This window comes from Silene latifolia, chromosome 11 (assembly GCF_048544455.1).
Source record: "Silene latifolia isolate original U9 population chromosome 11, ASM4854445v1, whole genome shotgun sequence".
Classification (NCBI taxonomy): Eukaryota; Viridiplantae; Streptophyta; class Magnoliopsida; order Caryophyllales; family Caryophyllaceae; genus Silene; species Silene latifolia.
In genome coordinates this window covers 119791243-119863331 of record NC_133536.1, presented here as the reverse complement: position 1 = coordinate 119863331, position 72089 = coordinate 119791243, and positions in this window count along the sequence as shown.

Genomic DNA, 72089 nt, shown 5'->3' with positions numbered 1-72089 from the left:
TTGATATAATGGTAGTATACTACTCAAAAAGTGGAGTGTATATTATATTATTAATTGTAATATTTAAGTGTTAAATGATTACATTAATAATTAAATATGTAAGATAGTTAAACATATGACTTATAAGCATTTGTGGGACAAATGACAAAAGGCAAAACTAGACCAAAATAGGTCCATTATTTCGGCCATATGAGAGAGCACAAGATGCTCTTTTGTCTTTGTTGTTTTTTGATTAAAGCATGATAGTGACACTACATAGAAGCTTAATCATGCCTATATCTTACACTAATCTACCTAGACTTTACAAGGAGTAAAAAAACAAAAGCTAAAGATTCATACCTAAGTGTGGCCACCGGTTTTTGGCCTTTTAAATGGGAATTTGGTTGCTCATTTTGTTGGTTGAAGCTTTTGCTTGTTTACTCTCTAACTTTCCTCACATGCAAGATCATAAAAACTCTCTAAAAATACTAATACTCATCATCTATTACTAGAGGTAGTAATACAAGAACATTAGTATTATTAAGGTTATATTTCTACTATATATCTAGTTAATATTAGTAGGAATTTTTGGGATTAATCTTGGGTGAAATTTATTAGAGTGGCTTATATACTTGAAGTCTTAGGAGGATCATCCATCATATTTAGCTCAAGAACAAGTGAAGAAAGGTGACCTTACTTGTGCCCATAATTTTGAACCTACTATCAATGTGAGGAACATTGTTTTTCTTATAAATCTTCCATTTTGTTATGCATGCACTAGATCTAAAGAACAAATAATTAACAAGTTAATTAGTTCACTATTAGAGGAGTCTAATAATAGGTATATGAACCTTACAAGGATGACCCTCAGTAGAACATATGCCACAAACAATGGCTATATGTCTCCCAGATAACATATCACGGAGAGTAGAAGCGATATTATTAACCTTTTCCTCCAAGCCAGGACTAACACCCATAGAACTCACTCATCTTTGTGATGACCTCCTCTCAAACTGTCTAGAGGTATCAACTAGGTCTGCGATAATATCCTAAGCCTCTGATGGATTTTTGTTGGCTATATTTCCTCCACAAGCAGAGTGAATCATACGGTGGTCATATTGGTGCAGCCCACCACAAAAATACATGAGATCTTGTTCAGAGTACCCATGGTAGGGGCAACTTGCACAGAGTTGCTTAAACTTTTCAAGGTATTCGTACATAGTTTTTCCGTCTTGTTGTTCAACATTACTGATAGCTCTTTTTAGATGCGCTGATCGAGAGGGGGGGAAAAATTTCTCCAAAAATGCCTTCTTCTTACCTCTCCAAGTACTGATACTCCCCGGTGGTAGATAATTTAACCAGTCTCTAGCATTTTCTTTCAAGGAGAAAGGAAAGTCTCTCAATTGCAACTGCTCATCTGTGACAGCAAGTGGCTTCATACCGGTACACACAATATGAAAGTCCGAAAGATGCTTATTCGGATCCTCAATATTCGTGTAATACCCGCCCTATTTAGGGACCCATTGACTGACCTACTGATCAAAGGAGAGCCTTAGCAAGGGATACGGGGTAGGGTAGTAGACCAATGTAACTTTTACTCGATCTAGTCGGGTTTCTCGGCCAAGTAGATTGGGTACTCGACCGAGTATTTCTATACTCGACTGAGTACCATGACGGTTAACATGTCATTATACAACGCGGAATCGTAAACCCAATTCACTTTTCGACGGATCCTTTCTCTCTCTAACCTAATGTCGCTCTCTCTCTCTCTCTCTCTCTCTCTCTCTCTTTCTCTCTCTCTCTCTTTCTCTCTCTCTCTCTCTCTCTCTCTCTCTCTCTCTCTCTCTCTCTCTCTCTCTCTCTCTCTCTCTCTCTCTTTGTTTTATCTCTTAGCACCTTATACTCTCACATGGCCTTGACACTAACCCAAGAAGGGAGATGGTTTATGCTTGAAGTCATCAACCTGGGTTGTCGCTGTTACCGGCATCGGTCTGCATCTCAAGGTGAGTTTGTGCTTCGTTGTTATCTTTCAGTAGGTCCTGAATAGTCTAGCAATAGGATATGGTTGCTACTTTTAGGATTCATCACAGAGTCTTGCTTGGTTTGTTTGTTGGATTCACTTTCATGGAATAGCGAAAAGGCAAGGTTTTCCTACACAAATTCCGGTTTAATTGGTTTAAGATGGTTTATTTTGGTATTGGCATGATTAGTATCGTTGTTGGCATTATCTTTCTTAGTTGTGGGAATTGTTGTTGTTAGTCGATGTTGACGAGGTGCGTCCTCAGCTGAGTAGAGTCATTTTCGAGAATGGCGTCACGCCCTTGATTCGCCTCTTTTGATTCCTATCACAAAGGGGGATGTGCACATTAATGGACATGTGTCGTTGCTCATTGCAATGAGCAGAGCTTAGATGGGTAAGGCTGCAATCCCCCACTGGCGGTGAAGATTACCTGTCGTGACGGGTAATCTGGCGCGGCTATACACTTAAGTGTATAGCCGAATATTGGTTATGATTGGAATTGGAGAATAGGCATACAGTTGTTGTGAATGGTGTTAGCTGTCTTTATGCCTTACTTATCTTAATTACTCAGTGAAATGACCCCGTGTTGTGTTTTCAAAACTATGGTGATCCATTCGAGGATGGTGAGCAGTTGGTTTAGCGGGTGTTGCTAGTCGCGATGTTTGCGGGCCATGGAAGGGAATCGAGTCATCATGCTCTCGAACTAGATGCCGCTGACACTCATGTCTAGTAGTTCTTTTAGTTGTATATGTTGTAATCTTTCTCACGTTGGTTTATGTTGTAAAGAATAAAGTTAATTAATAAATGTTCTGTTATTGTTTATTTAATCTACTTACCTCGGGCAACCGAGATTGTAGCATTTTGATATGCTGGGGTGGTCCTTGGTAAAGCACCTTAGTATATGGGGGTGTAACAAAGTGGTATCATAGCGACGATTTTGGAATAAACCAATGAACCAAATGAATATAAGGTGTCCAATTAAAATGAATCTGGTGTATGTGTGTTGGGAGTCCTCTTATGTCGGTTTTGGGTGAGAAGGCACCCTCATTTTAGAATCCCGCCCCATCATGCTTAAGCCAACGACAACGAGGTGGTAAGCGTATAGGGGTATATCAATGCAAGTATGGTTGCTGAATGTGTGTGGGGGGGGGGGGGGGTGTGTGTGTGTGTTTGTGTGGAAAGTGTGTGTGTGTGTGTGTGTGTGTGTGTGTGTGTGTGTGTGTGTGTGTGTGTGTGTGTGTGGAATGTGTGTTTCTCTAAGTGTGTGTCGATGGTTGAAGTAGATGGACTGCAAGTACAAGAATATCGTATGTATGCATGAATGGATGAGCCGAGTAGTGGGTCTAAATTTTTATGCATAGTGGTAAGTGACGAAAGAGGTGATCAAAGATGGTAATGTTATAGCAGGAAAAGAAATGACAAGGAGTGTGTATGGTTGAGTTAGTGATGTGTGCTTAGATGTGGTAGATGCTTGTAGAGTTAGTGTGCATGTATGCCCGTAGAGGGAGTCAAAAGTGTGTGCTTATGTCCTATTGATAATATCATCCAGTTGAGTGCGATATATGTGCTTGTGACATGAATCGTTATCCTAAATGGTTTATGTAAAGTATAACATGTGTTGTGTAAGTGAATCGTTAGAAGTGCATAATTGGAAGTTACCTGGTGTATGTAATAGTGAAGGTCCAAGCGTGACGAGCCCTGATTAAGTGAAACTCCGAACAATGTTTACTGTTTTGTAGGAAAATACTCTCAGAGTTATCAAATTCCGTCACTCTTCAGTTGAACTGGGCTGAGTACTCAGTATGACAAGTTAAGCCAGCTATCGATCTCTGAGTACTCGACCGAGTAGACCAAATACTCGGCCGAGTAGAGACTACTCGACCGAGTAGTCCCAGAACTCGGCCGAGTTCCCCAAATTCGCAGTCCAACTCGGGATTTTCCGGAAACCCTATAAGTTCTTTAAACTCTAATTTCCGCCTCCTATACTCACTTTTACACATACAATCTTCAAAATATCTCTTTCAAAAACAAACTTGGGTGATTTTTGGTTGAACTTCTTCTTGGATTGTTCTTAACTTGCTCTATTTGATTAATTTCCGACTTAAGGTAATACAACTAATCAACTTTCTTTGTTGTTAATTAAATCAATGGAATACTTGCCCCAAAATCTGAAATTTTACTCTTGTAATCCAAGGTTTTGTGCTTCTATGGTGATATTTTGGTTGTAATTGCTCTTAAACATCGACTTATTCATGCAAAATACCGTTTTTATGCTTAAAATCAACGATTTTATGTCGAAAAGTTTCTAGCGTTTTGCCTCAAAGCTTTGATTTTTGTTACCTAGATTACCTCTAGGATGTTCTCTAAGGGTTAACTGTTGATAACAATGCTTTAATTTGTTTCTATGTCATGTCTTTTGGGAGAAAAATGCGTCTTAAGACTCCATCTTAAAGGTGTATAAACTGAAAAATAGTCCTTATCATGGTGAAATTTCCGAAAAATTCTTATTGAACCTGTAATTTTGCAGCATGCTGAAACCAAAAGCACTTGCCAAGAAGCGGACTCGTGCTAATGCCGCCATGGAGATTGGCCAATCGAGCCAAGAACCTCTCTTTCCTCCGATGCACGAATATCCATTGGTAATCTTTTCTGATTTTAAGCAACGGGCTGCTTTTGTGGCCTTCATGGGTCGGACCATGATCCGACTCGTAGTGTGATCCCGATATTTTGACGCCCTTGGGGGTGGAGTCGGATATCTCACACATATTTAAGATATTGGGAATGGAGGGGCTGTACCATCTTCGAAAGAAGTCTTACTCGCTTCTTACCTTGGAGTTTTTGAGCTCTTTCGTCTATGTGGTAGATGAGAAAACCGTTAACTTTTACCGTATGAACACCGACCATAACCTGACCCTTGACGAGTTTGCTGACCACCTTAGGCTTCACACTGAGAAGAAGGGATACTTAAGTGATGTTCTGACCAATAGTTGGGCACCCCACTATCTACCATATCTGGCCGATAGACATGTCCCGAGCTTGAGTGCCATGTTGATTAATGATCTTCAACATGTGTCACTCCGCGTGTTTCTGAGAATGATGACCTGTTTGCTATTTGGGAGGGATGATGTGAGCAAGTTGAACACCCATGGGGTGATGTTGCTAGTGTCTTATCACAACCATCGTCGGGGGAAGCGTGTTTCTACAGTGCTCCCGGGGTTGTGTGCTCCTGCGTGGCTCTTATAACACGATCCAATAACTATTATCTTACTTGTGACGCTATAGTGATCCGCTTGCCTCAGAGATTGACTGATTTTGAGGTCCCACCTGCGTCGGGAATAGGGTTGTTTGAGACTGCCCCTACTATGGATGAGAGGTATTGGTGCCACATTAAGTGGCTTAGGAGGTTAGATGATGGGTCCTTGGCTTGGATGGTGGGGGACTAAGTGGATGGTGTTCCCCGATCCGGAGAACCTACCGGTGGTGAACCATCTGGAGGAGTATGACCCGGGGAGTGGGGAACGTAGACCTGAGCCTCAGTTTTACCTGATCGATCCCACCATCCTCCTAGACTTGTCTGAGCCGGTCACTACCTCGGAGAAGCAGGCGATCGTTCCCCCACCTCGCGAGCACCGTAGAGGAGAGTGGCTAGAGAGGCTGAGACTAAGACTGAGCCTTCCTACACTACACCTAGCTTTTATCCATCGCAGTACTCGCCCTACCCCACCGTCCACGACCCTAGAATGCAGATGAGCTAACCGAGCGGATCTGTACTACCTTGGTGCTACGGAACAAGCATGAGATAGCTTACAACCAGGGAATAGGGAAGGAGTTGGCACAGCCGGTACGGTGGAGAGGATCCGGGAATGACATCGGGGTGTTCCACAATTACGAGATGGACCCGAACTCTTATGTGTTCGATATCTTCATTTTTTTTTTCAGTTCTTTATTCACGAAATTACAATCATAATTATAATAAATTCCACTGTAACTTTCAGATTTGTGAACTCTGTTATTTCTTGACGTTGATATACATCAATTTGGCTTCAGAGCCAGGTTTTAATTTGTTTCATAACAAATTAATCTTAGGGAGTAAGGTTGCCTGGAGATGCCAAATCCAGTAAGGGTGACGACCAGAGCGTGTTCTAAGAACAATTGGACGAGAAGAAGAACTTGATGGCTCAGACGAACTACATATATTAAAAAATATTCTAAAGATGGTGACAGATTTCTCGAAGGACCATGGAAGGCGTGAGTCGAGTAGTAGCAGGTCTAGTGGTAGGAGGCGTGAGTCGAGTGGTAGCAGGTCTAGTGGTTCAGATTCTAAGAAGACTGAGTCTTGTGTCAGGGGTAAGAAATGAGGTAAGAGCGATGATGATTGAGGTATTATACTCGATATCCCTGAATTTAATGGAGACATGGACCCGGATAATTTCTTAGACTCGAAACGACAAACCGAAAGGTTATTTGAGTACAAGGAGTATGACGAGAGGAAACAGTTCAAGGTAGCAACTTTGAAACTCACCAAATACGCTTCATTGTGTTATGAGAACCTTAAGAAGCAGCTTAATAGAGAAAGAAAGCCGAAGATAGAATCCTAGACAAAATTGAAGAAACACCTTATGAAGCAGCACAATAAAACATGTCGGTGACTGATCACATGCATCAAGGAGTTCAAAACGATGAACATTATTTGTGATCTTTTAGAGAAGGAGGAATTGAGAGTTGTGAGGTTTATTAAAGGGCTAACACCCGCATTTGCAACAAAGGTGGAACTCCAGAACTATGATGGTTTTAATGATGTATGCAGGTTAGCATTGAAGTTCGAGAAGCATGATAAGGCACGAAAGCCTTATGTCTATTCCAAAGGGACGAGTTCGGGATCGAGTTCTTATTCTAGGCCAACTCCAAGTAAGCCTAAGGAGACTCTAAAGGAAGAAGCCAAGGACAAAGGGAAGGGTCCTGCCATGGAACCTAAAAGCAGCTCTATGAGGCGTTGCTTCAAATGTCAAGGTTATTGTAATACTACGGTTTTATGTCCTGTTGGGTACTCTATCGAGTAGGGCTTACTCTGTCGAGTAAGTGGGTGTTGCGTGTGAAACGTGTACTGCTGATGGGTACTCGATCGAGTAAGGGGTTACTCGATCGAGTAGGAGGCACTCGATCGACTAAGTTGGTTTATACGGGTTTTGCCGAGTTTAATAGCAACGCATGAAAAGATTATATAAACCTTTCCTTCAGTATTATTTTACCTCTTTACTTATTCTAAAACCTTTAAAAGAGAAAAGCAAACACCGTAAGATCCTTCTCTCACATTGCTATCAAATCCAAGGGGCAAAAGTCATCGGATTTCAGAGTTCTTTATACCGTTGAGACTGTCGCGTTGTGGGTGAGATCCTAGTATAGTTTTTGTATTGTCTTGTTGATTTTGGTTGAAACCCTCATCGGGTAATTTGGGGGATTCAGGAGTATTTTGACAATAGATGGTGATTGTATGATTGTGTGATTGATAGGAGGTGATTTCATAGAGGAACGTTTCTGATTAGATGATTGTGACGATTTGTGTGATTGCTTTTCCAGGTAGGGTTTCCCTACTCAATTATTGTATAAATGATTATAAGATGGTTGTTTGGTTGACTGGCATGATGATTATATCGTAATTGGTATTGACATTGTTTTAAATTGATATTTTGATTGGTTGTGGTTGATTGTCTGTGTTTCTCGAGGTGCGCCCTCAGCTGAGGGGAGTCACTTGCGGGAGTGGCTTCACGCACTTGATTCGATCCTTGTGTTTCCCGTCACAAGAGGATGTGCACATTAAGGAACTTGGGTTTTCACTCGGAGTTGATGAGCGGGGATTTGGTGGGAACGGTTGCGGTCCCCCACTGGCGGTGTGGAATATTTATTGCGATGGATATTCTGGCAGGGTTACACACTTTAGTGTGTAGTCAGGTTATTGGTGATGTGATGGTGTTGGAGATTGTGATTGTGTATCTGTTGTTGTTTATCCTATATTGTTTATGCATTAACTGACCCCGTTTAATTGCTTTAAAAACTATGGTGATCCATTCAGGGGTGGTGAGCAGTTGTCTAGCAGGTATACCGTTGATACGCGCAGGATTAGCTGGGGATGGAGTCGCCACGAGTCCGATAGTAGGCTTCCGCTGTGTTATCATAATACTTTTTATTACTTTAGTTGTATTTTGGTTTTAGAACAATTTTACTTTACTTTACAGTCGATTTTGAAGCATGTAATTACTTTAAACCTATTTATCTGAAGTATGTTCTTTTATGCTCAATTTGATATACATTGCCTTGGGTAACCGAGATGGTAGAACTTTCATGCATTTGGTGGTCTTGGTAAGACACCTTGGTGTATGGGGTTGTTACAAAGTGGTATTATAACGACAATATTGGAACCTGTAATTAATGAGCCCAATGAATATAGAGTCAAATAAAATTGAACCTGGGTAGGAGCTGTTAGGAGCTAATGCAAAGACTTGAGAGTAATTGTATGAGGATATAGGATTTACGTTGGAGCATGTTCATGTGAAGAAGTGAATTTATATTGTGATCATATTAGTAACATGTGATTAGGGGATGTGATGTTATATTTATGTTATTGTTTTTTACGTAAAGTTATAGAATAAAAACATGTGGGTAGTACACGATTCATAAGTTGAATATTGTATGAGCATGATGGGTGCTATTGTTTGGCTTTTGTAGATAGTAACATATGATTAGGAATAATGGTTTATGAGTATTGAGTTGTTTTTGTTTACTTTGTTGTTGTTTAAGTTGTTTGGAAGAAAGAATCAAGTAGTTATGTTGTCCGATTATAGAAAAGTTGTCTTTAAACTGTTATAACTTAAGATGCATAAGTGATATTGATGTGATTGATGTGACCATAATTAGAGCATATTTAGTCCCCGAATTAGCCTTGTTCCCATGCTTTTTAGTGCATATTTAGGTCATTTATTGTCTTTAGTTCTTTGTTTTGCATATTCTTTGAGGTTTTGTGTCCTTGGTAGGAAAGGAGTGCAAACCTTGCATTTTCATGGCAAAACGAGGCTAAATTGATTGAATTCAATGACCAAGAATCAAGGAGAGACAAGATTAGAAGGCCTTTGTACATATTATAGTAGATGGGCAATGATGAGAAAAGATCCTTGCATCCCCGAGGAAATCCCCAAGGATTTTATGAAGAAAAGGGAAGAAAAGAAGAAGAAAGCACGCTGCATGACAATCCGTGCGTCTTCCCAAGAAGACGCCCGTCCACCAAGCCACAATCCGTGCGTCTTCCTTACAAGACGCCCGGGCAGCAGCAACCAGAAGATGCCCGTCTTCTCCCAAAGACGCCCGGGCAGCAACTCACGAATCCGGCCGTCCCGTGCCTAAGACGCACGGATTCCAAGGCAGCACAACTTCGTTTTTCAAGCTTCAAAGAAAGATGTCCATCCTTCCAAAAATACCGGCGTTTCCTTAAGTAGGGACTTAATCGTCATTTAAGCCCTTAGTTAACCCTAATTCCTACACCTAATCCCCACTATAAATACCCCATTAGTCTAATTGGAAGAGCATGTTCTTCTTATCAATTCTTAGAGTAGTTAATATCAATCAAATCTCTCTTTAGTTTTGTAATCAACAATTAATCAAGTTTTAATACAAGTTTTATTTCCTTAATCTCTCTTTTGTTCATCCTTTTTTTTGGGTAATTGAAGATTATTTGGGTTGTTATTGGGAGATTGACAACCTCTCAATCAAGCATCAAGTACTTCTCTTATTCTTTGCTTTATTATTGGAATCATTAGTAGGTATAATTCTCTTAATCCCTTTTTAATTATTGTTAATTACTTTCATTTATTCATCATGTTTCACTTTGTTGGTATGATTGACAACCATGCTAGCATGTTCAACATGATAATGAGTGAGTAGTCACTTAGCTAGGGTTAATGGGTAATTAGGGGAAACCAACATGGGGAATGATTCATGCTTAAATTAATATGCTATCATGGTTTATTTGCTTGCTTGTTATCATCTCAACTAATGCACATGTTATGTTTGATGAAATGCGAGCCTATGAATCCTTGCATTTTTTACCCATCACCTACCTTTTCAATGAGACTTGTAAGACATAAACCAACTCGAGTCTCATTAGACCATGCATGTTGTTGAGTAGCAAAGACTAAGTCGACTTGTAGGTGTTGTACAATCTAATCGATTCGGCTCCGGGACCCAAACTTTCCTAGGATTGTAAGATATAACCCAACTCAATCCATCACAACAATAATTGCTTACTTATAATTTGAGAACATGTTTGTATGATCAATTCCCATGAATCCCCTATGACCCCATGACACCCTAGTGCTTTTTTTTATCAATTGTTTACAACCCTTTTTAATTCATATTGCTTATTTACTTTCATTGCTATTTAGTTTAGTGACCTTCTACATCAACCCCAATTGTGACACCCATAAGACACCACTAGTTGCAATAGAAATCTCATCTCAATTCCCGTCCCTTGGGATCCGACCTTTACTTGCCTCTTTACTAATTGTAGAGTTGTTTATGAAGCTATAAATTGTGTTTTGGTCTAGGTGCTCCTAACAACAAGTTACCGAAAAGATTTAGTCCGACCAAAAATGGCGCCGTTGCCGGGGACGGTGTTAACTTGATTTAGATTTTCTTATATTGTTATTAGTTGTGTCTTTCTTTGCCTTGGGGAAGTAAAACTCCTCAAGGTTTGTTCTAATTATTTTCAAGTTGTTTGATATTTTGCAAGATGGACCTTATAGATTGTTTTGTAGAGGACCACTTAAGCATACCTTTCTTCAAAGATCCCATGCAAGCATTGGTAGCCTTGGAAGCAAGTGAGGCTAAAAATATGTATTGGGAATTGGAGGAAGATCTTTTTGAGGCCGCTATAGCTAACAAAGAACTCACTCATGCACAATCCGTATTGGTGCATAACATCCTTGTGGAAGCACGCCAACCCATAGAAGATGAGCAATCCATCCTAGAAGACATCTTACAAGCTCAAGAGCAAGAGGAATCCATTATGGAATTCGAATGTGATGAGGTTCATGAGAATGAAGAACAAGTTGAATATGCTATGAGAATGGAATGTCTAATGGAGATGGAGCAAATTCTCAATGAAACTCCAAAGGAGGAAAGTGAGGTGCAAACTCCTACTTTAAAACCTCTTCCCCCAAATTTGAAATATGCTTACCTTGATGAATCAAAGACCAAACCCATGATTGTTAATGAGACTTGATGAGAACCAATTGGGAAAGTTGCTTGATGTGTTGAAACAACATGAGAAGGCTATAGGTTATAGTCTAGATGACCTTAAGGGGATAAGTCCCAACTTTTGCATGCATAGAATTCATCTAGAGGAAGACCATAGACCTACCATTCAACCTCAAAGAAGATTGAACCCCCACATGCGAGAAGTTGTCAAACGAGAGGTTATGAAATTACTTGATGCGGGAATCATATATCCCATATCGGATTCTTTGTGGGTTAGCCCCGTCCAAGTGCTACCTAAGAAAGGATGTACCACGGTAGTGACTGTTCCGGGTGTAATTCCAGAGCAGATATTTGTTACCACTCGTAGCTTGTAGAATGTCGTCTTTGGTTGAATCCTTCTTTCGGTCTCCTGAAACGATGAACAAACTGAGGGCTCGGCTTTGGGCCGAGCGAACTCACTCCGACGCTCAAGTCAGTAACTTAGAGAGGTAAGTTGTTGTTACTTGACTAAATGTATATTGTAGAGAGATAAGGAAGATAATACCAGATGAATAGTGATTCTTAGGTTAAATTGTGGATCTTTTCCTCAATGAAGGTTGAGGAGTATTTATAGACTTTCACCTTTTGTCACGTAGTGGCCAAGTGGCCAAGTGGCTAGCAGGTGGAAAGACTGATCTACCCCTCGGCCGAGGGACCTATGGCAGGCCGGCGGGCCCTGTTGACTCACCGCCGAGGGGTCTTGGATATGAGTACGCGGGTATGTGTCCCGGCTGGCAGGTTGCCATGCCGAGACCCAGGCTGACAAGCCGATGGGCTGCATCGGCTAGGCTGCCTAAGTCGTTGACTTGCTGTGGATATCTTTGACCTTGCTCAATATGTTGACTTGGTCAGCGGTGCAGAATATGCCCCATCAATTTGCCCCCAGCGTAGTCTATGCCGTGGTATGGGCTCCGATGTACGTTTGAGCGTATATTCTGCGCAAGTAATTTGTAAAAAATTTTCTGCATAGGCTTCTTCTACTGCGTCGGCTTCTTTTACCTCGGCCTGATCATTCTTAGGCCGTACCATATCCCCCCTCCACATGGATGTGTAAAGGGCATCCGATGTGGAAAAGAAAGTGACGCTGGCCGAGACCAGGGTTGAGAGTGCCGGTTGTTTTTGATTGCCCCCGGCCGGCGCTACCTAGCTTGGTTGATCGAGTGGCCGGCGGAGAACAGATGCTTGGGAATTTGCTGAGGAGGCCGAGGCTAAGGCTGAGGCTGCTAAGGGAACTGCTGGGTTGCCCACCGAAGAAGGTGCTGCTACCGCTGCTGATGGCGAGCAACAACAGACATAGGGAGATGATATCTGTAACCTTTTGTCTTTTGGCTTATCCTTATGGGGACGGCCGTCGTTTGTATTTCTCGTACTTTGTTGAACATTTTTAATAAGAGCTCGTTTCTTCTGCCTCCGGCTTGGCCGAGGTCTTTACCTCATTCCTTTTTTCTTGTGCTAATAGTTGAGCGTCTCAATCTGTACTTAGCGTTTTCACTTTGCCTCTGGCTTGGCCGAGGTCTTTTCCCGTCTTCGTCTGAGTTATTCTCTTACGTTCATTAATTGAGCGTCTCTTTTGTTTCCGCCTCGGCTTGGCCGAGGCAGTCTAGAGTGCGTTCCTCAACTGTGTTAACGCTCCTAAGGCATTTTGACCGCTTTGCGAGTATCACCTGCGCTGGTCGTGACCGTCGAGGTGTCTGCGTCCCGATGGTGATTGCCGCTCTTGTCGGTGTGTGACAGTGTGAGCCGGCGTCTGCTTCTTGTTATTGACTGTCGTGGCGTCTACCACTTGGAGTGACTGCGACGGCGTCAAACCTCTTGGGGTGACTGTCGTGGCGTTTACTACTTGAGGTGACTGCGACGGCGCCTACTTCTTGATGGAGACTGTCGTGGCGTCTACCACTTGGAGTGACTGCGACGGCGTCAAACCTCTTGATGGAGACTGCCGTGGCGTCTACCACTTGGAGTGACTGCGACGGCGTCAAACCTCTTGGGGTGACTGCCGTGGCGTCTACTACTTGGGGTGACTGCGACGGCGCCTAACCTCTTGATGGAGACTGCCGTGGCGTCTACCACTTGGAGTGACTGCGACGGCGTCAAACCTCTTGGGGTGACTGCCGTGGCGTCTACTACTTGGGGTGACTGCGACGGCGCCTACTTCTTGATGGAGATCGCTAGTGGCGTCTACCACTTGGAGTGACTGCGACGGCGTCAAACCTCTTGGGGTGACTGCCGTGGCGTCTACTACTTGGGGTGACTGCGACGGCGCCTACTTCTTGATGGAGACTGCCGCTCTTGTCGATATGACAGTGTGAGCCGACGTCTGCTTATTGATAAAGACTGCCGCTCTTGTCGGTATGACAGTGTGAGCCGGCGTCTGCTGCTTCCTAGTGACTATGGGGAAAATGAACATTTTGATGGAAGACTTGGACGATTTTTCATTTAGATAAAAAACATGCGTCGGGGTGTCCACAGCTGTTTTGGACACCTCCGCCGCTACATAGAGCTTTCCCGAGATTACCAGCGTCCTAGTGGCTTATCAAAGGCATACCTTCCCAGTCAGCCACCAATCGCATCCATGAGGTCGCCCTCCTGTTGCAAGGATGGACTTTTCCCTTTCTCTGATTGCTTTGCCACTTTGAGGGATTGCATGTTGCATCCTCTGGCAGCTATCTGGACGTTGACCACTTCGTCCTTCTCGTCCTTGGAGACGAGTTTATGCGCTTCCCCCCGGTCCGAGACATACATCAATGTTAGGGCCCGGATGGACATCACCGTGTCGGCCTCGCTCAGAGTGACTCGGCCTATAAGAACATTGTAGGCGGACGAGCCGTCAATGACCACGAACTCGGCTAGGACATTCTTAGCCGCCTTCCCTTCGCCGAACATCACCGGGAGTCTGATCGACCCCAATGGTACCAGTGCCCCCGGAGAAGTCGTATAGTGGGTTGATGCAGGGGCTTAAGTCCTTGACTTTCGGGCCGAGGCTGAGGAAGCACTCCCTGAACATGATGTTCGTGTACGGGCCTGTGTCAATCAGGCACCTCTTGACCAGGTGGTTGGATATGTCCAAATTGACTACAAGTGGGTCGCTGTGAGGAGCAATGACTCCTTCGTAGTCCTTCCTTCCAATAGTCATATCGGGGATGTTGGAAGCGGGGGTCGTTGTGTTGGGCACAAAGTTGATGGCCTGATATAGCTCGTTCAGGTGTCGTTTGTGCCCATGGGCGGACCCTCCGTTCTCGTTGCCCCCGATGACAACATGGATCACTCCTATCCGTTGGAAGACGGATTTCTTACCCGAACCCATCGGCGTCAGTCTTTTGGCCTTTGGCAACGTACTTGCCGAGGCTCCCCATCCGGATCAGCTCTTCGATGGCATTCTTCAGATGTCGGCAGTCGTTGGTTAAATGGCCGGTGTGGCCGTGGTACTCACAGTACTGGCTCGTGTCACCGTCACTTTTTGGCTTGGGGCTCTCTCCCACTTCTGGCCCTCGTTTTTGCTCAGGGCGAAGACCTCGGCGGCTGATACGACGAGAGGTGTTTTATCATTATAACGCCTCTGGTGGTACGTTCCCGAACTCCACCCGGCGCCCGCCGAGTCCTGTTTCCTGGCAGATTTGTCAGACCGTGACCTATTATTCTCACGGCGTCTTTCATCGGACCGTGAGCCGTTGTTGTCACGGCGTCTTTCATCTGGGTTGTCCTCCCGGCGGCTCTTCTTTTCTGAGTGCTCGGCCTTGCTGGGGCCTACCCAGGTCTTGTGATAGTCCTCTACCTTGATGGCTTGGTCAGCCATCTTCCTGGCGGCATCCAAACCCAGGCCTCCGCACTTGATGAGCTCATTTTTTAAGTCTCCCCTTGGGAGGCCTTTCATCAGCGCGAAGGCCGCCAGTTCGGGATTAATTTCTCGAATCTGCTGGACCTTTCCGTCGAACCTCTTCACATAGCTTCGTAGAGACTCGCCCCCCTCCTGTTTGATAGTTAGGAGGTCCGACGTCTCCACGGCCCTTCTCTTGTTGCAAGAGTACTGGGCTAGAAAGGCGTCCCTTAGGTCGGCGTAATAGTATACCGAGCCGTCGGGAAGCCCCTTGTACCAACTTTGAGCCATCCCATGCAAAGTTGTTGGGAAAACTCGGCACCAGACCTCATCGGGCTGCTCCCATACCGACATGTAAGACTCGAAAGCCTCGGCGTGGTCGGCTGGATCACTATCTCCTTTGTATGATATGGGTGGCAACTTGAGCTTGGTTGGCACCTGGACTTCTAGGACGTAGGCGCTGAGGGGCTGTCTGACCACGTGTCGAACGACACGCGGCGATCGGCTCCTCGCATTCCTAATCCGGCTCCTCCCCTTGTAGCGGGAAGGACTCCTTCTTCGACTCGGACTTCTTCTCCAACTCTGCTTGAGTCGGACTCCTCGCTCCTTTGGGGTAAGCCTCGTTCGTCTTTGCGGGGACACTTTGTCCTCCCATGAGTGCGGGAAGGACTTAGGTCTACCACGCCCACTTTGGGCTCCCCGGCGCCTTGACGGGTCGGCTTCTCCTAGTGCTCCGTTCAAATTTCTCGAGTCACATTTCGGGCTCTGGTCTCCTGGACGGTTTCCGCCGCTCTTGTTGGCGTGACAGTGTGAGCAGGCGTATTACCAATTAGGTCCAGGAGCATTTTCAGTTTTGCTACGTCAACCACATGTCCCATGATGGTGACCTGGTTGGCTGGCAGCGGCGTGTCTGGTATTATTGGCATCCCGAACTCCGGTTGGATTACTCCGCCGGTGGAGGGCCGCGACTCTCGACTTGTTGAAGGTATCATCTTGGTAGAGTGCGGTTTCGTCGGTCACGACTGCGTCTTGTTGTTTTGACATCTTCTTAGCTTTTTGGGTGGGTTTTTGTTTTTTTTTTGTTTGGGAATGAATGTGACTAGCTTCTAGTAGCGATTCCCCACAGACGGCGCCAATTGTTCCGGGTGTAATTCCAGAGCAGATATTTGTTACCACTCGTAGCTTGTAGAATGTCGTCTTTGGTTGAATCCTTCTTTCGGTCTCCTGAAACGATGAACAAACTGAGGGCTCGGCTTTGGGCCGAGCGAACTCACTCCGACGCTCAAGTCAGTAACTTAGAGAGGTAAGTTGTTGTTACTTGACTAAATGTATATTGTAGAGAGATAAGGAAGATAATACCACATGAATAGTGATTCTTAGGTTAAATTGTGGATCTTTTCCTCAAAGAAGGTTGAGGAGTATTTATAGACTTTCACCTTTTGTCACGTAGTGGCCAAGTGGCCAAGTGGCCAAGTGGCTAGCAGGTGGAAAGACTGATCTACCCCTCGGCCGAGGGACCTATGGCAGGCCGGCGGGCCCTGTTGACTCACCGCCGAGGGGTCTTGGATATGAGTACGCGGGTATGTGTCCCGGCTGGCAGGTTGCCATGCCGAGACCAGTCGACAGCCGATGGGGTCCGCATCGGCTAGGCTGCCTAAGTCGTTGACTTGCTGTGGATATCTTTGACCTTGCTCAATATGTTGACTTGGTCAGCGGTGCATAATATGCCCCATCAGTGACAAATGATAAGAATGAGCTAATACCCACAAGGATGATCACCGGTTGGCGTATGTGTATTGACTATCGAAAATTAAACTCCGCAACAAGAAAGGATCATTTCCCCCTACCATTCATTGACCAAATGCTTTAGAGGTTAGCCTCCAACAAATTCTTTTGTTACCTTAACGGGTACTCGGGATTCTTCCAAATCCCTATACACCCGGATGACCAACATAAGACCACCTTCACATGCCCTTATGGTACTTTTGCATATAGGAGGATGCCTTTTGGTTTATGTAATGCCCCCGCCACTTTCCAAAGATGCATGATGAGTGTCTTCTCCGATTATCTAGAGAACATAATGGAAGTTTTTATGGATGATTTTAGCGTTTATGGAAAGGACTTTGACTCATGTTTGCATAATCTCTCTCTTGTGTTGCAAAAATGTGAAGATGTTAGTCTTGTTTTAAATTGGGAAAAGTGTCACTTCATGGTCAATGAAGGAATTGTTTTGGGTCATTTAATCTCGGAAAAGGGCATCGAGGTCCATAAAGCTAAAGTTGAGGTGATAGAGAAACTCCCACCTCCCGTAAATGTTAGAGGGGTGAGAAGTTTTCTCGGTCATGCGGGTTTCTATCGCCGTTTCATAAAGGATTTTTCAAAAATAGCAAAACCCCTAACTCAACTCTTACTTAAAGATGCCCAATTCCAATTCATTGATGAGTGTGTTGAAGCCTTTAATAGAATCATGGAAGCACTAATCTCGGCACCGATCATTCAACCTCCAAATTGGGAACTACCATTCGAAATTATGTGTGATGCTAGTAACTACGCCGTTGGAGCGGTTCTTGGCCAACGGGTAGGAAGATCTCTTCATGCCATCTACTATATAAGCAAGACTCTCGATCCCTCCCAAGTGAATTATGATACCACCGAGAAGGAGCTTCTTGCCATTGTCTATGCTTTGGACAAATTCCGTTCCTACTTGCTTGGATCCAAGGTGATTGTCTTTTCGGATCACCGTGCTCTCCGACATCTCTTGATAAAGAAGGAGGCAAAACCAAGGTTGTTGAGATGGATTTTACTTCTTCAAGAATTTGACTTGGAAATAAGAGACAAGAAAGGAGCCGAGAACGTAGTGGCGGATCACTTGTCAAGGATCCGGTTTCATGATGAACATGGAGAAACCCCGATCAATGACTCATTTCCCGACGATATTTTGATGGCCATTCAAACACAACTTGAAAGGCACATCACCCCATGGTTTACCGATTATGCTAACTATATTGTTGGAAAAGTACTCCCTCCAAATTTGAACCACAACCAAAGAAAGAGATTCATATTCGAAGTGAAGAGGTACTTTTGGGATGACCCAAACCTCTACAAGGAGTGTAGTGATGGGCTCTACTGGAGATGCATCCTTCAATGGGAAGTCCAAGGAATATTGGAAGGGTGTCACTCATCACCCTACGGTGGGCACGATGGAGCAAGGAGGACCATTGCAAAAATTCTTCAATTCGGCTTCTATTGGCCTACAATGTTTCAAGACACAAGGGAATTCATCATTCATTGTGATGCTTGTCAAAGAACGGGGAATATCTCTTGGAGGAACGAAATGCCACAAAGGGGAATTCTAGAGGCGGAGATCTTTGATGTTTGGGGGATCGACGACCAAGGGCCCTTTGTGACATCCAATGGGAACAAGTACATCCTTGTGGCCGTAGACTACGTCTCAAAGTGGGTGGAGGCCATTGCCACTCCAAATGATGATGCAAAAACAGTCACCAAGCTCTTCAAGAAAATAATCTTCCCAAGATTTGGAGTTCCTAGAGCAATCATAAGTGATGGAGGAACCCATTTCCATGAGAAGAAACTTGCATCTCTTTTGACCAAATATGGTGTTCAACATAGAACCGGCTTGGGATATCATCCTCAAACAAGCGGTAAAGTTGAAGTTTCAAATAGAGAGATCAAACAAATCCTTGAGAAAGTTGTGAACAAGACCCGAAAAGATTGGAGCACAAAGCTTGATGATGCTCTTTGGGCTTATAGGACGGCCTATAAGACTCCCATAGGAGCCTCCCCTTACAAACTTGTCTATGGAAAAACATGTCATTTGTCAATCGAATTGGAGTACAAAGCTTTTTGGGCAATCCGAGCACTTAATCTCGATCTCAAATTGAGTGGTCAAAAGAGGATGATTCAAATTCAAGAGTTGGAGGAATTCCGACTACAATTCTATGAGAACGCCAAGATTTACAAAGAAAGGACGAAATTGCTCCATGACAAAAGGATTAGACAAAAGGCCTTGCACAAAGGGGACAAAGTCCTTCTATTCAATTCCCGCTACCGACTCTTTCCGGGAAAGTTGAACTCTAGATGGATGGGTCCCTCTGTGATAACCGAAGTTGGAAAATATGGAGATTTTGAACTCAAGGCGGAAGATGGAAGCAAGTTCAAAGCTAATGGTCAAAGATTGAAGCCATACTATGAGGGAGCGTTTATTGGAGAGGTCGAGGTCACCTACCTCGGGCCTCCTCATCCTTGAAAGAACCATCAAAGGGAGAGTTTGGTGGAGTCCTCCCTAAACCACCACTTGTAAATATACTAACCCTCTAACTTGTATTTATAATTTTATTTCATCTCTTTAATAATAAACATAAACTCTTTTCATGAGAGTAAGTGAGGGAGGGTCTCTAACAAATATTGAATGAAGGAAGGAACCAATCTTCAAGTGTGAGGAAGCATTTTTTAAAGGAAATGAAGTCAAAGGAAGAATTCACAGCTCGAACACGTGCGTGTACCCTGGAAACCGGCCGTCCTGGGAAGAATCCGTCCGTCCTTCTAAGCTGAGAAATTGAAAATTTTGGGACTGTAGAAGAATCTGAGCGTCTCAGAAGGGAAGGCGCCCGTCCTGAAGAATCCGCCCGTCTTTACAAAAAGACGGTCGTCTTTCTACCTGTGCATTTCAAGAAAATTCCCTGGAAAGGAATCCGCCCGTCTTCAGCAGAAGACGCCCGTCCCGCAATTGAAGAATCCGAGTGTATTAGGCTCGGGACGCCCGTCTTTGTGGCGTCAATTTTTGAAAGATGACTGTGACAGAATCCGGCCGTCTTCACTTGAAGTCGCCCCGATAAGCTGGAATCCGAGCGTCTTACCTCGAATCCGCCCGTCTTCCTGCGGTAATTCGGCCCGACTTTTCTTAATTTAATTACACCCCACCACACAATTTGTGACACATCACCCTTCCTTCCACTTGTATTATAAAAACCCACCTCCTTATGACTCCAAAGCATATCCCAATCACTCTTTTACCCCACAAAATCAAAAAGCCCCAAATTGCTAGGGTTTCAAAGGCAACATTCAATCTACAAGGAGCATCTTTATTCTTTAAATCAAAAATCCCAGCTCAATAAATCAAAGAATGGCACCAAGGAGATCTTCTTTTAGGAATGTGAGGATACCAAGGGTGAGAGGAAGTTCTTCCACCTCCCATGTCAACACATTAAGAAGGGAGCATGAAGAAATAGTGGATCTTACAAGACTTGATGACTTCTCAAATGTTGAGTTTATCAATGATGTGCAAAGACTAGTCTTCCACCGGCTTCTAAGTAAGAATATTCTCCCCACTAAGTTTTTATGTCATAATACTTTGAGGAAACTTGGGATTTATCACCAAGTGGAAGCTCTCTTTGAAGTGTTTGGTCTCTCTACTCTTTTCCACATGTATGAGCAAACTTATCGATCCCTTGTGCTTGAGTTTTTGAGCTTTTTGAAGATTACAACCTTGAACAAAACAATATGTATAGAATTTAGGTTGGAGAATGTTCCAAGGATGATGACCCTTGTAGAATTCGCAAATGTGCTTGGACTCGAATACTCGATGTTTCGCCTACCCGGACATCGAAGCCAAAGAAATACAGTGTTGAACCTTTGTGGAGGGCCATGACCGGCCGGGATTTCATACACAACAAGGAATGTCTCGCTTTTCATATTCAAAATCCGATCTTGAGAGTCACTTATCGATTCCTATTGGTCACCCTCTTTGCTCGCCGAGATCCAGCGATCGTGAACCAACTAGACCTTGTGTTTATGGAATCCTACCTCAATATTCAAGGAAGAAATGTGTACCACTTCAATGCACCCCTTGTGCTACTCGAGAAATGGGCAAAGTTTAGGAATGGTGATGATGACGGGATGAAACACATTGTAAATGGAGGGCTCATTACTAGGCTTGCGAAGCATTTCAATCCGAGATTCAATGAGAATAATGAGTATGCTCCTCTTTTGGGAAACACGAGGAAAAATGAATATCTTCTTATTCATCATCATTGGATAACCCTTGAGGGGGTTGATAAGCGGATCAAGTGGTTAACAAAAGGAAGTGATCCGATTTATCTACCGATGACCGGCCTACCATGAATTTCCCCGAGAAGAGGACCTTTGTCTCCAATACCATCCTACCTCATCCCTCCAAACCCAACCCAACCATGACAAGCACCACCACCTCCAAATCCCCAACAACAAAAACAAGAGCAACAATCTCAAGATGTGAAGATCAAAGTGCCTCCCTACCCATTTCCTTATCAACCGTACAACCATCCCAACCCCTTCATCCTTCCCCGTGACGACTTTGTCACGGGAATTCTACAAGATTTGCACTTCCGCCAATACGAAACCAACGTGGACAATGACTATGCACTCTATCCTTAATACCACGATATGGTTCAAAAGGGAAAGATTAGTGAGGAGGGAGCATTTCCCTCATGGGCACAAATGGACTTACTCTTCCCCAATTCGGAGAGGGCAAATGAAGGGGCAAACGGGAGACAAGAGGAGGGGAGCAACAATTCTTGCGGAGGGGACACGGTGGAGCTTGAAAGTGAAGAGGACGAGTTCATGGACCCGAATATGAGTGATGCATCAAAGGAGATATGGGATAGTGATCTAGAAGGAGATGATGCCGATCTCTAGAGGATTACTTCATAGCTAGGTGGAGCGGGCGAGAGGCACCCATCACAAGCTTAAGTGAAGTTTCCTCATCTCCTCTCTTTAAGTTTCAATTTTCATGAAAAGAAGTTTGTGTTTTGTTAACTTGTATATTATTTAATCTTGATCATGTTTGATAGTCCTAGCAACATAGAGGACTAACACCTCGGCCCCATTGAGGTGTTCTTATTTTATTGTTCCCACTTTTGAAAATCCAAAATGACAAATTTAGTTTCATGCATTGCATCGTGTGTGCATGAACTACACCCAACCTTAGGACATTAGCAATAATGTCTAACTCGGTTAGGGGAAGTACATTCATACACAACGGGAGGTAATCTAAATTATCCTCTCCGTCATAAACAAAAACCCATGCATCATGTAGTGTAGATTAGTGTAGCCTGCATTTAGTGTAGAATTCATGCAACATTCTTGCATGATTTTCCATCATTTTGGCCATTGAGGACAATGCCCATATTAGTGTGGGGATGGGGAATTCTAACTTAACTTTTATTCAAAAATCAAAAAAAAAAAACCATAAAAATTTGAAAAATTGAAAAACCAAAAACAAGTTCATTTCCTTTGTAGTGTAATCATGTATATATTGTATATATTGTGTTTGTTCTATCCTTTTTCACATTGATCGACTACGCCACATCCGAGACATGAGGATATTGAAGACCACATGGTATGATCTTTCCGATCTCCTTTTTCCTCTTTATGTTAATGACTATGTGGCTTTATTTTGATTGATGCGGTACAACAATGTGAACTTAGGACTTGTATTTAGTGTATATGTCATATTAGTTAGTAGAATCATTTGCATTAGGATTTTTATACGTTAGTTGCATCATGGCATGTAGTTGCATGTTAGAAAAATTTTGCAAACCGTCTACTTGGGAAGCTTGACAAGTGTATATAGGCCCTAGTAGATGCTTTTTGTTCTTAAGACTTTGCTTGTTAGAATGCTAGTAAAACACCCTAGGATGTGTCATGCTAGTATCCTTTGACCCATGGATTAAGGCCTAGTCAAGAGTACCTTGTGGTGTGATAACTCCTTGGCTACCGTTTCTTCCAAGGTGACCCTTGAAACCATGCATCCATCCATCCATCATCCATGTTCTACCACATTTTTGTCATCAAAGGGAATGGGCACAAAAAGAAATCAATTTGAGTTCAATGAAATGAAAAGTGAAAGAAAGTTTGCAAAATTCATCAAATGAAAAGAGGAGCAAAAATAGAACTCCTAAAGCTTCAAATATAAGCCACCCTCACTACATATGGGGTGACTTTGAAAATGTTCAAAAGAAATGCAAAGAAAGTTGTCAAGTGTTGAAATGCCAAAAATCAAAAAGAAATCTCAAGAAAGCGTTTTCAAATGTTATATGCCACATGAAGTTAGGGGGAAAAACAACAACAAAGCAAACTCCCAAAGTGAAACTCAAATGTCTATTGATCCCTTTATCCACCGTATCCATTTTTGTGCATGGTAGAGAGGGCACGACCCTTCTTCTTGTCTAGGCAAGAGGGGGAATTCCGCGATCCTCCAGTGTTTCTAACACCATAGGGAGTCTACTCTTGACAAAAGCATTTAACGATTGAGGACAAAGGTACCCTAGCTTGACACAATTTGGAGGTGATTTATTGGTATCCTTCTAGGCTTAGTAGTTTGAAGAAATTGCATCTATGAAGGAGTGTGTACCCTTGAATTTCTTCCCTTATAGATAATTTCCGCCACTTAGATGAGGAAAGTGGCTATTCTTTTGTAGATGCATCCATTATTTGATTTTGTGTGCCTAATGTTTGGATGTGTCGCCATTTTAACAAGACCCACCTTGCCTTGCAAAAAGGCATCCTACCTCATGGTTGTCTTTTTATGAGTTGAAGGGGTGGAGTGAGACCCGCTAATTGTCTCATATCGGCTATGTTATTACGTTAGTTTAAATAATGGTCCTAGTTTATGTCACCTCTTTACTCGAGACGAGCAAAGGTTCTGTTTGGGGATATTTGATGTGACCATAATTAGAGCATATTTAGTCCCCGAATTAGCCTTGTTCCTATGCTTTTTAGTACATATTTAGGTCATTTATTGTCTTTAGTTCTTTGTTTTGCATATTCTTTGAGGTTTTGTGTCCTTGGTAGGAAAGGAGTGCAAACCTTGCATTTTCATGGCAAAAAGAGGCTAAATTGATTGAACTCAATGACCAAGCATCAAGGAGAGACAAGATTAGAAGGCCTTTGTACATATTATAGTAGATGGGAAATGATGAGAAAAGATCCTTGCATCCCCGAGGAAATCCCCAAGCATTTTATGAAGAAAAGGGAAGAAAAGAAGAAGAAAGCACGCTGCATGACAATCCGTGCGTCTTCCCAAGAAGACGCCCGTCCACCAAGCCACAATCCGTGCGTCTTCCTTACAAGACGCCCGGGCAGCAGCAACCAGAAGACGCCCGTCTTCTCCCAAAGACGCCCGGGCAGCAACTCACGAATCCGGCCGTCCCGTGCCTAAGACGCACGGATTCCAAGGCAGCACAACTTCGTTTTTCAAGCTTCAAAGAAAGATGCCCATCCTTCCAAAAATACCGGCGTTTCCTTAAGTAGGGACTTAATCGTCATTTAAGCCCTTAGTTAACCCTAATTCCTACACTTAATCCCCAGTATAAATACCCCATTAGTCTAATTGGAAGAGCATGTTCTTCTTATCAATTCTTAGAGTAGTTAATATCAATCAAATCTCTCTTTAGTTTTGTAATCAACGATTAATCAAGTTTTAATACAAGTTTTATTTCCTTAATGTCTCTTTTGTTCATCCTTTATTTTGGGTAATTGAAGATTATTTGGGTTATTATTGGAAGATTGACAACCTCTCAATCAAGCATCAAGTACTTCTCTTATTCTTTGCTTTATTATTGGAATCATTAGTAGGTATAATTCTCTTAATCCCTTTTTAATTATTGTTAATTACTTTCATTTATTCATCTTGTTTCACTTTGTTGGTATGATTGACAACCTTGCTAGCATGTTCAACATGATAATGAGTGAGTAGTCACTTAGCTAGGGTTAATGGGTAATTAGGGGAAACCAACATGGGGAATGATTCATGCTTAAATTAATATGCTTTCATGGTTTATTTGCTTGCTTGTTATCATCTCAACTCATGCACATGTTATGTTTGATGAAATGCGAGCCTATGAATCCTTGCATTTTTCACCCATCACCTACCTTTTCAATGAGACTTGTAAGACATAAACCAACTCGAGTCTCATTAGACCATGCATGTTGTTGAGTAGGAAAGACTAAGTCGACTTGTAGGTGTTGTACAATCTAATCGATTCGGCTCCGGGACCCAAACTTTCCTAGGATTGTAAGATATAACCCAACTCAATCCATCACAACAATAATTGCTTGCTTATAATATGAGAACATGTTTGTATGATCAATTCCCATGAATCCCCTATGACCCCATGACACCCTAGTGCTTTTTTTTTATCAATTGTTTACAACCCTTTTTAATTCATCTTGCTTATTTACTTTCATTGCTATTTAGTTTAGTGACCTTCTACATCAACCCCAATTGTGACACACCTAAGACACCACTAGTTGCAATAGAAATCTCATCTCAATTCCCGTCCCTTGAGATCCGACCTTTACTTGCCTCTTTACTAATTGTAGAGTTGTTTGTGAAGCTATAAATTGTGTTTTGGTCTAGGTGCTCCTAACGACAAGTTACCGAAAAGATTTAGTCCGACCAGTGATTCCACTTGGAGGTGATAGCTTATTCTTTTACAATTCTAATGATAGGTCACAGGCCCAAAATGACCAATAAACGAGTGAGATATGATCGTTTTACGAAAATTGGACGGTGTTGAGAACTGCGTAGGGTACTCCATCGAGTAGCCCTGGTAATTTATTATAGGTGCTTATGACCTTCACCTACTCGATCGAGTAGGCTGTACTCGATTTAGTGACCCCTGTTTTGGGTCATATGTGTAATACTACGGATTTTATAGGTTGGTACTCGACCGAGTATGGCCTACTCGGTCGAGTAGTGTGTGTCGTGGAGTCTGTTGGGCTACTGCCAAGTAACACTCGGCCGAGTATGATGAATACTCGACCGAGTAGAGGATACTCGGCCGAGTATAGTCTATACTCGACTGAGTATCCGGCCTGACGGGTATTATTTCCGCGGTTTTGATTAAAATGATTAGAGGTTATATATAATCGTTCGTCAGTTTCTAAAGCCATTTTTTCTTCCAAAACATAAACTATGTTTCATTCTCTTCTAATTATCTTCATAAATTCCAAGGCAAAGGTCGTCGATTGTGGGTTCTAGCATCTTATTCGGTGTCGATCGTCGTAGTAAGTGTCTTATCCTTATTGATCTATTGTCGTTCTTATAAGTTAGTAAACCCTAGTTTGGGTGATTTGAGGGTTTAGGGTTTGGTCATCATATGTGTGTTGATTGTTGATTATCATTGTTGTAGGTGACGATGTGGTATTTGTTATGCATATTGTGTGATTGATTGCAGCATAGCGGATTGCGAAAAGGTACGGTTTTCCCTACTCAGTTACTTTTAATTGATTTAAGATTTGTGTTGTTTTTTAATTGTTGTTATCTGCTGATCATCGGAGTATGGGTGCTGTGGTGACGGTGGTGATGTGTTTGTGTTGTGACGGTTGTGGTGTTGTGACAACTGTGATGCTGTGGTGTGGTGATGAATGTGTTGATTGTGGTGGAGTCACTTGCGGGAGTGGTTTCACACCCTAGTTCGCCCTTCGTGGAACCCGTCACGGGAGGGATGTGCACATTAAGGGATAGGGATTGATAGTCGCTCGTTGATGAGCTGGACTTGGTGGGAATGGGCTGCGGTCCCCCACCGGCGGAGTGGATTACCTGTTGCGATGGATAATCCGGCAGGGCTACACACTTCGGTGTGTAGTCAGTTACTGTGGAGGATGATCAGCCGGTTACATTATTTGTTTGTCTTATCTTGATTATGCAGTAACTGACCCCGTGTTGTTGTTTTGTAAAACCTGCGGTGATCCATTCGGGGATGGTGAGCAGATTATGACAGGTAATGCAGATGTTTAGCTATAGGACAGTCATGGGGAGTCATCACTTCGAGTCTAGCTTCCGCTGTTACAAGTTTAGTTGTCTTTGATTTCAGTTGTATTGAGACCTTATACTTTTATATTTGAGTTGGTCTGAGATAATGTAATCGCTAACTCTTTATACTTTAATAAATGTGTTTTTGGATTGTTGCTTTTGATATATACTTTCCTCGGGCAACCGAGATGGTAACAGCCTTTCATGCTAGGGTAGTCCTTGGTAAGGTACCTTGGTATGAGAGGGTGTTGCCAAGTGGTATAAGAGCCGACGATCCCGGCACCTAAAACTAATAAACCCAATGAATGTAGGGAGTCTAAATAAAATGAACCCGGGGAGAGTTGTTTGGAGCTACCGCAAAGACTTGGGAGACGTCCCGAAGTCACATTAAGGCCTTTACGATCTCAAGCCGGTCACTTGGGGGGGGGGGGGGAACTGTTGTATGTTTGAGTCATGTGTGTGTAATATTTGTAACTTGAGCCTTGTGAAGTGGTTGGATGACATGGTGAAAGTGTTGGAACATGGTAGTATATGAAATTTGGATTTTGAATTCGCATATGATAGATCTTGAGCATGAAGTATGTTGAGCATGTTACCTATTTAATACGTTATTGAGCATGATGAATGGTAGTTGTACGTGTATAAATGAGCATGATGATGTTAATGTTTGGTTTGTTGGTAGTAACATGTGATTAAGGGCATACGTCTATATATATATATATATATGAATGTTGTGTTTAATTTTCATGTGAGTACGATAAGAGTTCAATTATGTACTGCTTTCTTGAAGTATTGAGTTGTTGTTGTTGCCTTATGCATGTTCAAATTGTTTTGGTTTAGAAAATTTGATTTATATGAAGATCGATTACCGAAGAGTTGTCTTAAAACTGTCATAAGTTGAGTTCTAGAAATTATATTGCTGTAATTCCAATTGGAGGTGATAGCATGTCTTCTTATGATTCTAACGATAGGTCACACGCCCATATTGACCAAGTAACGAGTGAGATATGACTGTTTTACGAAAACTGGACGGTGCTGAGAACTACGCCGATACTCGACGAGTAGTCCCTATTCAGCCGAGTATCTTTTATACTCGACCGAGTATTCCATATTCGGCCGAGTAATCTCTCTGTGATAATTCTGTTTAGCTTCTGGAGTCGTTAACTCGGCCGAGTAGTCTCATTACTCGACCGAGTACCCTGTACTCGACCTAGTATGCTACATACTCGACCGTGTACCTCAGTGGGCGGCCATTTTGAGTCGGTGGCTATGTTTTTACCTTAATTTTTAATCGGTGGCTATGTTCTTACTTTTGTTATGAGTTGGCGGCTATGTTCTTACATTGTTTTGAGTCGTAGCGTATGTACACATGTATGTTTTGGGTATTAAAGCGTTCTTTTATATATGTGACGGTCTGGATACGTAAGTTACCAAAGGCTATGACGGGAGAATTCCGGCTTGTGAAGGACATGTGTTAGGTAAGGAAGACATGTGTTAATATGGTTGTGAGGGATAGTGGAAAAAGGAAAGGGAGGAATGATGAGCTAATCAAGGTGAGGAACATGTTGGTGAGATATGGTGAGAGATATAGTCGTGTGTTAAGTAATATAAAAGTCAGTGTTTATGGGTAAGAGTGATATAAGTGTAAAGAAATGTGAGGATGAAAGGTCGAGATGAGGGATGCGAATAGTGGCAAATTGGGATGTGTAAGGATTTATGGAGGGAGACGGTTAGGATTGTGTTGCTTAAGGATATATGTAATCAAGGGTTGCTTTAGAGGGATGAAGTAGAGGGGTATGTAGTGAACGTAGATGGATTTATGTCGCAACGTGGATTTGTAGATAGTGACCGAGTTTGGGAATTTGGAATATCAAGGGGTGAGCCTAGTGTGTAATTCTTTGGGAAATTAACGGTATGAGGTAAAAAAAAAATTTTTTTGGGTTTCTAGAGATACAAAAGGGAGATACGACTAATTGAAGAGTAACTGTTAGTGTGTGGACTTGATGGCGACAAGGGTGAGTGAGAAGCAAGATGAGAGAGGATAAATGATAAGAAGAATGATAAGACATTGATATGAATTAATGGAATTAGAGTTGTGGAGCTATGGGAAAATAAGCAAATTACTAAAGAGTTAGGTAGAAAGAGAAAGGAGATGAATTATTAATCGGTATTATTGAGTAAAAAGTGGGAAAGAGGGATGGAAGTAAGTTGAGAGAACGTTGACCGGAGTTAAGGAGCATGAAGGTAGGAAATTATGGAAATGTACGATAGCCTCACTAGAGGGTGTGAGTTAATGGTTATATAGGAGAGCAGAACGATATGTTAGCCATGAGTTTCGAGGTATTAAGGGAATAAGAAGCTTGTGGAGTGTTTGCACGATCTGAGATTTTGGTGGAGAGTTAGGTAACGATACAATTTAGGATGGAATTGGGAAGAATGTAGAGGTAAATTTTGTTGATGGACTTGATGTTCGTTATATAAAGACGTGATAGTAAGAGATCGATCACAAAAAAAAAAAAGATAGTGGTGTTGTATTGTTGACACTAGTGGTTGAGGATGATGTTACTTTAGGGAAGTTAGTTGTTCTAATGGGGTTGATTTTGTGGAGACTGATTAGTATGTATGGTTGTGAGGGAGTATAAGATGTGGATATATGAGATATTTGCTGTTAGTTGGGTGTTGATGATATGGCTACGTTCGTCGGGTGGTGATAATTGTGTGTAAGAGAAGATATGTTATGAAGGGCACCTGAGTTAAGTCCGAATAAGAGATATTCATTGACAAGTGGTAACTTACGTGTTCAGGATTGGCCAGTTAGATTCGATTATGGGTCCATGAGGTGTGTAAAACTTTGTGTGAGTTCCTGGCCTCACGAGTAATGTGTAGACACCTCGTTTCTGCACCCCTCGCAAACCACCCGGTGATGATTGGGCCGCATGTTTGATTCGCGGAACGATTAGTGACAGTTCGTAAGATTATCGTCAAGTGATTGCTCAAAAATTAATGTCAACCTCTTAGTTGTCATCTACGTGCCGATACGGTCGTTTTGGCAGTGATTAGAGTACATTCGGAGTCCGGGTCAAAAACCGTCTCCATTTTCTGATAACTGTTAAATCCCGAGTCAGAATGTTCTGGAATGTTCCGGATATTTCTATTCCATATTTCTCAAATTTTATCTTTTGGCAAATAATATCCCGTAATATTCAAAAGATAATCGAATTAAATCCGTCCTACCATAACTTAAACACGGAAATCTTTCTTAAACAGGAGGAAACCTCCTGGGAATAGACGCAGCAGGTGCTGCGCCTCTTCCAAGAGACGCAGTAGCTGCTGCGCCTCTTCCCAGGCCCTTCTTTGCATGATTTACGTATCTTTTTTATATCTTTCCGAGATTCACTTCCAAAGAGTCTCCGAAACCCTATTCCTCCGTGTGATTAGTATAAATAGGAGCTTTCGTTCCTCATATTTCTCACGCGAGTGTCCGCCCTTCTCTTCTCCCTTTGCATTCTAGACTTCGTTCTTACTAATTGGCGCCTACGTGCTTGAACCTTCGACCACGTAAGCTCGGATCTTTCCGGGTACCAGCCTCTCCGTTGCATGACCGACCAATTTGACCACTACACTTAATCAATCTAATTAATCAACTTGTTAAATCGTTTTCCTCTTTCGAGGGCACTCTTTCCTTGCATTCGCGTCGAGCATCACTAATCGATTTTCTTAGTTCTTCTCGTTCCATCAACATGTAAGTCTGAGGGTGTATAATTCCTTTTATTTATTGTATTTTACTTTATCGTATCAACAATTGTAAGATTTATGTCGAATACACCATTAAAACCGATTTCTAAAACCGTGCTTTAAAACTCTGTTTTTGCGGATTTCCAGTAGACAGACGAAGAGAAAGGACGCGCAAGAATCGCTGCGCCTCTTCGGAAGGAGCGCGGCACCTTTCTTTGCGCGCTCTTTCGTGAGGCCGCCGCAGCTTCTCGCTTCTTTTCTTCTTCCTCCGTCCTCTGTAATTCGTGTCAAAATTATTTCTTTTGTTTTGTTCGTTTGCTAATTCGTTCGTATAATTATTCATCATTAATAATTCACATGTATATTTAACATTCATTCACATGTTTAGTTCATTATCATTCCGACTTAAATCCCTTATAACCAATATTCGCGGGTTTTCGTCATTAATATTCAATTCGAGTTTTTGAAGTTCAATTTCATCATATTGAGTTTCTGGAATTTACCTTTGATATATTTTCATATTTTTGTCATATATTCGCCATATTCATCATGTTTAGTTAATTTATTTGTTTAGTTTGTAATTATTAATCATTCATTAACATCGACCCTTCACATAATTAATCCGTCTTTAATCCGTCTCATCCATGTTTTACCGTTTTTATGACTTTAATCATATGTAATTAATTCATTAAATCACTTTCATCCGAGTAATTATTATCAATCAATCCTTAAAATTAACAATCAACATTAACGGTTTGCAGTTCCGGCTTCACACGAGAACTCACCCATGGAAACAGACGCAAAGAATCGCTGCGCGCCTCTTCCAAAGGGCGCGATTACTGCTGCGCTGTTCGAGTGTGAATTCGCCTCAAACTCCTTTTCTCGCCTTGACGTAGTTTAATTAGTCTACGTATTAATCCACTAGTACTCGTATTATCACCTTCTGACTTATTCGTATTTCTTTCTAATTTATTCACTTATTCCTTTTTCTCAAATTATCCGTTTTAAAGGTATTTTCGACATAAATCGCCTAATCCGTTGTAATTAATGTAATTTCCTTTAATGTAATTTTCTTTTATTGTATTCATCCTATTGTTTGTGTGCTTTCACATGTAAATGAACATTAATCCCAATTTCGACCCAATTGTATGCTAACTAATTGTCAACCGACTTAGCTAATTCTCACATGTTAGGATTAATCAATGGATGTTGCATTGCATGCATATAGCCGACAATATATCAAGTACGAACAACTTCCCTAATCATTAGTAGAGGCCGCTATCGAGGCGGGCGGGATTAGGTGTTCGATCAAAAGAGCTTCCTAATACGTACCCTCACCCCTTACTCCAGATCTCCGTGAGCACCCGTGTTCATTGGCATCCACGAGAGTCATTCTAGACATAGAATGCTAAGGGTAACGATTGCTTAGTGTTCATGTCACTACTTTGTGTCTTGACATGACATGAGGTATTCGAACGGTTCCAATTTCCCATAAAAATTGGTGGCGACTCCTTACAAAATGCAAACGCTTGTTGTTTCCGAGCTCCCCTCGTCCCAAGCGCCCCGTGGGCGGCCCGTCCATCCACGCTTTGGCGACTCATTGGGGAACATACACTTACGTGTAGCTAGGGTGAAACTTGAACAAGGTTAGGGAATAAGTTTGTACAAGACAATTGTCGGTTTTCATAACTCGGTCTTCCTAGACCGTTTTAAGCGGCCTTCCTAGGCCCAACCCAACCCATTCGACCAATCGTCCCGTCTAAACGGTCCTAATTCTTATTTGGGCCTAAGGATGGATAGCGATTGACGTCATCCATACCATGATGCTTACTCTTGTTTGTATCAAGGACTTTCACTACTTGAGGAAATGGACTAGGAATCGGCCTTACTCTTGTTTGGCACGAGCCTCTCCACAGACTTCGGGTTTGATGGTTCGGTATGGCAACCCACCCTTTAAACCAAAACCTTTCTAAATGCACTCAAAGATCCCGTTATAATGCTTGTATAAATATGCAAAACCTTATGTGATCACCATTTCTAAACAAAACCATGACGAATTTTCAAAAATCAAAACCCGTTTTCAATCAAGAATTTCGAAAATAGGGCCTTTAATTAGTACAAAGTCCGGTCAAAACTCTGTCCGTTTGTCAAGTCAAAATTCGGGCCACAAGCCCATTTCAAACCTCACTTCGAGTCCACTCCTACAACTACACTACAGTTGGCTAGGACACACATTTTCAAAGACCTTGTCTTTCTTCAAAAACTCACTCAACACAAGTGGCACACACCCACTTCACGAGTCAAAACTTTTCCTCTTTTAGCAAATGTGATAGAATGGTCGATCGTGTTTTGATTCGTCGCCGGTCTCTTATCCAGTTTCCAAGATGCCTGGGTCAAGTGATGATACGAACCTCCAAAGAAATTCAAGAGAGTAATGATCGAATCCTGGCCGCGATAACCCAAATGCAACTCACTCAAGAACAAACCTATGACCGCCTTGAGCTTATCGAAGGCCGCATCTTTGATGTAGAGGGAAAGCTACCTCCCATTAAAAGTGAAGTACTAGGTTTTTCCGATGACGAGTCCAAAGATGAGAATCCTCTCATGGGGACAATCAGTGAGAAAAAGACTCCAATACCTAGAGGAGCAATTGATGTACCTTAAGGGGGATGACATTTACAGGGAGAACAATCGTAAGTATGAAGCCGTCAATTCCAAATTGCCCACTAACTTTAGCATGACGGATATCCCTAAGTTTAAAGGACACGAGAACCCTTTGAACCACATCCGCGCCTTCAAAGACTACATGTCTATCAAAGGCATCAAACCCGAGATGTTCTTAAGGATCTTTCCTTCATCTCTTGACACCATCCCAAAGCAATGGTTCTACACTTTAGATCACAAAAAGGTCGCTACTTGGGAGGACGCCGCCATTGAGTTCTCGAAACAATACGCGGATAATGCCGAGATCCAAGTCAACATGCGCACTCTAGAGGTTCTTACCCAAAATGACAAGGAAGGATTCACCGACTTTCTAAGTAGGTGGAGGAAGACTAGTACTCAACTAGTAGAACGCCCAGATGAGGCCACTCTTGTGGAGAAATTCGTGGACAATCTCAAGCCCATATATGCCAACCATTTGAGATATCAAAACATCAAGACTTTCAAAGATTTAACCGTGTTGGGGACACGAATTGAAGATGACATCCGTAAAGGGCTCTTGTCCAAAACGGTAGGTCGAGGATATCAAGGGTCCACAAGTCGTTCATACGGCTCTACTAGCAAGACCGACGAAGTTAACCTTCTCGAGCCATCCAAGAAAACTAGCCCACCAAGGAAGTTCACAAACCTTGGGGATACGTACTCAACGCTCCGAAAAGGCTAATGAAGCAAGGCAAACTCCAACCCATTGGACCTACTCCCGAACCCGAAAGGAAGTCCAAGTTTTGGGATGAAAATTCCTACTGTGAATACCATAGGGGCAAGGGGCACGACACAGAAAAATGCTACAAGTTGAAACACGTGCTTCAGGATATGATCGAAGATGGTCGGCTTCCGATTCCACCAGGAGGTAAGCCTAACAACACTCAGAATCCTCTTGGAGTTCTAGTGATTAGAAGTGACGAATCTACCTTAGATTGCTCACATCTCATTTCTCCCACCGAAAATGAAATTCATGCAATTGAGAAAGAAAGACTCTACTCTACCATCTCCCCTACCATTTCCGACTTCATCGCATGGGCAAGGAGTGTAGATAGACAAGTGTGGGAACTAGAAAACATGGTAATGATCTTACGCGATCCCAAGGCAACGCCTAAAGAACGCATACCATTGACCTTTTCTCAAAATGCCACTATGCAAGAAGTAGTCGCCGTGGTCGATAAGCTAGTCGATCAAATCATACGACTGGAAAGTGACATCATGAGGATGAAGGAACTAGCTGCAATCAATGGGGTTTGGGCCGATGACGATGAAGACGAATACCTCATTGAAAACTCTTTGGTAAAAGAGATAGTCCAAAATGGCGAAGACCAAGATGTGGATCACCTAACTCGCTCGGGCCGTCCATACCAAAGTACTACTCAAAACAGCCCAACCAATGTCATCACACCAAATGACAACGAAGACGACCCCACCGATCATTTGCTCAAGCAATTACAAAGAACCAAGGCTGATCTTTCAGTCTGGCAACTAGTGGCAAGCTCATTTCCACACCGCCAAGCTTTACTGCAAGCTTTGGCCAAATTGAATGTAGCGCCTAACTCTACTCCCGAAGATGTAGTCAACTTGGTCTTCCAAGAATCACCGAAGTTAAGTAATCCTATTACTTTCTCAGACGAAGACTTGCCACCTTTTGGCACTAGTCACAACCTTGCTCTATACATCACTGTCATCTGTCTAAAGAAAAATGTGCCAATGACCTTGGTAGATGATGGCTCCGCGGTCAACGTCATACCCCTCAAAACGGCATATAAACTAGGCATGAAAGAGTCGGATTGGACCCCTACAAGTCAAGGTGTACGCGCATATGACGGTACACGACGAAAAGTGGTTGGACTGGCTAGCCTAACCATAGCTACAGGACCGATCGAGCGAAAGGTCAACTTCCAAATAGTGGACATCAAAGCTTCATTCAACATACTTCTGGGAAGGCCTTGGATTCATGCCTCCAAAGCAGTAACATCCACCCTTCACCAAAAGATCAAGATCCCACTCAATGGCAAAGTTGTGACAATCACTTCGTCGCCTATCAAGGCAATAATTGAGAAACAATCAAGCAATCAAGTCCTTGCAGATCCCATATACGAACTTGGGGGCTTCCAAAGTGTAAGTGTCATAGAAAGCGAGTTGGCACCCTTGTACTATAATCCCTACTCTAACTTAGTGGTCAATCACATACTCAAGAATCAGGGATACTTCCCTGGAATGCCTTTGAACCCAATTCGGAAGAACACCTTCGCGCCATACAAAAAAGGCAACTCATCAAGAATACCACTTGGACTAGGGTACAAACCCACAAACAAGAAGTTCTCGAAATGCTTGCTCAAGTCCAAAATCGCAAGTATGTAGGAGTCCAAATGAGGCCATATCTCCCCACCTTGAATGGGTACTTCGTTCAAGAAGGAAGTTCGGAACTCTTTCATGGATTTCCCGAACCTTGGCATTACCTTGAGAAAAAGTTAGCCGGAATCGAGATCTTTCACGATTGCTACTTTATCCCTCCAGAAAGGGTTCCTACCGTCAAAACCCGTCAAGCACCTTGCTTAGACGAACAAGCTGTTAGCCTCCTATTTGGAGAGGACCGATTTGTTAAGGCCGCGCAGGATGAGATCATTACTACAATACTTCAAGACGATCGCTTCAACCCCACCGCATTAATCACGTAAATCGATGCAAAGCGGAGAAGGATGGAGAAAATCAATCAAATGGACCAACAATCAAGGAAGACTCTTCAAGCTCACCACTGGAGAAGGAGAGATGTTCAAAGAAGAGCCAGAAGACGACGAGTTCGAATCAGAGTCGAAGTCGGAGTCAGAGTCAGAGTCTAGAGAAGTCATTAGAGAGTCTACTCCTGTCGTCATCCCCACTCCTTTCGTTTCTCCTAGCTTACTTTCAAGTAGTCACAGCAGTTCGGGAAATGCCCCAACTACTGTTCCTTTGCCGCCACTGACCATGGATCAGTTGGCTTCTTTGTTTCAACTTTACTCAAATCTTAATATGAATAAATCAGGTTCTGCTTACTCTTCGCGTTATCTTGAGTGCAATTCTGTTTATGATGATACTGAGGATGACCAAAACCCAGACTTGACCGAAATACCTCCCTACGTAGCCAAAGAAATACTACAGGAAGGGGAAGGGGGACCAAGAATGAGGACACCGAACCCATCAATGTAGGAACTGAACTAGAACCCAAAGAACTTAGGATAGGGACTACCTTGAGCTCTGCCGAACGGGCCGACTTCATAGACCTCCTAAATGAATTCAAAGACGTTTTCGCTTGGTCCTACAAAGACATGCCAGGGATCGACAGGGACATTGCCGAGCATAGAATTCCGATTAAGCCAGGTTTCAAGCCTGTAAAACAGAAGCTTCGACGGATGAGAACAGAATGGGCCCTAAAGATCAAGGAAGAAGTGGATAAGCAATTCAAAGCCGGGTTCATCAAAGTTTCCGAGTATTCTGACTGGGTGGCTAACATAGTGCCCGTACCCAAAAAGGATGGGAGAATTCGAGTTTGTGTTGACTTTAGAGATTTGAACAAAGCAAGTCCGAAAGACGACTTTCCTCTACCCCACATCGACATATTGGTGGACAACACTGCAGACCACGCTTTGCTATCCTTCATGGATGGATATGCGGGTTATAACCAAATCAAAATGGCCATGGAAGACATGCACAAGACCGCGTTCGTCACCCAATGGGGAACCTATTGCTATACAAAGAATGCTTTGTTCGGATTGATCAACGCTGGAGCTACATACCAACGCACCGCAACTACACTCTTACATGACATGATGCACAAAGAAGTTGAGGTATATGTAGATGACATGATCGTCAAATCCAAAGAGAGAGAGGGACATATTGCGAACCTTCGCAAGTTCTTCGCAAGGCTACGAAAGTATAACATGAGACTCAATCCTCAGAAATGCACATTTGGGGTAACATCTGGCAAACTCCTAGGATACGTCGTTAGCCAACGAGGTATAGAAATAGATCCCTCGAAAATCAAAGCTCGATTGAAATGCCACAACCTCAAACAGAGAAAGAAGTCGAGGATTCTGGGAAGAGTTCAATACATAAGTCGATTCATATCGAAACTTACAATGATTTGCGAGCCTATCTTCAAGAAACTCAAGAAGACAGACCCACACCATGTGGGACGATGATCAAAAAAGGCGTTCGACCGAATCAAGGAGATATTAGCTAAACCACCGGTGCTCATGCCACCGCAACCGATCAACCTCTTGGTTTGTATCTCACGGAATCGAAATCGCCATGGGTGCTATGCTAGCTCAAACCGTAGGAAGTGAAGAAAGAGCTATTTACTACCTAAGTAAGAAGTTCTTGGAATACGAGTGCAAATACTCACAACTCGAAAAGACATGCCTCGCTCTTGTGTGGGCAACAAAGAAGCTACGCCACTACATGCTTAGCTACTCCGTCAAAATATTCTCCAAGATGGATCCAGTCAAATACCTCTTCGAGAAACCTGTCCTCAATGGACTCCTAGCAAGATGGACCATGATGCTCTCAGAATTTGACCTCAAATACGTGCCACTAAAAGTAATAAAGGGTCGCGCCGTCGCCGAATTCTTCGCAGAAAATCCCATCAACGAAGCACAAGCCATAGATACTTGGTCATTTCCCGACGAGGATATACTTCAAACAGATGTAGACTCCTGGGACCTATAATTTGATGGAGCATCAAACCTAAGAGGATTTGGGATAGGAGTGTTGCTCATTTCTCCTGAAGGTGAGCATACACCGATCGCTGTCAAACTCGACTTCGAGGTGACAAACAACGCCGCAGAGTATGAGGCTTGTCTAATTGGACTACAAGCGGCAGTAAGCTTAGGCATCAAAAACCTCCGAGTGCATGGAGATTCGTCACTAATCATCAACCAAGTTACAGGATCCTGGAAAATCCGAAGCGAAAGCCTAGCACCCTATCAAGCTAGGATTGACCAAGTCGCTCAATTCTTTGATCACGTAACCTACTTGCACCTACCTCGAGAGGAAAATCAATTTGCAGACGCTCTTGCGAAACTTGCATCTTTGATAAATATGCCAGATTACTTGATGGAAATGCCTTTGTGTATCGAACGACGGTCAGAGCCGGCTTATGTCCATCAAATTACCGATGAAGAAGAAATCGCACAGGAACCCTGGTTCCAAGCAATCCTGAACTTCAAGCTCAATGGTACCTATCCACCGGATATGGATAAGAGGGGACAACGAGCTATACGCCTACTAGCTTCACAATACGTCCTCATGCAAGGAGAATTATACAAAAGAACACCTCTTGGTGTAGTCCTGCGTTGCCTTGATCATTCACAGGCACGAAAAGTGATGGAAGAAGTCCACGACGGAGAATGCGGTCCTCATATGAGTGGACCTATGATGGCAAAGAAAATCACACGTCTAGGGTACTATTGGACCACAATGGAATCCGATTGCATCAAATATGTGAGGCACTGCCACAATTGCCAAATCTTCGGGAATGTACAGCATGTCCCTCCTTCGTTGCTCTATACGATGACATCTCCTTGGCCATTCTCCGCGTGGGGAATTGACATAATTGGAAAAATAACCCCAGCAGGAACAGGAGGTCACTGTTTCATCCTAGTAGCAATTGACTACTTCACCAAATGGGTAGAAGCGGCTTCCTACACCGCTCTTACGGCCAAAAATGTAGCCAAATTCATACAAAATAACATCATCTGCCGATATGGTTGCCCACATGAGATCATCAGCGATAATGGGTCCCACTTCCAAGCCGAAACCGAACAATTGCTAGCCAAGTACAAAATCAAGCATCATCACTCATCGCCCTATAGACCACAGACTAACGGCGCGGTAGAAGCGGCTAACAAGAATGTCGTCACAATCCTCAAGAAAATGACCGACAATTACGAGACGGCCAAGCAAAATACCCTTCGCTTTATGGGGGTATCGAACATCCGTCGGGCGCCCACTGGGGCTACTCCTTTCTATTTGACCTACGGCATGGAAGCCGTACAACCAATCGAGCTAGAAATACCATCCTTACGTATTCTACTCGAAAGTCAAATCCCTGAAGCCGATTGGAAGAGGGATAGGTATGAAGAACTCATCCTCCTGGATGAACGCAGGCTTCGTGCCTTACATAATGTCCAAACATATCAAGAACGTATCAAACGAGCTTTCAACAAAAGGGTTAGGCCAAGAAACATCAAAGAAGGAGATTTAGTTCTCAAATCGGTCAGAGCTCTTTTACCCGTCGACCCAAGGGGAAAATTCAAACCTAATTGGGCCGGACCATATCTAGTCAAATCCATACTCCCGGGGGTGCGGTTAGAATCACAGACCTAGATGGGAATGAGTTTTCAAACCCCACAAATCTCGACCAACTGAAACGGTACTATGCCTAGGATAGAACAGAAACGCGCCTCGCGTAAACCCGCGTGTCGCTCTTGCGGCACTAAATAAACGGCCCCTGGCCCATCTGAATGTCACTGTGCTCTTGCATCTTGGCAAACTTGTCATCCTCATATCATCAAACAAACTAAATTCGCACCTCCCGAGTAAGCAAAAGCTCATGCTTATTTTCTATGTTCATTACAAGCTCTTGCTTCGAACAATTATTCTTTTACATTTACTCGAACTACGCGCAAGGGTTTGATTTCGCTTTTTAAGTGAATACGTAGGCAATCCTTCACGGGATTCAACCCACCATTTTATTTAAAATGTAAATAGAAGGACATTTGCATTGCATTTGAAATTCGACAAGAATAATTAAAGAAAATAACAACGGTTTCATAACCACTTAACCTTTTTATTTCATTCAATTTCTAGTAATAATAATACGGCAATTATTAAAAGTAGACTAGGCTAGGATTCTAAAAATCCCTCCTTTTATTACAACAATAATAATAATAATCAAATAATAAATAAGACTTGGGCTATTCCTCCATCTTTCCCTTGCCTTTGTCGTTCTTGTCATATTTCTTATCACGACCTCGAGCCGGGCGCTCTTGCACCACTTCAGACCTAATCACCAACGGTCTTTCTCGAGGCCTGACTCTCCCATTCTTGCCAACCACCGTCTCTGCGACAGGAGTAGTCTTCGATTTCTTCGAAGGATGAATGACTTGAAAGCCGGCTTCTTCTTCTCCTTCGGTCAGATGCTTCTCCTTCTCTTTCTCTCCTTCGCGCACCTTGTAGTCAACGGGCTCACGCTTCCTCGCCTTTCGCTCTTCCGAAGTTGCGGCCTTCCTCCATCTCAGATAAGAATCCGACACCCACAAGGCATTGGAGGAGAAACTCAGAACCACATGTTTCTTTGGGCCCACTTCACACCCACTCTCTTCGGCTCTCGGTAGTCAATGCCATGGCGATCTGGAACGGTGTCAAGCACCGGGAATCATCTGCTTCAACCCGACTTGCCTCATCAATCTCTCCGGAAAGATGCATACCATAAACTCCAATCCCGGGATGCGCACGGACCTAGTAGGATCCAAAGAAGACACTCCAAAGGTGTGACTTGAGATGCCACCACGGTACAATCCACCTAATCAAAGGGCCATCGTCATTCTTCAGCTTGTTCTTCCAATAGTCACAGACCCGGGTGAAGTCCACCATGTACAACCTCGTCCTCATCGAAATCATACGGGCATGATAGGAAAGTGCATGAACTGGGGGCTCGAACAATCGGAGACGTTCCATAAGCCAAACCTACCAAAACAGGTATTAGACACCCAAAAAAAAAAAAAAAAAAAAAAAAAAAAAAAAAAAAAAAAAAAAAAAAAAAAAAAAAAAAAAAAAGGGTGTCTTTTACCTGTAAGATGACGGGACTCCCCAAGAATGGAAGATCGCGGTTGGATTTCCTATTATCCAAGCCCAAGATAATCTCCCTAAACACAAGCAAGTGGGCTCTGCGCGACTCCATTTGCTCAACGAGACCCAATAGGCGGGGATCACCTCTCAAATCTTCATCAACATGTCCCTGAAAGACGTAAACGTGAAGCAAACAGAAGCCAAATGCTCTCCTTCTAGCGACATAAGAGACAGTAGGGTCGGCCCTGTTGATGAATCGATCCATAAAGTCCAGCATCCGCACGCCTTTCGAAGTAACAAGACGATCTACCTCAAGCCTAGTAAGTCCAAGCAAATCTCTAAACTTACTCTTATACCCTTGTGAAGTGGAAGGGATGGCAGGTAAATGTTCAGGGTCCCACCCGCCAATAGCGACAATTTCCTCCGAAAAGGACAAATATCACCTCCTGGGAACGCGAAAACATGATAATTTGGATCCCAATAATCAAGACAAGCATCCAAGAACGGCTTTACTACCTTAATGAGCTTCAAACTCAACAAAGACCCAAGGTTGTAAGCACCCATGTCATGTTTCTCAATATTCGAAAACTCGTTAGTCCATTCCTTCAAGCGAATTTCTAGGGTATTCATGATGATAATTTTCTCTTGAAAATTTACGGGGAGTTTTTTATATGTGAATCAACGAAGAAGAGACGGAAGATTTGTATGATTTAAAGCTTCATCGACGCTTCTATTTATACTAATTGCTGTTTCCAAAAATCATCGAACCGACTGCTTGGGAACAGGCGCGGCACTTCTTTGCGCCTCTTCAAAGGGACGCACTCTTCTTGCGCGCCTCTTCCCTAGCATCACTTCTGTGATTTCCGTGTTTGGATCTTTCCTAATTCTATAAACGAATAATTTCCTATTCCTACGGGATTTTATTTTGGTAAATCCGCGAAATTTACCATGCTTCAGGTTTCCTTGATCCAGGAACGCGCATTTCGAGGCGACGTCAACATTTTCGGCCATTTTTTATATTTAGTTCTCATTTTAATTCTTTTTTTAATTCTTTCTTTTTCATTTTCACTTTTATTTAGTCATTTCATTTCTATTTTCTTCATTTTCTAACTTATATATTTCTTTTTTTCCTTTTTTGCGGGGGTAACCCTCCCTACCGTCCGGTCATTTCCGACAAAATTTTTTGCATTTTCGCGTTCTTTTTTTGCACTAATTAAAGGCCTTATGTGTATATAAAAATGTAAATGAATGTGTTTTTTCTATGTAAATTTCGGCGACATGACTGACAGACAAACCGTTGTCTACCAAACTTGTCCAAAAGCTAACTGCGGTACAAACAACACAACCCGGCAAAGAAAAAGGCACTCGGCCGTCGTATATACAACAAAAAAGCAAATGTACAAGCAATCGGGGGCTTCGCCCCAAACAAGTCCAGATGTGCAGGCGGGGCTTCGCCCAAACAAATCAAGTCTGACAATCGGGGCTTCGCCCCAAACAAAATCCAAAAATGTTCAAAATCAAGACTACAAAAACCACGCAAACTACTGCTGAGCACCCTCCAACTCGGCAACCCTCGCCATAAGAGCAGCGATCTCGGCATCCCGAAACTCGAGCTCCCTCGACAAACGAGCCGTCTCCTCCCGGGACTGGGCTAACTCTCGCTCCAGCTCACGATCGGCCTGAGAACAGCAACAAGTTGGCTCATGTCAACCAATTCAAACAAAACTGGAAATCAAAAAGTCAAAAGAGATCAAGCAAGGTTCATACCTGACGACCTCGACCACCGACGAGTGCCTCGATGGCGGTAGCTCGCAACCGGTTGGCCACCCTCCATAGTGCCACGAACCGAGATGGCGCGACCTACGTTTTCAAAAGAAAGTCTCGAAAAAATTGAACAAGTTTAATCCAATGTGTTCTTACGCAAAGGTGAATAAGCCGGAGGCTCACCCTCCGAATCGATCTTGCCGATCGTCGAGGCCGCATCCGTCACGGCCACGTCAAAATCACGCAACTCGGAGATCGTCGTCCTCCCGGTCGCGTCGGTGTACTCGAGAGTCTCGGGATACACCGGGGCTCGATGCCCGCCGCCTCAACCTCCTGTAAAGACAAACGACTCTCATTAATCGGTGATCTTTCATCGAAATTCCCAAAGTCAATCAAAGAGAAATAAAAGGATACTCACCACTACGGCGATCACGCCAACCTCCCGTAAAGGAATGCCGAGTAGTCCTCACCGACCCGAAGGAGGTCGTCACCACCGGCACCGCCAAGTCCGCCTCCCTCTCGGCCTCGGAAGGCTCCCGAACATCGTCTAGGAGGATCAACGGGAACCGTCAACGCGTCCCGAGAGCACTGACGAGCCAAACGCTCGCCTAAGTACCACACCGGACCCATCGACGTCCACAACAACAACACTCGGGCTCCTAGGTCGAAGGACCTCGGAACAAAAGGAGGTGCCTCGGCATACTCCGCCCAAGGTCCAGGCACCCACCGTGACAAGATAAAGACAGAGATCATTCCCGATCGATCGATGAAGGGAAAGAAGTATAAAAATGCATACAAACGAGATACTCACGCCGCTCACCAAGGGCGTTCACATCCCGCCGGTATACATTGTGAGAAGAACGCTTGCTCTTCGTCCGGCACATGACCCAATCCCTCACCACGGGATAGGCCCTCTCCAACGGCTCCGTCCTCTTGGGCGTGAGGCCCGGAAGTAAGAGTACACCCACGCCCGTAAACGGAATAGTCAATGACGATCTTTCGATCTTTGATAAAAGAAAGGAATTTATTTTGGTCCAAAGGAAGGTTCATACCTCCAACAATAGCCCAGGTCCGACAGCGCCAGGAGAAGTCCCCTTCTCCATCAACTCCGGACGAACCATGGCCCTCATGAAGCGGATAAGGACCGCAAAACCAGCAGTGACCCAATCCCAACGCCCTAGGGAGCTCAGGTCAGCAAGAAATGGAAGAAGCTTCGTCGACAGCCTCTCACCCTTGTCTCCGAGGTAAATCGAAGACAAGAACCACCAAAGCCACAAAGCGAGCCCTCCGCTCACTGTACAAGGAGGAGGAGCCGTCTCCCTCCCATCGATCACCACCGATGCCAGGGTCTTCCCCGCGAAGTAATCTCGAACATAGGTACTGGGTACCAAACCCGGCACCGCAACAGCCTTCGGCGACAGGTTCCAGCCGATCAACCTCCTCGCCTCGGCCGAATCCGCTCTCATGCCAGTCTCCGGCCACACCATCTCCTCAGTCCCGCACGGCAGACCAGAAATCATGCCGTAATCCTCCAAGGTGACTCCCACCTCACCAAAAGGCAGGTGAAACGTGGAAGTCGTATCCCAAAATCGATCCAAGAAAGCGCGGACCAGGCTAAGGTTGGCCCGCAACTTCCTCTTCACGATATCCCTCCAGACCTGAACCAGAGGACCGAACGCTCCACGCTCGATCATGGCCCTCTCCTCCTCCGACAGCCGCTCGTAGTGCTCCATCGCCGTCGTGTACCCCGAGAACGACCGGATATTCCCGGCCTCCTATTATGATTCGAAATAAAGCTATCTTTAATTTTGAAGTAAATTTGAAGGAAATTTGAGCAAGAAAAAAAACAGAAAGAGGATAAGTAATGAGTTAGGGAATTCCTATTTACCAAGCTCTTCACCGTCCTGTAGGACAAGTGACCCTCTGCAGCCCACACAAGGTGCCTACTCTCCCAAGTCTCGGCCACGTGGGAGCTCCTCTCGGCTGACGACCCCCTCGCCCAAGGTGGGCCCGTCGCGGAATCTCCTCTTCCTCGGCCCTCCTCAATAGTAACAGCGTCTATGTCCATGGGGTCCTCCCCAAGTAGAAGCATCATCACCTGCAGCATTAAAGTGAATTCGGGCCGCGTCACGTGACGGCGAGCCTTTGATTAAGAAGTTTTCAAGCCTCCGGAGCCCCGAAAGCTATCCTTTCTGGCCATCCTTGGCCATATTCTCACCAATTCAATCACTCATGTGACAAATTGGGTCAAGTCAAGTCAAAGTCAAAGCCTAGTTCCGAATTCGAGTCGAAAATTCGGCAGCATTTCGCTATAATGGCGGTTATGCCCTAGAAAGGTGCCCTGCAAAAGTTGTCACCAACCAAAATTCCGAGATGACAGGAAGTTTACCCGTCACCCAAGGGTCCCAAATATCAAATTTCATCACAAATGGGCAATCCTAAGGCCGTTTTCGAAGCCATTTTCGATCTAGTCAGAAAACCGTCTCAAAATTCGCTCAAGGGCTCAAAACTCGATGAAAATTCAAAGTGAATACATGGTTATGTTCCTAACATTGCCTACTATCCATTCCTAGCATCAATTTGGCAAAGCAAATCCATTTGGGGGAAAAGCCCCAAATTTTCGAGTAAATGGGTCGAAAACCCTAATGTTTGCAGCTCAAAATTCGACAAATACGGATGATTAATGCAAGATTAAAACACATACCTCGATTAGTCATATTTCAAGCAAGCTTTTGAATCCAACCTTGACGGAAATGGTGAAGGTTTGAGAGAGAAATTGAAGGATCCGTGTTTCGAAATAATGAATTAAAACCCTTCTGATTTCGCGTTTTTACGCAGAATTGTCAAAATGGGGAAAGGACGCAGCAGGCGCTGCGCCTCTTCCAAGAGACGCAGCTCTTGCTGCGCCTCTTCCTTTTGTTCCCTCCTTACGAATTTTCGAAAATTCGTTGTGAGTTCGTTATTTGTGGGCCCATCTTTGGTGCGCCTCTTCCTCGATGACATTTGTATCATTTTGGTCCGTTTCGACGATTTCTTCGTTCCGGCCCACATTTTATCCAGCGCGACAATATTTTGCAGTATCGTCCAAATTCATTTTATCCCTCGCAGCAGTATTTTGCAGTATTGCTCATTTTGTTTCGGCGCAGTGGTATTTTGCAGTACTGCTCACTTGAAGTTTCTCCCATGACGATCAAGATGCTCCTAATCGTCAAGATAATCACCCAACGAGAGTTTGCTTGAGGACAGAGACAAGCAGATTCCCGCCGAAATCATCAGTGTATTCCCCAACAAGAGTTCGCTTGAGACCGACGCAAGCAAATTCAACTTCAGCCTCTAAATTTCGCCAAAGTTCGCTTGAGACCGACGCAAGCAGACTTCCCCAGCAGTTTCTACCGACGTCCTGCTGTTATTTTTTGTTATATATCTCTTGTTCCCCGCAGAGTTCGACCAAAGTTCCCTGTGACCTCCTAATGCCTTCAGACACCGAGTTATCTTCAGACCAATGATTTTTTTTTCTTTCGAAGCGTCTTCAGTCCCGCTTCACCCAGGGGTGTCTCGGTATGATCTCTTCTTATGGTCAAGCGAGCTTCCTTACGTAGTCTAATGGACTTTAAACGACCCTCCCCGACAAATCGACGGACTCTAAAATGTTCCCGACGACATGTCCTTGGTTCGGACCCCTTGAGCCGCCTCGCGTCGCCATAGTCGTCGGGTTGTAATCTTCGATTGACCTGATGGCTATACTTTGACTTTCGCCTTGTCCAAGCCTCGGTCAAAGTGGGGCTCAGAGACACCTCGTTTCCGCACCCCTCGCAAACCACCCGGTGATGATTGGGCCGCATGTTTGATTCGCGGAACGATTAGTGACAGATTAAAGATTATCGTCAAGTGATTGCTCAAAAATTAATGTCAACCTCTTAGTTGTCATCTACGTGCCGATACGGTCGTTTTTGCGATGATTAGAGTACATTCGAGTCCGGGTCAAAAACCGTCTCCATTTTCTCGATAACCGTTAAATCCCGAGTCGAATGTTCGGAATGTTCCGGATATTTCTATTCCATATTTCTCAAATTTTATTTTTTGGCAAATAATATCCCGTAATATTCAAAAGATAATCGAATTAAATCCGTCCTACCATAACTTAAACACGGAAATCTTTCTTAAACAGAGGAAACCTCCCGGGAATAGACGCAACGCCCAGTCTTTGCGCCTCTTCCAAGAGACGCATGAGCTCGCTGCGCCTCTTCCCAAGCCCTTCTTTGCATGATTTACGTATCTTTTTTATATCTTTCCGAGATTCACTTCCAAAGAGTCTCCGAAACCCTATTCCTCCGTGTGATTAGTATAAATAGGAGCTTTCGTTCCTCATATTTCTCACGCGAGTGTCCGCCCTTCTCTTCTCCCTTTGCATTCTAGACTTCGTTCTTACTAATTGGCGCCTACGTGCTTGAACCTTCGACCACGTAAGCTCGGATCTTTCCGGGTACCAGCCTCTCCGTTGCATGACCGACCAATTTGACCACTACACTTAATCAATCTAATTAATCAACTTGTTAAATCGTTTTCCTCTTTCGAGGGCACTCTTTCCTTGCATTCGCGTCGAGCATCACTAATCGATTTTCTTAGTTCTTCTCGTTCCATCAACATGTAAGTCTGAGGGTGTATAATTCCTTTTATTTATTGTATTTTACTTTATCGTATCAACAATTGTAAGATTTATGTCGAATACACCATTAAAACCGATTTCTAAAACCGTGCTTTAAAACTCGTTTTTTGCGGATTTCCGATGAGATGCAGAGAAGAGAAAGGACGCAGCAACTGCTGCGCCTCTTCGAAGGAGCGCGGCACCTGCTGCGCCTCTTCGTGAGGCTGCCGCAGTTCCTGCTTCTTTTCTTCTTCCTCCGTCCTCTGTAATTCGTGTCAAAATTATTTCTTTTGTTTTGTTCGTTTGCTAATTCGTTCGTATAATTATTCATCATTAATAATTCACATGTATATTTAACATTCATTCACATGTTTAGTTCATTATCATTCCGACTTAAATCCCTTATAACCAATATTCGCGGGTTTTCGTCATTAATATTCAATTCGAGTTTTAGAAGTTCAATTTCATCATATTGAGTTTCTGGAATTTACCTTTGATATATTTTCATATTTTTGTCATATATTCGCCATATTCATCATGTTTAGTTAATTTATTTGTTTAGTTTGTAATTATTAATCATTCATTAACATCGACCCTTCACATAATTAATCCGTCTTTAATCCGTCTCATCCATGTTTTACCGTTTTTATGACTTTAATCATATGTAATTAATTCATTAAATCACTTTCATCCGAGTAATTATTATCAATCAATCCTTAAAATTAACAATCAACATTAACGGTTTGCAGTTCCGGCTTCACAGCCAAAACTCACCCTTGGAACAGACGCAGCAACTGCTGCGCCTCTTCCAAAGGGCGCAGTGCCTGCTGCGCCTGTTCCAGGGTGAATTCTGCCTCTGAACTCCTTTTCTGCCTTGACGTAGTTTAATTAGTCTACGTATTAATCCACTAGTACTCGTATTATCACCTTCTGACTTATTCGTATTTCTTTCTAATTTATTCACTTATTCCTTTTTCTCAAATTATCCGTTTTAAAGGTATTTTCGACATAAATCGCCTAATCCGTTGTAATTAATGTAATTTCCTTTAATGTAATTTTCTTTTATTGTATTCATCCTATTGTTTGTGTGCTTTCACATGTAAATGAACATTAATCCCAATTTCGACCCAATTGTATGCTAACTAATTGTCAACCGACTTAGCTAATTCTCACATGTTAGGATTAATCAATGGATGTTGCATTGCATGCATATAGCCGACAATATATCAAGTACGAACAACTTCCCTAATCATTAGTAGAGGCCGCTATCGAGGCGGGCGGGATTAGGTGTTCGATCAAAAGAGCTTCCTAATACGTACCCTCACCCCTTACTCCAGATCTCCGTGAGCACCCGTGTTCATTGGCATCCACGAGAGTCATTCTAGACATAGAATGCTAAGGGTAACGATTGCTTAGTGTTCATGTCACTACTTTGTGTCTTGACATGACATGAGGTATTCGAACGGTTCCAATTTCCCATAAAAATTGGTGGCGACTCCTTACAAAATGCAAACGCTTGTTGTTTCCGAGCTCCCCTCGTCCCAAGCGCCCCCGTGGGCGGCCCGCTGTCCACATAATGGTGTGGCGTGATAGTTACGAGTCGTTATATGTGTGTTCCGCGTCATATGTTATACTTATATGTGTATGTATGATATCTGTAAGTAATGGTGTGAGGTTCCGGCCTCAAGAGTCATGGTATAGATAATATTCATAAGGTTGGTATTTGTGATCCCGTCTAATGTGCTAGGTCGTGATCTGGTAGAGCAGTTTTAAGAAAGTCTTGTGGTCAAGGAAGTTGTGCTGAGTTAGTGTTATGAGATTGTAAAAGTTGTGATGGCTATCGATGTGGTTTTGTGCACTGTGCACGGTAATTCGTGTTGTGATACGAGTATTTTCGTGTTGTCATCGATCGTTGTTTGTTTACTGTTATTTCTGGTCAGTGTCGGTCGGGGCTTTTAGACCGTTGTGTTGTTTTCCGATGTTCCTTACTAGTGTCGGTATGGGTATGGTCCTATTGGTTGTATAGAGTATGATATGAAAAAGAGTTGGGTATGGTTCTGTTATTGTCATGGCATAGTAATATTCTGTTAATGGGACACAGTTGTGAGAGGTTGTTGGAGTACTTTTGATCTTGTGTTAGATGAGGCATTTGTGGACATAGTTGTGGCAAGAGAATTGTGGAGCATGTGTGGCATTGAACTGGAACTATAGGTGGTTTAACACCTTTTCTTGGGACAGCGAGTACAGAGTTTTGGGACTTAGCATCATGTCAAGTTAAGAGTGAGTTTTGTGGTAATAAAGGAGATGAACTTGAGAAGCTAATGTAAGTATGTGTAAAACTTGAGTATTGTGAGATAAGATCGTGGAGATGAGTGTATATGTATATAGGAGTATGTCGTTTTGTGGTAATGTAGACGAGATGGAGTAGTGGTTATACTGAGGGTTTTATGATATATGTTATGGGAGTACAGAATAATTGGAGGCACGAGAACTGTTAGAGAAAGAGAGTCCTGGATATAGGAATGGTTGTATGTGTTGAGGTTATAGTGGGTTATCGTTGTCATGCGATAGTAATGAGGATTATGGGAGGCATAGCAAAGGACCTAATATTAGTGAGTTACGAGGACGTAACATTTATCTTAAGAGGATTAGGATGCGACAAGAGAGTTTGGTGGTCATACAGGTGGCAATTGGAAGTTGAGTGCTGGTGCAGAATAGTGATGAATTTGTGTGATGGTCGATTTTATTACAGGTAATGGCAGTGCTCGTAGTAGTATGATGTTTAGGAGTGTGAGTAACGGATTGTGTGAGGATGTTTATGTCTGTGAGTAAACTTCGAGGATGATGTTCGTTTTAAGGATGGTAGAATGTAACATTCCATTTTGATGGTTGATCTTATTTTGTGGATTGTCTTGGTATTAAGTTGCTAGTGAGTGTTATGGAAGTGAGACAAGGTTGGCAACATTATATTATGGTTATTCGGTAATATTATGGAGTCAGTATTATGAGGTTATGTTGTAGTTGAGATGTTATCGTGAGCCGTGTTGTGGAAGTAAGCGTGGTTGGTGGACTTAGTGTTAGGTGTCCAGGTTTTTTAGGTTGGGTTAGAACTTCGGGGACTAAGTTCTTTTTAAGAAGGGAAGACTGTAATACTACGGATTTTATAGGTTGGTACTCGACCGAGTATGGCCTACTCGGTCGAGTAGTGTGTGTCGTGGAGTCTGTTTGGCTACTACCGAGTAACACTCGGCCGAGTATGATGAATACTCGACCGAGTAGAGGATACTCGGCCGAGTATAGTCTATACTCGACCGAGTATCCGGCCTGGCGGGTATTATTTCCGCGGTTTTGATTAAAATGATTAGAGGTTATATATAATCGTTTGTCAGTTTCTTAAGCCATTTTTCTTCCAAAACATAAACTACGTTTCATTCTCTTCTAATCATCTTCATCAATTCCAAGGCAAGGATCGTCGATTGTGGGTTCTAGCATCTTATTCCGTGTCGATCATCGTAGTAAGTGTCTTATCCTTATTGATCTATTCTCGTTCTTATAAGTTAGTAAACCCTAGTTTGGGTGATTTGGGGGTTTAGGGTTTGGTCAACATATGTGTGTTGATTGTTGATTATCATTGTTGTAGGTGACGATGTGGTATTTGTTATGCATATTGTGTGATTGATTGCAGCATAGCGGATTGCGAAAAGGTAGGATTTTCCCTACTCAGTTACTTTTAATTGATTTAAGATTTGTGTTGTTTTGTAATTGTTGTTATCTTCTGATCATCGGAGTATGGGTGTTGTGGTGACGGTGGTGATGTGTTTGTGTTGTGACGGTTGTGGTGTTGTGACAGCTGTGATGCTGTGGTGTGGTGATGATTGTGTTGATTGTGGTGGAGTCACTTGCGGGAGTGGCTTCACACCCTAGTTCGCCCTCCGTGGAACCCGTCATGGGAGGGGATGTGCACATTAAGGGATAGGTATTGATAGTCGCTCGTTGATGAGCTGGACTTGGTGGGGATGGGCTGCGGTCCCCCACCGGCGGAGTGGATTACCTGTTGCGATGGGTAATCCGGTAGGGCTACACACTTCGGTGTGTAGTCACTTACTGTGGAAGATTATCAGCCGGTTACATTATTTGTTTGTCTTATCTTGATTATGCAGTAACTGACCCCGTGTTGTTTTTTGTAAAACCTGCGGTGATCCATTCGAGGATGGTGAGGAGATTATGACAGGTAATGCAGATGTTTAGCTATAGGACAGTCATGGGGAGTCATCACTTCGAGTCTAGCTTCCGCTGTTACAAGTTTAGTTGTCTTTGATTCAGTTGTATTGAGACCTTATACTTTTATATTTGAGTTGGTCTGAGATAATGTAATCGCTAACTCTTTATACTTTAATAAATGTGTTTTTGGATTGTTGCTTTTGATATATACTTACCTCGGGCAACCGAGATGGTAACAGTCTTTCATGCTAGGGTAGTCCTTGGTAAGGTACCTTGGTATGAGAGGGTGTTACAATATGCTTATCTTTTTACCTCGTCGCATATCTTATTTAATTGAAGGGTGTTCTTTTGCTTCTTTATGCATTGTGGTCTTGATGCGTAAGTTACCCAATCTTTTGATGTAAGAGTAGCACCTTATGATGGGTATAAGTTTTGTGGGGAGGATATGTGTGGTTGTGATGGATACACTACTACAAATAAACACTTGGGCCACGGCTAAATTCGTGGCGCAAGTGGTAAATTTCCGTACCTAAATCATTTTGCCACGGGAATTCCTTTCGTGACACAAGTGGTCGTGGCAAAGAGATAGCCACGGGAAAAACAAGAACGTGGCTATTATTAAATTTTTGGCCACGGATTCTTTCGTGGCGAATAACTCCCGTGGCCAAAAAATAATTCCCATGGCAAATAATATATATGAAAGTAAAATAAATAAAATGTAAAATAGTTTTGTTTTTTTCACGATCAATACTTTATCATATATGGAACCGTGACAATCTCGGTATTGGTTTCGCTAGTTAACTCTATTCAGTTGAACGTTCTTTGGTTTCACCAGTTTTGCATTCGCGCGCATCAGAGAGACTTCCCAAGAGGTCACCCATCCCAACACTACTCTCACCTGAGCACGGTTAACTATTGAGTTCTTTTAATGCGCTACCGAAATTAAAAGTTAACTTTGTTGATATATTAGCACTTTGAATCCTTTTAAGTTTATTTTTCTTCTTTCAAAATTTATCTTTAGTACTTCGTACTATTTAATTACAAAAACGTTACATGATTTACGAATTTTTGCGGGAAAAACATTATTTTGGCCAAAACAATCAAATTTTCAATGTTATCCTACCGACTAATGATTTTGGCGTTCTTTTTTTGCCCAAGTTAGCAAAACCATTTTCTCTAAAAAGTATATTTATTCGTGTTTTCCTAACATTTTTTATTTCTTTAGTTTATCGACATTCTTATTTTTATTTCTCTTGTACTCATTTTTTCGTATATTTTTTACGCAAATTCTATTATATAACCGTCGTACCTACGATATGAAAAATGTAACCAATTTTTTGGTAAAATAATGACCACGTTTTATAAGTAAAGGTCTTTTTTCCCCTAAAGTGGTCAATATTAACCAAAAAATAGTCACTTTTTATCCAAAAACACGAAAAATACTGTTGTACAACATAATCGCTTATTTTCTTAAACTTATTTCTCTTTGTTATGATTTATCGTTTCTTTTCTCAAATGTTTCACATTATTTGCACATGTGACATTAAATTATTATAATTTCTATATTTTTCCTGTGACGCGCTCATTTTCAATGAAAAAAATTTCTCCATATTGAATTTTGTGTAAATTGATAAACACTACCAACTTTAGTCATATTTTTCATAATCAATAGCAACATAATCAATAATTAGTAATCAGTGCCAAAATATTTACTTTTTTCCATGATAGGTAACAAGTCGCCTTCTTACTCTAATTTTTTTCTTACTTTAATGGTATTTTCATCTAGGAGAGGGATTTTAGAAGTGGGTGAGTGGAGATTTGTTTTACAATGATGGCTTTTTGGACTTTTTTTAAGTAGGTTGAGATTAAATTTTCAGGCGATTAGTATCTATTCTAAAAGAAAGTTAATATTTTCGTATTGATCACTAATTATTGATTATGTTGGTACTGATTATGTAAAAGGGTTCTTATATTTGTACTGTTTATCAATTAACCCTTGAATTTTTTATATTGATAATTTTTGCAGTATATTTTTTTCTTAATTGATTTCTAAGAGAACATGTTTTTTACTTTAATTTCTAAGCACACTTTTTTTATTTAATCAATTTTGTAATCTAATTGTCATTTCTTTTCCTCTCCAAAAAAAAAATCCCACACTTTTTTTCTCACCAAGTTAAATTTTATATCAAATCCAAATTTTTCTATAAATATCATATAAATAAAGTTGTAAATCAAATTTTGAATAAAACAGCTTAACAATATGTTAATTTTAGATTTATCTAAGATAGATGATAAATTACTTATTTATTTAATTTTATATGCTATATCTTTAAATGTGATACTATCATTTAAGATTGTTATTCAAGATTATAATATTTTAATTAAAAAATTAAAAGAAACGCACGACTTTAATAACAGAATTATATATTAAAACAAATTTCTTAAATTAGCAATGTTTTGAAAAACCAGCAAAACGTAATTGTGATTTGTAAAAAATCAAAACATTTAGACGATAAACTTTTCTTTGCTTGCATATAAGTTTATACAATTTTAAAATTTCTTATTAAAGTAAATAAAATAATAAAAAAAATATTAATTAAATTAATCAAAGTATTTGCAAAATTTATATTTAAATGTATTTTCATATTATTTATATTTGATTAAATTTCATTCAGATTTTGTATTTTTTTTAAGCAAGCAATTTTTAGGTTTGTGTTAACATGAAAATATCCTAATTTAAGTCAGACAAGATAATCGCCACGGGTGTTTGCTAGTTAGTGGCTAATTTTTTTTTGCCAAGGTACACTACATGGCTAAAAATTTTTTTGCCACGGGTGTGATATTGTTCGTGGCTAAAATGATTATTCGTCACGGGTGTAGCCTAATTCGTGGCGCAAGTGACTTTTGCCACGGGAAAAGTTATTGTGTGGCATAATTTTTTTTCCAAAATAATGAATAAATTTTTCCCGTGGCTAAGTAGAATTTAGCCACGAATTATAAATTCTTGTGGCATAATTCGTGGCGCAAGTGACAATTTGTTGTAGTGATTGTGGAAAAAGAAAAGGGAGGTTAATGAGCTTCTTGAGGCATGGAACATGTTTTTGTGAGATGTGGTGAGTGATATGATTGCGAGTTTGGGCAATGTAAGGTAAGTGTATATGGGCAAGGGGTGATGTAAGTGTAAGGAACGTGAGAACGAAAAGGATGAGATGAGGGATGCGAATAGTGGCAAATTGGGATGTGTAAGGATTTATGGAGGGAGATGATTAGGATTGTGATGGTTAAGGATATATGTGATGGAAGGTCGTTATAGAGGGATGGAAACGAATGGTGTATAGTGAGATCGAGTTATGTTGCGATGTGTAGGCAGTGGCCGAGTTTGGGAATTTGTATCATCAAGAGGTGAAACTAGTGTGTGATTTCCTTGGGAAATTAACGATATGAAATGAGTTTTGGTTTCTAGAGGCGGAATATATATATAGTTGAAGAGTAAACTTTGCTTGTGTGGACGGATTGGTGACAAGTGTGAGTGATAGCATGATGAGAGAAGATCCATGGTAAGAAAGAGTGAGATGGTACTGATATGAAATAAGGGGATTTGAGTTTCGGAGCAATGAGAAGGTAATCGGAGCACTAAAGAGTTAGGTAGAAGGAATAAGGAGTTGAATTGTTAATTGATTTTGTCGAGTGTAAAAAGAAAATAATGAGGGGAGTAAACTAGGAGAATGTTGACCGTAGTTATGTGATATAGAAGTAAGGAATCGTCGAGATGTGTGATACTATCATGAGGATGTGAGTTAATGGTTATATAAGAGTTTCAGGATAACATGTTAACCATGAGTTTCGAGGAATTAAGGGGAGTAAAAGTTGGTAGAGTATTTGAACAATATGAGATTTTGGTGGTGAGTTAGGTGACGATAAAATTAAGGATAGATTGGAATGAATGTTGGGGTAATTTTTATTAATGGAATTGATGCTCGTTATTTGGGATGTTAACCGAAGATAGGAAATGAACTGTTATATTTAGAGGTAAGTGTAAGAGATTTGTTATACGAACAGTGGTGGTGTTGTGGTGTTGTTACTAGTAGTTAAGGGTGATAATTAATAGGAAAGGTAGCCATTTTAAAGAGGTTGATTTTGTAGAGGCTGGATTGGTATGTATGGTTGTGAGGGGGTATACGATGTGATTATAGGAGGCGGTTGCTAGTACTTGGGTATTGGTGTGGCGTTAGCGGTATTATGTCGTTGTCACTACCAACCAAAACAATATTTATAACTTCAGAAACTACTCTTAGTAAAGAGGTAAGTAAAGGTCGGATCCTAAGGGACGGGTATCGATTTAAGATTTCAATTGCAAGTAGTTATGTCTTAGGGTGTCACAAATTGGGTTGAGATTAGATGTAATCTAAACTAATCAACAAGATGAATGTAAATTAATGAAAACAAAGTAAAGAAATTAAAGGGGTTTTTAAACAATTGATTAAAGGCACTAGGGTGTCATGGGTTCATAGTGGATTCATGGAAATAGATCATACAAACATGTTCTCAATTACAAGCAAAAACTTATTGTTTTGATGGGATCGAGTTAGTGTATATCTTACAATCCCTAGGAAGATTTAGGTCTCGGAGCCGAGTTGATCAAGACTTTACAACACCTATAAGTCGACTTAGTCTCTTCCCATTCAACTCTATGCATGGTCTAACAAGGCTCAAGTTGGTTTATGTCTTCAAGCCTCATTAAAAAGATAAGAGATGGGTAAAAAATGGAAGGTTTCATAGTCTAGCATTTCATCAAACATAACATGTGCATAGGTTGAAATCACAACAAACAAGCAATTTATTTATGAAAACATATTAGATTAAGCATAGATCAATTCCTATGTTTGTTTCCCCTAATTCCACATTAACCCTAGCTAAAGGACTACTCACTCATGATCAAGTTTAGCATGCTAATAAGGTTGTCAATCATAGTAACAAAGCAAAACATGATTAATAAATGATGTGATTTACAATAATCAAACAAAGGTAAAAGAGATTATACCTACTTGAGATGATCCAAATAATAAAGCAAAGAATAATAGAAGTAAACTTGATGATTGATGGAAGGTTGTCAATCCTCCAATAAACCCAAATAATCTTCTAATTACCCAACTAAAACTAAGAACAATTGAGAGATTAAGGAAAGATTAAGATGTGATTAATATTGAAATGTGTATTACAACTTTGATTAAGACAAAATTAAGAGAATGATTATGATCTAAATTGGATTAAGATAGGATTAAGATGGCATGATAATCTAGGTAGTACAATAGGGTATTTATATTAAAATTAAGTACAAGGATTAGGGTTACTAAGGGCTTAAATGACGATTAAGACCCTATGAGAAGCTTGACAATTTTGCTAATCCCGAGGGACATGCGCGGATCATGCTGCAACTCTCAAGAGAATCCACGCGTCCTCGCCTGATGCACGGTTGGTCCTGTAAGAAGATCCGCTCGGGCTGGCTTGGAGACGCTCGGATCCTGGCTCTAGGACGCTCGTCCTGAGATCAGGACGCTCGTATCCTGGTACAGGGTTCTTCTCTTGTTTGGCTCCTTAACAATCCGCGGGGATTGGCTTGGGGATGCACGGATCTTTCATCATTGCCCATTTCTCTTCATTTATTTACTTAGGCTTCTAATGTCGTTCTCCTCTTCGATGCTTGGTCATTACATGCGATCCATTTAACTCCATTTTGCTCCATAAATGCAAGGTTAGCAATCCTCTCCTACCAAGGACACAAAACCTCAAAGAACATGCAAAATGGGAAACTAAAGATAAGAAATGACCCTAATATATGCTAGAAAGCATGGGAACGAGGTAAATTCGGGGACTAAATGTGCTCAAATATGAGTTACATCAAACATCCCCAAATCGAACCTTTGCTCGTCCCGAGTAAAGAGGTGACTAAAACTATGACCTTTATTTAAACTAGCTAGGGTGTCTTTGTCCTCAATCGCTAAATGCTTTTGTCAAGAGTAGACTCCTTATAGTGTTAGAAACACTGTAGGATCGCGGAATTCCCCCTCTTACCTAGACAAGAAGAAGGGTCGTCCCCTCTGAAGGAAAAGTAGATCTATATACTAACATATTCATATATGTTTTAATTTAATTTTTCATAAAATTAATAAAAGATCTTATGCATGCAAACTAAAATAAAAGAAGATAAGAAAACATTATCTCACCATATGAATTTCGGTCATATTGGGCACCAACAAGATCTCCTTCTTGTTAGTTCTTGAGCTTTGCATTAATGGATGAACATTCTTGACTTCAAATTAGAAGCCCTCCAATTAGTAGCACCCAAGACTATCCCTCAAACCCACAAACTAATATGTACTAGATATTTATATTGTGGTTTACCTTAAAATTGATTACTAATACTCATATATTACATTGATAATTTTAGTAATCTTTTGAACAAATTTGGATCAAAATTCATCCTTTTTGATGAAGATTAAAGAGAGAGAAATAATTCATGAACTTTTGCATGTGGAATGAATGAATAATGGAGTAGTCTAAAGTGAGAACAAAAAGTCCTCATTATAGTGGAGGAAGTGGCGGGTAGAAGAGCCAAAAAATGGCATCTTATTTTTGTTTTTTCACTTCTCCAAATTGTAGGCATGTAAGTCTACTTAGTGTAGGTGTGTAAGCTAGTGTAGGTTAGCCATGATTAGATTATTTTATCTCATAAAATAATTCACCCACTAACACTTTCCACCTCCATTATTTCGGTCCATGTACATAAAATGCACTACCATTTTATTTTGTCAATTTGTCATTTGTCACACAATATGTCACATGTAGTAAGATACATGTTATCAATTAATTTAATGCATATTTATCACATAAATATAATTTCATGAATTAATTAAATTACACACAACAAATTGACTAGTGATACTTGATCACATAAATAAAATGGGTCATATAATTATAATTCACAATATCTTGTAATTATAATCAACCATTCATTCTTATCTTTATTGTTTCTCAAACAATAAACAATTTTAGTAATAAAGCATTTTAATTACTAAAATAAATCTTATTTAATCCCATTACAATAAGATATCAATATTCTCTCTCACAAATTGAATTGTTCAATTTTAAGGAATTAATTAATCTGTATCGGTATACAATTAATTAACCTTTTCAATTAAGGGAATCGTCCTTTAGGTGTGACCTCAAGGGATCAACTGATCACCACCGTCGCACCACAGTAATGTCAAACTCTAGCCAGCCAATCATTACCGATATGTGTGGACCAGTTGACTATATATATATAATGTATCATCCCTTCCGTATTCTTATAATGAGATTTAATAATGATATTTAAATCATGTGATCGCACTATTGTTGAGGACACATTTCCCAACACCCTCTCCACCATGCACAAAAGTGGGATCAATGGAAAAAGGGATCAATATACTTTGAGTTTCATAAAGGGAGTCTGAATTTGACTTTGTTATTCCTCCCAATTCTCTTGTCGCATTTGACATTTTTGAGAACAATTTCTTTGCCATTTCTTTGATGTTTGGTATTTTGATGCTTGACAATTTTCAACTTTTGCATTTTTTGAACATTTTCAAAGTCACCCTAATTTGTAACGAGGGTGCTTTTATTTGAAGCATAGGAGTTCTTATTTTTGTACTCCTCTTTTCTTTGATGCAATTTGTGCAAACTTCTTGTTTTTCATTTTGATGCTTGAACTCAAATTGATAATTTTTGTGCCCATTCCCTTTTTAATGACAAAAATATGATAGAAGTGGAAGATGGTTGCATGGTTTCGAGGGTCACCTTGGAATAATCGGTAGCCAAGGAGTTATCACACCACAAGGTACTCTTGACTAGGCCTTAGTCCATGTGTCAAAGGATACTAGCATGACACATCCTAGGGTATTTTAGAGGTATTTTAATGAGCAAAGTCTCAAGAAGAAAAAATCTCTACAAGGGCCTTATATACACTTGTCAAGTTTCCCAAATAGATGTTTTCACAAAATTTTTCCTAAAATGCAACTACATGCCATGATGCAACTACTATATATACAACCTAATGCAAATGCTTTTATCAACTAGTATGTCATATAAACTAAATGCAACTCCTAAAATCACATTGGTTTGTACCGCATCAACCAAAATAAAGCCACATAGTCATTAACATAGAGAGGAAAAAGGAGATTTAGAAAGATCATACCATGCGGTCTTCATATTCCTCATGCCTTGGATTTAGCGTAGTCGATCCAATGTGATAAGAGTGACAAACAAACACAAGTATACACACAATATACAATTCTACACTACAAAAGAATGAACATGTTTTTGGATTTTTAAATTTTCAAATTTTTATGGTTTTTGTTTTATGAAATGAAAGAACATATTTTTGTGTTTTTCGAAATTTTTCAATTTTTTTGATTTTAAATAATTTAGAATTTCTCATCCCCACATTAGTATGGGCATTGTCCTCAATGGCCAATACGATAGAAAATTTTGCAATGCAAGCTATATGAAAATGCATGATTTCTACACTAGTATGCAACCTATATGATATATATACAAGTGATGCAATCTAATCTATCCTATATGATGCATGCTTTCTATTAATCGGAGAGCCAATTTGAATTGACTCGCATTCCTTGTCTGTGAACTTCCCCAAACCAATCAAAACACTATTTCTAGTGTCAAAATAGGGAATTTCATGCACAAGGCAAGGATGCGATACATGAGTGTAAACCATAAAATTTACGAACCTGCAATAATAAATAAAGAGGGACAAAATAATATGGAACAAGGATTTATTTTATTACTGAAAGATTAAGGGTTACAATTTTCAGAAATCTCTTGATTCCATCTCTAGGGTTTGGGGTTTGATAGTTTCTACGAGGTTCTTATCGACTTAATCTCGTAGGGAGATGATGGGGTCATTTTGTGACTTATTCCATCCTACCTACAATTTGGTAGTAGGAAGACGGGGTCGTATGATTTAATCCATCTATGCTCTCCCATAACCCTAAACCCGAGGTCTATATTTATACTTTAGTAGCTTGGAGGGTAAGACAATAATAATATATATTCTATAGTATCTTAAGATATTATCACAATCTTTTTTGATAATTATCTCTAATACTAAAAATACTAAAAATTAAATAGATACCAAAATATAAGATTTCAGTGTCTACAAATGCCCCCTCGAGACTGGTTGTAAATATTTTGATATCGGCTGCAACCTTGTCTCGAAACTTGCTATTAAACTTGACCCTTGGAGAATGGAGATGAAGAGCGAAAATCGTCCCACTGGGCGTGCCAATTTGTAAACCATAAAATTTACGAACCTACAATAATAAATAAAGAGGGACAAAATAATATGGAACAAGGATTTATTTTATAACTGAAAGATTAAGGGTTACAATTTTCGGAAATCTCTTGATTCCATCTTTAGGGTTTGGGGTTTGATAGTTTCTACGAGGGTCTTATCTACTTAATCTCGTAGGGAGATGATGGGGTCGTTTTGTGACTTATTCCATCCTACCTACAATTTGGTAGTAGGAAGACGGGGTCGTATGATTTAATCCATCAATGCGCTCCCCTAACCCTAAACCCGAGGTCTATATTTATACTTTAGTAGCTTGGAGGGTAAGACAATAATAATATATATTCTATAGTATCTTAAGATATTATCACAATCTTTTTTGATAATTATCTCTAATACTAAAAATACTAAAAATTAAATAGATACCAAAATATAAGATTTCAGTGTCTACAACCTTATTTCATGTTATTGATGCAAAGACCGCGTTCAAGTTATTGTTAGGTCGGCCCTGGAAGCATGAGAATGGTGTAGTTGCTTCAACTCTCCATCAATGTCTAAAATATTATCTTGGAGGTGAAAGAAAGATCAATGGTGATGTCAAGCCTTTTTCTAAGGTCGATTCATTCTTCGCGGATGCAAAGTTCTTCGAGGAAAATGGCACTTCAAGTGAATTCTTACCATCCACTATCTCATCAACTGGGAAGAGAGGCAAAGAAAAAGAAGTTGCGAGCTCTCCAAATACTTCTAGTAATGATGTTAAAAGGGAAGTGGGTCAGAGTAGCCAATCCAAAAGCAACGAAAAAGCCAGAGATGTAGAGGAAGCTAAGGAAGAAGATCCACAAAAGAATGCAACTCCGGTGCTTCGGTACATTCCAAAGTCACGACGCAAGGAAGGTAAAAGTCCTTTCGCAGAATATCAAAGCTCAAAGACAATGACCAAAGAGAAAGTTAAGTCCAACAATGTAGTCAAGCAAGAGTGGATGGTGAAACTTGTCACCCCTCTGCCTAGCACGGTTGAAAAACACGTTGTGAGATACGCTCCTACGGGGTTCGTCCCATCATCAAGCAAATCGTCCCAGAGTCAAGAAAAGGGGGTGTTCAACTCCAATGCATATAAGTTGTTGGCTAAAGCTGGATATGACTTTGAAAATCCCACTCCATTGGGCAAAGTTATCAATTTTGAGCCTTATGGCTTGAACGAAACTCAAAAGAAGCTTTTTAAGGAAGAGGGGAGCTTCAGTGCTTCCAAGGTTGATTTAGGCTATGAATCTCCTTCACCTATAAAGATTGGTGCTCAACGAAAATTAGATGCATTATCCTCTCAGTGCATCACACCTGAACAAATGGCAGAAGATGAAAGTACAAATGACACAACATCGCCAACACTCTCTGTCTTCGATCGGATTCGACCACCTGCAACAAGAGTGGCTCCTTCTGTGTTCGATATATTAGGGGGGCATAGTTTGTCACAACAAGAAATACCTTTAAGGAATCGCTTTTCTATCTTCAAGAGGTTGGGTGTTCAAAATAATGCCACTTGTGCTTGTCAGTCAAGTACCTCATCACATTTGAAGCAGAAAGGATTAGTGCTTAAACGTTTGGGAGCTCCATCTCGTTTGGTGTTTGATCGCTTGAAAGACCCCAAAGGGATTAAAGATCATAAGCAATCACATCAAGCCTCAACAAGTCAAAGCAAAGAAGAGGTGAAAGTTAGCGATGATCTCAGAAGTGTTGTCCCTTCCAGAATGAAGCGCACAGAAGTAGTGTACATAGTGCAAGAGCAACCCCTCAAGGTAAAAAGGTATGTTGTGGTCCTTACAAATCAAGAGAAGTCGTCATCTTTCCAAGCAAAGTGGAAGTCGCGACTTGGTGAAGCCTCAACAACACCGAGTGCAAGCAACAAAGAAGAGTTGGAAGATAAAATAATGACATCTTATCACATCACCGTAGGGGAAGTCCCTGATGCTAGTGAAGAAATTGAAGCTGATGAAGCTCCAGCATTGCTAGAGGATGGGGGGCAATCAACCGTCGACGACTTAAAGGAACTCAAATTAGGTACTTCGGAGGACCCTCGACCAATATATGTTAGTGCTCTTCTTACAGAGAAGGAGGAGGATGAATACTTCAAGATTTTAACTGAGTACAAGGACGTCTTCGCTTGGAGTTACAAAGAAATGCCAGGATTAAGTCCTAAAGTCGCAATGCATCGTTTGGCGATTAAGAAGGGTGTAAGTCCTAAGAAGCAACCTCAACGACGTTTTAGGTCAGACTTGATTCCTGAGATTGAGAAAGAAGTCAACAAACTCATTGAAGCTGGTTTCATTCGAGAGGTTACATACCCAACATGGATTGCTAACATCGTGCCAGTAAGAAAGAAAAATGGCCAGTTACGCGTATGTGTGGATTTTCGGGATCTCAATAATGCTTGTCCAAAAGACGATTTTCCTTTGTCAGTCACGGAGCTTATGATTGATGCAAAGAATGGGCATGAAGCTCTTTCCTTCATGTATTGCACGGCAGGATATAATCAAATTCTTATGGCACCTGAGGATCAAGAGGCCACTGCGTTTCGTACTCCGAAGGGGATCTTTTGCTACAAAGTTATGCCATTTGGTCTCAAGAATGCAGGAGCAACATACCAACGTGCTATGCAAAGGATATTTGATGACATGTTGCACAAAACAATTGAGTGATATGTTGATGATGTTGTGGTTAAGTCTAGGAAAAGAGGAGACCATATCAACGACCTTCGTACCGTCTTTGAAAGACTGCGAAAATGTCAACTCAAGATGAATCCGCTCAAATGTGCCTTTGGAGTTACTTCGGGAAAATTCTTAGGATTTGTGGTACGACACAGAGGAATTGAAGTTGATCAATCAAAGATCAAGACCATCCAAGAAATGCCAGAGCCTAAAAATTTGAAGGAGCTTCGTGGTCTACAAGGTCGTTTAGCTTACATTCGCAGGTTCATCTCTAACCTCGCGGGACGCTGTCAGCCATTCAGTCATCTTATGAAGAAGGATGCTATATTTCAATGGGATGATAAATGTCATAATGCCTTTGAAAGTATCAAAAATTACTTGTCATCTGCGCCTGTGTTGGGGGCACCAGTTCCCGAAAGGCCTCTTATCCTCTACATCGCAGCACAAGAACGTTCACTGGGGGCATTATGCGCTCAAGAGAATGAAGATAAGAAGGACAGGGCTCTCTATTACCTAAGTGGAACTTTGGTGGGAGCTGAACTGAATTACTCTCAAATCGAGAAAATATATTGGTTTTCGCAATTCAGAAACTAAGGCACTACATGCAGGCACATACTGTCCATGTAATTTCAAAGGATGATCCTATCAAGTATATACTCTCAAGGCCAGTCTTGTCCGGTCGTCTAGTAAAGTAGGCAGTTCTACTCAAACAGTATGACTTGGTCCGTGTGCCTCAAAAGGCAGTCAAAGGGCAAGCTTTAGCTGACTTCCTTGCTGATCACCCAGTCCCCGCGAAATGGGAACTTCAGGATGATCTTCCTGGTGAAGAGATATTCTATGTGGATGTACTTCCGCCATGGCAAATGTATTTTGATGGTGCAGCAAGACGTGATGGAGTCGGAGCTGGTGTTGTATTCTTGTCTCCCGAAGGTCATGTGTTGCCTTACTCCTTTGTGCTCACTAAACTGTGCTCAAAAAATGTGGCAGAGTATCAAGCTTTAATCTTAGGACTTCAAATGGCGATTGAAATAGGGGTCAAAGATTTAGACATCTACGGAGATTCTTTGTTGGTAGTGAACCAAGTCCTTGATGAATTCGAAGTGAAGAAAGATGATCTCATTCCCTACCATCAATATGCAATCCAGTTACTTAACAAGTTGGATTGTGTTCACATTGGACATGTGCCAAGGAGTGCCAATAATTTGGCTGACGCGCTTGCTAATCTTGCAGCCACTTTGGCACTTGGGGCAGAGGAAGTCACGACAATTCCGGTTTGCAACCGTTGGGTAGTACCACCGCTAGAAGGAGAAGAAACTGCAGAGTCGTCTAACATGATTAGTGTCTACCAAGTCGATAATGATGATTGGCGACAACCTATCATCGATTTCTTGGAACATCAAAAGCTTCCTGATGACCCTAGACATAAGGTAGAGATTCGTCGTCGTGCTCCAAGGTTCATATATTATAAGGGAACACTTTACAGACGATCCTTCCTCGGGCAATGGCTAATATGTCTTGGCGAAACTGAAGCTTATGAAGCCATGTACGAAGCTCATTCGGGTGTTTGTGGCACTCATCAATCCGGTCCAAAGCTTCATGATCGTGTGAAAAGAATGGGGTATTATTGGCCAACCATGGTGCAAGATTGCATGGACTTCGCGAAGAAGTGTGATGCTTGTCAGTTCAATGCAAATTTCATACATCAACCTCCAGAACCCTTGCATCCTACCATTTCGTCATAGCCCTTTGAAATGTGGGGACTAGATGTTGTAGGACCTATCACTCCAAAAGCATCAAATGGGCATGAATACATCCTCGCTGCAACAGATTATTTCTCAAAGTGGGCAGAAGTTGTCAGTGTACGTGAAGTAAAAAAGGAAACTGTTGTTGATTTCATTCGCACTCAAATCATCTTTCGGTATGGTGTACCACAACGCATCATAACTGATAATGGCAAGCCGTTCTTTAACAAGTTGATGAGAAGTCTCGCTGAAAAGTTCAAATTTAAACAATACAAGTCTTCCATGTACAATGCTCCGGCAAATGGCTTAGCTGAAGCTTTTAATAAGACACTATGCAATTTGTTGAGGAAAGTGGTGGCAAAGTCAAAGCGTGATTGGCATGAGAGAATCGGCGAGGCATTGTGGGCCTATCGTACTACATACAAGACACCCACTCAAGCGACCCCGTATGCGTTGGTGTATGGAGTTGAAGCCGTGTTGCCATTAAAAGTTCAAATTCAATCTTTAAGAGTTGCCATTCAGGAAGAGCTTACAAGTGATGACAATGACAAGCTGCGCTTAGAAGAGTTGGAAGCTTTAGATGAGAAAAGATTGCAAGCACAACATAAGCTACAGTGTTATCAAGCACGGTTGTCACACGCATTCAACAAAAAGGTGCGTCCTCGATCTTTTCAGGCAGGAGACTTGGTGCTTGCGGTAAGAAGGCCGATCATTACTTCTCACAAACGTAAAGGCAAGTTCACTTCCAAGTGGGATGGGCCATATGTCGTGCAAGAGGTATACACCAATGGTGCTTATAAGATTGTTGATGAAGACGGTGTTCATGTAGGACCGATCAACGGAAAATTCGTGAAGCGTTACTACTCCTAAACAAGAGGCTAAACTGCAATACTCCTAAGCATGAGGCTAAACTGCATAAGCTCCTAAGCACGAGGTTAAACTGCATATCAAAATAAAGCTCACAAAATAAATAAAAAACCACAACAATAAAAAACCAACAAAAAAAAACCTTCTCTGAACTACGTATGCTTGATCTTGTAAAGTACTACTTTGATGCTTTATGAGTACGTAGGCAACTTGAGTAAGTCATTTACTTAGGTGCAACCACACCCCCAAACAAAAAAAAAAACTTTCACGAATTACGTTGGCTTGATCTTGCAATTTGTCGTCAATGGTCACTTTGCGAGAACGTAGGCAGTTTGAACAAACACTTTGTTTAAGTGCAGCCACAGCAAAATTTCGAACCGCTCAAATCGCTCCTGGCCCGCAAGAGCTTAAACTGTGCACGGTTAAAAACTTCAAATCGATCGATCTTTAAGGACAAGGATAGTCTTGATCATTGACGAATTTTGCCTTAAGGAAAAAGGATGTTCTCGTATCTTCTAGATCTCCAAGTGTCTTGCCTTCCATCGAACAAGTGTAGACCATGAGTAGTTGACGGTGATCCTTCAGTTATCCATGATTCTCGATCAAGCAAAAGCTTCAAGGAACATCGTTCACGCTCAAATCCTCCAAGCTCTTCTTCATATGGGCCATCGCGCTCCTTCTTCCTCGCATAGAGAGCCTTGCAAAGTTCTTGGAACAAATCTCGCACTGCCTGACGGATTGATGGGAGTAGCTTGAATTCCTCATGAGATGGACTGGTCAAGCGAGTATTGAAGTGTTCCGCCTCGAATTCCTCGGCATCTCTCACGGTCTTCATCGGTCGACGGACAAGTTCATTCTTTGCATGATGGCTCAAATAAGAAATCGAAATAATTTGCACGGAATGCTTCAAATCCTCCAACTATCGTCGGCACGGTCCATTGCTTGCTTCTTGATGACTTGGAGGAGAATCGAACTCATGCTTCAAATTTAAAATTTCTCGCAGTCCTTGCAATCACTTAATGTATCCACACGATCCACGGTCAAGTCTTGAAATGATCCACCGGGAATGCCCCAAATGCTTCAGTGGCCAACGAGACATGTGGCTTGCTTCATAACTTGGAAAAGAACTGAAACGACCCCACCCAAAGTGGCTTGAAATCCTCTTGCGCTAGACGAAACAAGTGCGTTTCTTAGCTTAATGAGAAATGATTAATCGAAATGAGCCATATTGAAAATTTCAAATTCTCCCTCGGTCGCCTCGTAGGAGTACCAAAACGATCTAACTCGAACTTCCTCACGGTCGAGTAAGTATTGGAATGATCTGACTCAGACTTTATCATGATCTCTTGCGGTCAATGATTGAGTTCTCATGGTTTGAAATTCTCATGCAATCAACGAGCCAAGTTTCCAAATAGAAATGACTCGTCCGAAATGTCTCGAATTCTCTAGCGATCGACGGACTACTTCACTGCTTGATAATTCAAAAGAAAATTGAAATGGCTCGTCCGAAACATCCCGGCTGATCCAAGTTGGCGTGTATAACACCTGCGTGCAAATCCAACATCTGCATACAAGCTACATTAATATATGGTTGCTGAATTGTGTGAATATTTATACGAAGAGCTGTGTAACAAAAACAGCCAGCTCACCATGGAGAGGTTATTTACCTGGCAATGTTATTCATGAGAAGGAAACACAAAACAGAATAGAGTAAATGACAAAAAAATTGTTACTTTTCTTATTGTCCGCATTTCCGTCTGTTCATACACAAAATATGAAAAAAAAAAACAAGGGGGATTGAGATTCTCATCAGTACCACTTTGCTCATCACCTCCAAAGCATCGAACACCTTCATCATCATTGGTATCTATGATCAGGCCTCTCACAGATCTCATCATCAAACAGCCAGGTTCATTACCAATGACACCGACAATAACTGCTCCCGAGAATCACTACTAGCTAGTTCGTCGATAACTCTCGCAGATATTTGTCGTCGGGTTAAACTCTGGACGCCATCTCCACTCAACCTGGACCATTGACATTCATGGTCTTCACCACTGGGTCCTCGAAATTGTCCCCTCAACGTCACTCACAGACTGTTGGTTCGCCGCTGAATGTCGATTTTCACAAAGTGCGCTGCTTCTGTTAATTCATTCTCAATTTCAGATCATTTTCAGGGTCGTCATCACCTTGTCAGCAATAATAACTCTAGAATCAGTTTTATATCTAGAAGAAAAGTTGCAGGGGATTCGAGAAGAATTTCTTACCAAAAAAAATCAAGTTATTTGGTCAATAGTTTGAAGACGAAGTCATCTCGATTCATTTGGGGGCAAATTTACAAGTAAAGTTCGATCATTTTTGCTGTATGAAGATTAATTATCTGCAAATAATCGAATAGGCAAAAATGGTCATGCATGAAGTATAAACTAACCCATGAAGATTTGAATAAGAAATTGGCAAAGCTACAGCAGGAGAAGAGGGTATATCAAATGGGGAGTAAATTCTACTCAAATTTGTCAGATACTCATCAATTTGTACAAGAAAACAAAAAAGAAAAGAAACAAATGAAAAAAAGGTGTGTAGCAAGGTTAAACAAAACTCCCTGTGTGCCACGTAAATTGTAATGGAGAGATGGAAAAATGATGACATACCTGAAGTCTTTGTTGAGAGTTTTATACTAATAAGAACAGGAGTGTATGAGCATGCAGCATGTGATTGTATGAGCAACCAGACCACTATGTCGATGTTTGGTTTCATATATAAATAAGGTTGGAGTGGCAAGAGTTCTTAAAGCTGCAGTTACAAAAAGTTGCCGTAACCTTCGTTTTCAACGGACAGAAGAATTATTCCAATCAAACACATGAATGCTGTGGAGTAATTGCCTTTTGACTGAGTTTGAATTGCTCAATCAATGTAAAAATGACGTTGAGTATTTATTAGGAAGGAAATAAGAGATACGGTATATGATTAGAATATACCGTATAAGATATTATTATTGTCTTAGAGAATAAGATAGAAGGTTCTAGATCTATGAGTTTAGGGTTAAGGTCTCAGTAACTACTATAAATACAGTCTTATGTATTCGTATCAAAGTACACAATATTATCAATAATACAAAGTACGTTTATGAAATACTCTCCCTTAAAAAATCTATCACGGTATCAGAGCTTCACGCTCTTGAGGCCTAAGTTAAAATTTCCGCTGCCTCGCCGGTGGGTTGATAATGTAAAACACCCACCGGCGGGATTTTGTCACGTACTATCTAATCCTTCAAAAAAAAAAAAAAAAAAAAAAAAAAAAAAAAAAACAAAATGTGTTCTTGTTATTTTGTCAATCATACTTATTTGTAGTATTAAACAAAAAAAAAAAAAAAAAAAAAAAAAAAAAAAAAAAAAGTTAGTGTTCTTGTTTCGCAAGGCTACTGGACGTATGATTGGAAGTGAGTTTGGTGAGCTTATTGTAGGTAATCTCGTAAAGAAAGGAGTGATGTACGAAGGTCCTCGTACGTGATTCGACTCTCCTCGTGTTGTGAGACGAGTCGTATTATTTATCTATTTGTCGTAAGACAAGAGTATTTATTTATATGGGTGGGTAGGTTGTTACCCCTCGTATAGTCGTATGTACTGGCGAGTTACGCACGTATTGACTGGCGAGTCGGTTACGCACGTATTGAATTGAGTGGTAGGTTGTTACCCCTCATATGTACTGGCGAGTTACGCACTTATCTTGACTGGCGAGTCGATTACGCATTATCGTGGCCGGCGGGTCGTATACGCACCGATGAAGAGAAGATAATGAAGACGAAGAAAAGTCAACATTTTTTTTCTTAATAATTATTGTATTGTATTTTCAAACTCATGGAAATTTGGGTCAAATTACCATAAGTTTGAGGGAGGGTATTAGGAAGGAAATAAGAGATACGGTATATGATTAGAATATACCGTATAAGATATTATTATTGTCTTAGAGAATAAGATAGAAGGTTCTAGATCTATGAGTTTAGGGTTAAGGTCTCAGTAACTACTATAAATACAGTCTTATGTATTCGTATCAAAGTACACAATATTATCAATAATACAAAGTACGTTTATGAAATACTCTCCCTTATAAAATCTATCAGTATTGCTGCCTTTGTTACGCTATTCATGAGTCGTAAATTTATCGCCAACACAAATAGCCCTTCATTATGAGGACGCGTTTAATTGGATGGCGTAAAGAAGCTCATTCAAAAAAAAAAAGACAAGTTATTCTCCCAATCAAGATAAAAGGGGGCAAAAGACGAATTACATTACTGCTCCTAGGACAAGTAAAATGCTCACTACCCCTTAAGTCAAAATTAACAGGGTGATGTACTCTTACGTCAAGCTAAGTAGTCATGGATTGCCAAGTCAAAGCAAAAAAATCCGAGTACGCCTACGATAAGTTAAGTGCTCCTTGACTTCCAAGTCAAACAAAATTCACATGGGTACTCTTACGATAAGTTAAGTGCCATCGACTTCCAAGTCATTCAAACAAAAAAATTTAGACGAGTACTCCTACGACAAGTTAAGTACTCGTAAGACTTCCAAGTCAAAATAAACAAAATTTCACACGGGTACTCCTACGACAAGTTAAGTACTCGTAAGACTTTCAAGTCAAGCAAAAATTACATAGGTACTTTTACGATAAGTTAAGTGCTCGTGGGCTTCCAAGTCAAACAATAAAAAAAGAGGTCGAGACCTCACCACGTCAAAACAACCAAACGGTGCACGTGACAATGTCTCGAGGGGGCAATTTGTAGGCACGGAAATTTTATTAAAGTGCCGAAAATAAAACAAAATAAATTATTTTAAGTTAATATCAAATTTTAGCTTAATTTAATTTTATTTGTCCCGCTTGATAGAATCCGGATTGATCCATATTACAAATTGGGTTATTTGGACTCTAAAACAATGAAAATGATCAATTGGGCCCAAAAGAGAAGTCAAGCTCACAATTAAAGCCCAAGACTCAAAGTCCAATTGTCAAGGGAGAAATCTCTATAAATAAGAGACTCCTCCACCATTTTAAGGGGGGAGAAAAAAATCACTTGACAAGGGAGAAAATCATTTGTCAACGTGAAGAGAAAAGAGACATCAAAAGCTCTCAACTTCTCTCTACAAATCTCATCAATCAAATTGAAGCATCGAAGAGAGATTCAAGTCAACGCGACCCTCTTAAGAAGCTCAAATCAAACTCAAACTAAACTCAAGCATCGGAGAGAGATTGAAGTCAACGCGACCCTCTCAAGAAGCTAGAGTCAAGCAAGCGAGCCTCGTAGATCGTGGACTCGTACCTTTAAATATTGTTGTAGAATCAGTGGATAAAATAGAGGTTGTATACATAACTTTCTGATATTATATAAACTCATTTGTCTATCTGTTTTGTGTTACAGTTTTATTGCAATAAAAAATTTGTTGTTACAATGGTGTCAGAAGATAAATCCTCCATGCTAAGATTCACACGAATTATGCCAACAGCACGCTCGCCATTCAGGTTGAAGCCATGAATTATTGTTCGACTACTGGATAACTCATCCATCGTAATGCCTAACTCAACCATGGTTGCCTTCGGCATGAGATTCACACCAGACCCTCCAT